Source organism: Indicator indicator, chromosome 19, assembly GCF_027791375.1.
Source record: "Indicator indicator isolate 239-I01 chromosome 19, UM_Iind_1.1, whole genome shotgun sequence".
NCBI classification, from domain to species: domain Eukaryota; kingdom Metazoa; phylum Chordata; class Aves; order Piciformes; family Indicatoridae; genus Indicator; species Indicator indicator.
In genome coordinates this window covers 21,083,149-21,143,354 of record NC_072028.1, presented here as the reverse complement: position 1 = coordinate 21,143,354, position 60,206 = coordinate 21,083,149, and the positions used below count along the sequence as shown (strand labels likewise).

Genomic DNA, 60,206 nt, shown 5'->3' with positions numbered 1-60,206 from the left:
CACCAACCCATGGCCCTCAGCACCACATCTCCATAGCTTTGGGACCCCACTAGGGATGGGGGCTCCACCACTGCCCTGGGCAACCTGGGCCAGGCCTGGACAACCCTTTTGGGCAAGGAATTATTCCTCAAGGTCAACCTAAACCTGCCCTGTGGCAATTTGAGGCCAGTTCCTCTTGTCCTGTCACTTGTTCCTTAGCAGAAGAGGCCAAGCCCCTCCTGGCTCAGACCTCTTTGCAGGGAATTGTGGAGAGCCAGAGGGTCTCCCCTCAGCCTCCTGCTCTCCAGACCCTTGGAATGGAGGCTGTTATGGTCATGGAGATAAGGTAGAAGATGCTTGAAGAGCTCTAAAACTTGACAGGTGGAGACAGGAACCCAAAGTGCACAACTGCTGCTGGATTTTGCAGCACTGTGATTAGCAGCAAGCTCTGGTGCTGCCTGGTCACTGAGTGCCACCAGCGCAGCCTGTCCCACATTGCCATGGGCAGGGGACCCATGGGGGACCTGTTCTGGTGCAGGCAGAGCTGGCCCAGCTTCTCTGTTACTCTCATGGAATCACAGAACTGTCAGGGCTGGAAGGGAGCTCAAGGCTCAGCCAGTCCCAACCCCCTGCCATGGGCAGGGACACCTCACACCAGCCCAGGGTGCTCACAGCCACCTCCAGCCTGGCTGCAAAAACCTCCAGGCAGGAGGCTTCCACCACCTCCCTGGGCAACCTCTGCCAGGCTCTCACCACCCTCCTGGCCAAGAATTTCTTCCTCACATCCAATCTCAATCTCTCCACTTCTACTTTTGCTCCATCCCCCCACTCCTATCACTCCCTCACACCCTCCAAAGTCCCTCCCCAGCTTTCTTGGAGCCCCCTTCAGATCCTGCAAGGCCACCAGAAGGTCTCCTGGGAGCCTTCTCCTCTCCAGCCTGCACAACCCCAACTCTCTCAGGCTGTCCTCAGAGCAGAGCAGCTCCAGCCCTCTGCTCCTCCTCCTGGCCCTTCTCTGGACACCTTCCAGCCCCTCCAGAGCCTTCCTGGAACAGAGGCTCCAGCACTGGACCCAGAGCTCCAGGTGTGGTCTGAGCAGAGTGGAGCAGAGGGGCAGAATCCCCTCCCTGGCCCTGCTGGCCACACTTCTGCTGCTGCAGCCCAGGCTCTGCTTGGCTCTCTGGGCTGCAAGTGCTGACTGCTGGCTCCTGCTGAGCTTCTCATCCCCCTTCTCAGCCAAGGGTTTAGGAGCCAGCCTATCCCATCCCTTTGTGCCAGCCCTCTCCTTTTCCTTGCTGATCACTCCAGAGAAAACTTTGCAGGTCCTGGGGTCCTGCTGCTTCCAGTCCCTCAGAGAAGAGGGAGGTGTCCTCCTTTTCTGCCCCATGATTCATGTGACAGTGCCCTGCCAGGAGGAGAAGTCTCAGGCACAGCCCTTGGCTGGACCATGTCGTGAGAGATCTTTGCTGGTATCTGAGAATCAGCCTCTGCTACATTCCCTCCAAAATCCAACTGGGGGATGCATCCCATTTCCTCTTCCCGGGCTCCATTCTCCAGGCTCCTCTGGGAGATTTGCTCCTTGCACTCTTTTTTTACCTAAGAAGTTAACCACAAAGCCTTTCAGACTCTCCTGCCTGGCTCAGCTCAGCAGCTTTGGGATGAGGTTCCCCCCAAAACTTTAGGTCTTCACAGAATCCCAGAATCCCATTTTCTCCTGTTCAGATGGAACCTCCTGGATGCCAGTTTGTGCCCCTTGGCCTGTTCCTGGGCACCACTGAGCAGAGCCTGGCCCCAGCCTCTTGCCCCCCACAGCTCCTTTAGCTCTTGCTGAGCATTGCTCAGCTCCCCTCTGGGGCTGCTCTTCTGCAGGCTCTCAGCCCCAGGGCTCTCAGCCTTTGCTCCTCACATTGCTGCTCCAGACCCCTCAGCATCCTCACAGCCTGCCCTGCACTTCCTGGGAAAGGAAGCTTTTGGGGGTCTCCTCTGCTTGCTGGACCCCAGGTGCTGTGAGGTGAATCCCTGGGACACCTTTTCAGCATCTCCACGAGTGCCCAAAAGCTGCGTGGAGCAGCAGGGGGGGCGGGGGAAGCCCATCCCGTGTCCCTGTCCCAGCCTGGCTCTCCCGGTGGGATGCTGGTGCTCTGACTCTGGGCGTCCTGCCCTGCCCCAGCTCCCCCTGACATTCAAGCCAGGCTCCCCCTCCCCCTCCCAAACCTGCTCCCAAGGGGGCTGTGAGCTCCTCAGGTCGGGGCGGGGGGTGGAGCACCTCGTAACCCCTTTTCTCCCGGCCAAAAGACCAAAGCAAGAGGTTCTAGCAGCCATGCAGGGCCGGCAGTCCCCAGCCCCTGCCGGTGAGGTCCCTGCCGCCTGCTCATCTTTAATTAAGCACTTCCACGCCGGCCTCTCCCTGCAGCAGGAGGAGGCTTTTCCTCTCCCTCCCCCCCGCCCCGTAGCCATGGCGATGCTTCCCCTGGGCAGGCTCTGCTGGAGCCGCTGGCAAACCCCACACGTGGCTGTTTGTTTGGGCCTGGAAATTTCCCTGCTGCTCGGGAAAAACGAACTTGGGAAAACGAAATCACGGGAAACAAGTTGCCCAGGGAGGTGGTGGAAGCCTCCTGCCTGGAGGTTTTTGCAGCCAGGCTGGAGGTGGCTGTGAGCAACCTGCTGTGGTGTGAGGTGTCCCTGCCCATGGCAGGGGGGTTGGGTCTGACTGAGCCTTCAGCTCCCTTCCAGCCCTGACAGTTCTATGGTTCTATGATTTTGTGTCCTGGTCCAGCCACAGGTGCTGGCCCTGCTGCAGCCATCAGGGAACCATGGAATTGGGTTGAGTGGGAAGGGAACCTCAAAGCTCATCCAGTGCCAACCCCCCTGCCATGGGCAAAGACACCTCCCACCAGCCCAGGGTGCTCAAGGCCTCATCCAGCCTGGCTTTGAACACCCTGGGTGGCACTGAGGCTGCTTCAGTCCTTCTCCTTCCCCCGGGGCCAACAAATTATGAGCCATGAAGGTGCTGCAGGAGGATAGTGGCACAGAGCAGGGACAGGGCTGGGTGACCGGGATGAGGGCTGGGTGGCAGGGGCAGAGCTGGGTGGAACAGGAAGGGATGCAGGGACTTGGGGAAGGGGTGGAGTGGCAGGCAGGAGGAGGTGGCAGGCCAGGGCACAGGGACAAGGCAGGGGTAGGTGACATTAGGCAGGGAGGGTGGCATGAGGCAGGGGTAGGTGATGGGGCAGGGAGAGGTGACATTGGACAGGGCAGATGGCACAGGGCAGGGGTAGTTGGCAAAGAGCAGGAGTAGGGGACACAGGGCAGAAGTGGGTGCCATGGAGCAGGGGTAGGGGACAAGGCAGGGACAAGGGGCAGGCTGCCTCTGTTGGTCCCAGTGTGTCCCGGTCCCTGCTCTCTGCCCTGCTTCCCCGCCTCGGTGCTGACGTTCTTGTGTCCCCGTTCCGGGCCCCCCACTCAGTGTCAGTGTCTGAGCGTCCCGGTTCCCCCCACCCCCTGCGGTGCCGATGTCCCTCTGTCCCTCTGCCCCTGTGTCTGCCCCTCTGTCCTTGTGTCTGTCCCTGTGTCCTGGTGTCTCGATCCTCCTTCCCCAGCACTGTTATCTCAGGGACCCGGCCCCGCCGGTCCTGCCTGGGGCTGGTCCCCAGCTTCTCTCTCTTCCCGATGCCGGTGTCCCGGTGTCCCAGCCCAGGTTCTCTCCGTTCCCGTTCCCAGTATCCCAGTGTCCCAGTCCCCGTCCCCTTCATTCCCTGTGCCAGTATCTCGGTGTCCCAATCCCTCTCTCCCCCATTCCCGGTGCCCAGTATCCTGGTGTCCTGGTCCCCATCCTCCCCCATTCCCGGTGCCAGTACCCCGGTGTCCCAATCCCTGTCCTCCCCATTCCCGGTGCCAGTATCCCTGTGTCCTAATCCCTGTCACCCCATTCCCGGTGCCAGTACCCCGGTGTCCTAATCCCTGTCCCCTCCATTCCCGGTGCCAATATCCCGGTGTCCCTGTGCCCCCCTGTTCCTGGTGCCAGTATCCCAGTGTCTCAATCCCCGTCCCACTCATTCCCAGTACCAGTATCCCGGTGTCCCTGTCCCTGTCCGCTCCATTCCCGGTGCCCATATCCCAGTGTCCCAGCCCATGTCCCCCCTATTCCCGGTCCCCGTATCCCAGTGTCCATGTCCTCCCCATTCCCGGTGCCAGTATCCCAGTGTCTCAATCCCTGTCTTCCCCATTCCCAGTGCCTGTATCCCAGTGTCCATGTCCCCCCCATTCCCGGTGCCAGTATCTCGGTGTCTCAATCCCTGTCCCCCCCCATTTTCGGTGCCAGTATCCCGGTGTCCCTGTCCCTGTCCCCTCCATTCCCGGTGCCCGTATCCCAGTGTCCCTGTCCCCCCGATTCCCGGTGCCAGTATCCCGGTGTCTCAATCCCCGTCCCCCCCCCCATTCCTGGTGCCCGTAATCCGTTGTCCGTGTCCCTGTCCCCTCTATTCCCGTTACCAGTGTCCCGGTGTCCCAATCCCTGTCCCCCCCCATTCCCGGTGCTCGTGTCCCAGTGTCCGTGTCCCTGTTCCCCCCATTCCCGGTGCCCGTATCCCACCATCCCAGTCCCTGTCCTCCTCCCCGGTGCCTTCGGTTCCCGGTGTCCCGGGACAGCGGCGCCCCCTGGCGGCGGCGGGGCTGTGCGGCGGCGCGGGTATAAAAGGCGGCGGCGGGCGGGCGGGCGGCGGCAGCGGCGGCGGCGGCGGCAGCGGCGGGGGATGAGATGGCCGGCCCGCAGCAGGCCCCGCACCTCCACCTGGCCGAGCTCACCGCCTCCCAGTTCCTCGACGTCTGGCGGCACTTCGACGCGGACGGTCAGTCCCGGGGGGCGCGACGCACACACACCCCTCCCCCATACAACCCCCCTGCAACCCACCCCAAAAAACACTGGAGGGGAGGGCGCCGGGATGAGCATCTCCCGGGAGCGCGGGAACTGGCGGGGGGGACGCTGGAGTGTCCCCGAATGTCCCGTCGGGGACAGTGCAGAGAGAGATGTAGAGACCCTGCCGCTGCAGCCCGGGATGTTTGGGAGTCCCCCAGGGTTGATAGGGAGCCCCTAGGGTGATGGACAATCCCCCCAAGCTGTTGAAGGACCCCTCGGGATAATGGGGAGCCCCCCGGGGTGATGAAGATCCCCCCAGGATGATAGGGTGCAGCCCCTTCGGGGAAAACCTGAGGATCAGGGAGACGGTGCCTTCCCCTTCCCGCAGGACCTTCCTGTCAGGAAAAGGTGGGGAGTCCCTCCCTGCACCCCACCAGGAGACCCTGGTCCATGGGACGTGGAGCCAGGTTGTGCCGCAAGTCTCCTTCGCACGTCCTCCCCCCGCCCCGAGCCGGGGTTAGCTCAGGGCTGGTGGTCACCTCCGGGGGTCCTGCCCTTCCCGGGGTGCCCCCCTCCCTCCTACCCTCTGTCCCCTCTCCATTCCCTCCACAATGCCCCAGCCTTGGCACCTGGGTGGCCCTGGCCTGGCCCCAGGGCCACTTCCTTGCCCTGGAGGTGAGAGGGGTGACAGAAGGGGCGTCCCTTGCCCAGAGCAGGGTCAGGAACGGAGTCCTCAGTCCCTCCCCACCTGCTCCTCAGCCCCTTGAAGCCTCTCCCTTGGGGACACTGTGGGGATGTCACCTCCCGTGGCCCCCGCTCTCCACGGCTGCCAGCCCCCCAAAAGGGGGCAAAGAGTTTTGGGTGGGAAGAGCTTCCCCCGGCGCCGGGGTGCACTGGAGGAGCCTCAGCCTTGTTTGGGCAGAGCAGCCCCTTGGAGGGCTCTTGCCCGTCCCCAGGTCCCCTGCCTGAGGTCTTGGGACCGAAACCCTCCTGGGAACTGCGTCACACAGCGTCCCCAGCCGCGCTGCTGGCACCGAGAGCTCAGCTCCAGGGTGCCCTCCTGCAGCCTCCTCGGGGACAGGGTGGCACGGGCACTGCCGGCCCTGTCACCGCCGGAGCTGGCCCTGGAGCAGCGGAGGGGCTGGGGGAGGTGGGACGGTGAGATGGCAGTGTTGGGGGGTGGGCGTCCTGCCGCCTCCCTGCAGCACGTCCCCCTGCGCCCTTGGAGCAGCTCCATCTGCTCCGAAGCGTGGGGCCAGGCACGGATCCAGCTTGGCCCACGGCTCCCAGGGCAAGCCTGCAGGTGCCCAGGAGAGGAGGGGCTCAGGTGGCAGGGGGCATGGTGGCCTTGGAGAGGACAATCCTTGGCTGCTCCAACGGCCCCAGCCGCTTCCTTCTGCTGATGGACCCCAAGCTCCCCCCCTGTGGGCGAGGGTCTCGCCCAAGCTCTTCTCTCCACCTAAACCCCTCTGTTGGGTCTTTCACCCCTTCCCCCTAAGGCTCCCTGTGCCCTGCAGATGTCACCTTGGGTGTCTTTGATGCCCTCCCTTTGCCAGTCACAGCTGTCCCGGGTCACAGGGAGGCTCCGAGGTGTGGCTGTGGCTGTCCAGAGGAGATTTTTCCATGCTGCTTCCCATCCCACTGCTCTGGATCGGACCTCACCAAGCTGCAGCCTGATGGGGGAGGGGGGACACCAAGCAAGTGGCCCTGGTTTTTCCTGGCCCTTTTGGGGTTTTTTTGTCACCCCAGCTCCAAACTCCCGCGGTTTTACTTTTTTTTTTTTTTTTATCCCAACTGAATCCAAAGAAGTTTGAGGCTTTCCTGCACTCACAAAAGCAGAGCTCCTGCGAAGGGCAGCGGAAAGCTCCTCAGCAACTCACAACCCCCTCCAACGCCAAGCCCCTCCTGGGAGGGAGCGAGGGAGGGAGGGAGGGATGGAAGGACGCTGCTCATCCACCGGGATGCGGCTGTCGGAGAGGAAGGCGCCCTAGGACATTCCCAGGCGCTTCCAACCGGGATGGGGAAGGCTTATTCCGAACTGCCGCGTTGCAGCAGGGAGAAGATGCTGCTGGGGACACCGTGGTGAGGTGGCACAGAGCAGGGTGCCCCGGAGCAAGCACCTCGGGGCTGGCATGGGGAGGGGTGGGGGTTGGGGGTTCTTTTGGTTGGGTTTATTTTAGGAAAGAGCCCTGGCAGTGCCGCCAGCTGTGGCCAGATGTTGGCGGGAGGGAGGATTTCTGGCGGGGCAGTGGCAGCACTGCGGAGTCAGTGTCCTTGATGCAGTCCTCTGGTGATGGTCACCCCCTCGAAGCCACCAAGGGCCAGCACCAAAGTCCTGGCTGAGCCATCCTGCCACCAAGCAGGGCAGGGAAGGGCTGTGGCTACCCGGGACAGATACTGGCACCAAGAGATGGGGGGAGGGGGAGACATGGGACAGGGGGACAGGAACCCTTGCGAGCCCCCAGGCACATCAGAGACCATCCCTGGGCTCCCTGACGGGAGGGCTGAGCCGATTCGGGGCCTGATCCTGCACCCCAGAGGGGGTGACTCTGTGCTTGGTGCCTTGTCCCTGCTCCCTATTTGCCCTCGCAGTGGGAGGCAGCACCCGGGGGGTGCTCAGGACGAGCCAGGGGTGCTCTGATGACAGCTTCAGAGGCAGCAAAGGCAGCAGACACTGGGAGGAGGACGTAGTCCCCTGGGGTGGGGGGTGCCCCAGTGCCCCACACGCAGGTGCAGGGGACAAGCCCGGCGCTGTGCCCCCTCCCCAGGCTGCAAACCGGGGGGGCTCCGACTCTCTGCACCTCCAGGCGTCGCCGGGACTGTGAAACTCGGTGCCGGCCGGTGGCTCTCTGCAGCTGTATCACCGGGAGGGAGGGGGACGAGCACCGCGTCCCCCAGGAGCATCCCTCCCGCCCTCTGACGCAGCTTTATCGCCTGTCCTTCCTCCCCTTAGGGAATGGCTACATCGAAGGCAAAGAGCTGGAAAACTTCTTCCAGGAGCTGGAAAGCGCCAGGAAGGGGGCGGGTGTGGTAAGAGCCTCTCCTGGCTTTGCTCCTCCCTTCCCTCCTGCCCGGGACGGGGGCACCTCCAGGAGGGAAGAGTGGCGCCGCGGGGCAGGGGTGTGGGGGTGATGAGCTGCTGCCATCCGCTCTCCTTGCCGGCAGGACTCCAAGCGCGACAGCCTGGGTGACAAGATGAAGGAGTTCATGCACAAGTACGACAAGAACGCCGACGGCAAGATCGAGATGGCAGAGGTGAGAGAGGGAGTGGTGCTGGCCCTGCGGACCCCTCCAGCGTGCTCCCGATCCCCCTTTGATGCTTGTGTGTCCTCCTGATGCTCGTGGTCCTCTGATGCCTGTGTCCCTCCACCGTGTTGCTCATGGTGCACCCCCCCCCCGATGCTCATGTCCTCCTCTGATGTTCATGGTCTCCTCTGATGTTCATGGTCCCTCCTGATGCTCATGGTCCCTCCTGATGCTCATGGTCTCCCCCTGATGTTCATGGTCCTCTTCTGATGGTCATGACCCACCCCGATTCTCATGTTCCCCCCCGATTCTCATGGTCCCCCCCTGATTCTCATGTTCCCCCCCGATTCTCATGGTCCCCCCCTGATTCTCATGTTCCCCCCCGATTCTCATGGTCCCCCCCCCGATTCTCATGGTCCCCCCCTGATTCTCATGTTCCCCCCCGATTCTCATGTTCCCCCCCGATTCCTGTCCCCCCCCGATTCTCATGGTCCCCCCCCCGATTCTCATGGTCCCCCCCTGATTCTCATGTTCCCCCCTGATTCTCATGTCCCCCCTGATGCTCATGTGTGTGTGTCCCCAACACTCATATTCCCCCCCCGATGCTTGTGGTCCTGCCCTGCCCCTTATGTCCCCTCCTTATTCATGTCCCTCCTTGACCCCCCTTGATGTGTCCTCTGTGCTCCCCCCTGCCCCTTGTGTCGCCTGCAGTTGGCCCAGATCCTGCCCACGGAGGAGAACTTCCTGCTGTGCTTCCGCCAGCACGTGGGCTCCAGCTCCGAGTTCATGGAGGTGAGTGGGGCAGGCTGGCCCGGGCTTCCCTCGGGCATTTGGGCTCCAGTGGCCAGCTCCACCACGGAGCAACAGCCAGGGGGTGGCATTGCCCAAACCCCACCAGTCTCCCCCAGACTCACAGCTGTGGCTCAGCGGTGTGGGAGCCAGCTGCTGTGGGTGGTGCTGGGTTTTTTTTTTTTTGGAGGGGGTGGGGGTGGTCCTGGTCTTCAGGTGAGGTGAGCTGCAGGGAGCTGGAGCTGTTCCTGTGGATCTCCCCCTCGGGGGTGCTTGGTGCCCCAGGGATGTGGCCAACCCCAAAACCTCATAGTGCCTTTGCCTTGGGGGAAGCCATCTGAGGGGCAGGAGGGAGGCTGCTGATGGGGACCAGGTGGGTTGGGAAGTGGCTCAAAGGCAGAGCTCAGAGGGCTGGGAGCAGCACCACAGGGTCTAGCTGGGAAGCAGATCCATGTAGGAGGACCTGGGAGTGCTGGTAGAGAACAAGGTCACCATGAGCCAGCAATGAGCATTTGTGGTCAAGAAGGTCAATGAGATCCTGAGGGCATTGAGAAGAGGGTGGGCAGCAGGGCCAGGGAGGGTCTCCTCACCCTCTCCTCAGCCCCAGTGAGGCCACATTGGGGTCCAGTTCTGGGCTCCCCAGCTCAGGAGGGACAGGGAACTGCTGGAGAGAATCCAGGGGAGGCTGCAAAGCTGCTGAGGGGCCTGGAGCAGCTCTGTGAGGAGCAAAGGCTGAGAGCCCTGGGGCTGAGAGCCTGCAGAAGAGCAGCCCCAGAGGGGAGCTGAGCAATGCTCAGCAAGAGCTGAAGGAGCTGTAGGGGGCAAGAGGCTGGGGCCAGGCTCTGCTCAGTGGTGCCCAGGGACAGGCCAAGGGGCAGAGGGCACAAACTGGCACCCAGGAGGTTCCATCTGAGCAGGAGGAGAAAGTTGTTTGGTGTGAGGGTGCTGGAGGCCTGGAGCAGGCTGCCCAGAGAGGTTGTGGAGTCTCCTTGTGTGGAGAGCTTCCAACCCCCCCTGGGCATTGTGCTGCTGGGCAAGCTGCTGTGGGTGCCCTGCTGGAGCAGAGGGTTGGACTGGGTGAGCTCCAGAGGTCCCTTCCAGCTCTCACCACGCTGGAACTCTGGAATTCTGTGACCAAAACAAGGCTGGGGGTTGTAGGGGGCACATGGAGCATCCTGGGGAGAGCTCCTGCTTGGGAAGTGGCACTGGGAATGGGGTGGAGGTGCCAGGTGCCAGAGGAGCTGCAGTGGTCTGCAGGGGATGTTTGCTTTAGCTGTGAGGAGCTGACCCCATCTCTGCTGGGGGATGCTCCAAGCGGGGGGGAGAGGGGGGGTTGGGGCGGGGCACACAGGTGTTGGGGCGGTGGGAAAGAGAGGGGCCCCGCCCCCACCCTAACCCAAGCTCCTCCGCAGGCTTGGCGCAGGTACGACACAGACCGCAGCGGCTACATCGAAGCCAACGAGCTGAAGGTGGGCTGGGGGCACGAAGGGGGTGGGCTTGCCTAGGTTCCCCAGCCATGGGGCACCCTCGGTGGGGCCAGCAGGGATGGGGAGAGGCTGCCACAGCCCTCTCCTTGCAGGGCTTCTTGTCGGACCTCCTGAAGAAGGCAAACCGGCCCTATGACGAGCCCAAGCTGCAGGAGTACACCCAGACCATCGTAAGCAGCACAAGCCTGGGCTGGCACTGGGGGGAAAGGAAGGGGGTTGTGCCAGCAGCCCCCCCAGCAGGTGAGAGGGAGGGCAGGAGGAGGCAGTGGGTGACCCAGAGCTTCCTGTGTCCCGGCAGCTGCGGATGTTTGACATGAATGGAGACGGGAAGCTGGGACTCTCCGAGATGTCCCGGTAAGGGCTGGGCTGGGAAGGGGCAAGGGGGTGGGTGGGGGGTGGGGCTGGAGTTAACCCCAGCTGGCAGCTGGGCAGCGGTGCTGCTCCCCCAGGGCTGAGTGCTGAGGCCAGCTCTGGTCAATATCTTCATCAATGAATCTGGGTGAGGGGATCGAGGCTCCCTCAGGCGGGTTGTAGATGACACCGTGGCAGTGGTGACCTGCTGGAGGGTTGGGAGGCTCTGCAGAGGGATCTGGACAGGTTGGATCCGTGGGATGAGGTTCAACAAGGACAAGTGCTGGGTCCTGCTCTTGGGTCACAACAACCCCATGAAATACTCCAGGCTCAGGGCAGAGTGGCTGGAAAGTGCCCAGCACAGAAAGACCTGGGGGGGGTGCTGGTTGGCAGCAGCTGAAGATGAGCCCAGGGGGTGCCCAGGTGGGCAAGAAGGGCACCAGCAGCCTGGCCTGGAGCAGCAATGGTGTGGGCAGCAGGAGCAGGGCAGGGATTGTGCCCCTGGAACGGGCACTGGGGAGGGCACAGCTTGAGTGCTGGGTCAGGTTTGGGCTCCTGACTGCCAGAAGGACACTGAGGAGCTGGAGCAGGTCCAGAGAAGGGCAAGAAAGGTGGGGAAGGGTCTGGAGAAGAGGGCTGGGGAGGAGCAGCTGAGGGAGCTGGGGGGGGTTGGTGTGGAGAAGAGGAGGCTGAGGGAGACCTCATTGCTCTCTCCAGCTCCTGAGAGGAGGCTGCAGCCAGGTGGGGGTTGGGCTCTGCTCCCCAGGAACAAGAGACAGGACAAAAGGAAATGGCCTCAAGTTGCCCCAGGGCAGGTTTAGGTTGGCCATGAGGAACAATTTCTTCCCCCAAAGGGTTGTGAAGGCCTGGCCCAGGCTGCCCAAGGCAGTGGTGGGGTCTCCACCCCTACAGGAGTTCCAAAGCCATGGAGCTGTGGTGCTGAGGGCCATGGGCTGGTGGTGCCCTGGCAGTGCTGGGTCGATGTCTGGACTGAAGGTTTTTTTTGTCTTCCCAAGCAGAATGGTTCTGTGATTCTAAGGCAGCAGGGGAGGAGGGAGGGAGGGGAAAACAGCTTTGAGACACAGGTGTCTAGGAAAGGTCTGTTCCATCCTCTGAGGACAGTTGTTGTTCTCTTCCATTTGGTCAGGCTCCAGGTGAGAAGCTGAGGTCTGAAGCCTCCTTTGCTTCCCCAAGGTGTCTCCTGCTGCTGCCTGGCTGCTCCGCGCTCATTGCTGCCTCTCTTCTCTTGCAGACTTTTGCCTGTGCAAGAAAACTTCCTGCTGAAGTTTCAGGTAACCCCAAAAGCCACGAGGTGAACCCCACCTCACTCCCCCCCTCTTCCCTGTCTGATTGTGTGTGTCCCCCAACCCCCACCCCCCCTCACACCCCAGTGTCCCTTGCCCAGGGGATGAAGCTGTCCTCGGAGGAGTTCAATGCCATCTTCACCTTCTACGACAAGGTAGGGAGCAAGCTCCAGGCAGAAAAATCACCTGCCCCAAGCCAACACAACTTCCAACTAAGTGGGGGTCACTTGGGACAGGTCCCTGCTTGGATTTGAGGTGCAAGTCTTTTGTGTCCTTCCCCTGGGTGATGTCCTTCCATTGCCCCCCAGGATGGAAGTGGCTTCATCGATGAGCACGAGCTGGACGCGCTGTTGAAAGACCTCTACGAGAAGAACAAGAAAGTGAGAGGGGGCTGGGAAGCGTAGGGTGGGGTGGGAGCTGCCCCCTCCACCCCCAGACAGAATCATAGAATGGTTTGGGTTGGAAAAAGCCTCCAGGATCACCCAGCCCAACCTCCAACCCAACCCCACCATGGCCATCAAACCATGGCCACAAGTGCCATGGCCACAGGGTTCTGGAACATCTCCCTGGGGCATGGGGACTCCACCACCTCCCTGGGCAGCCTCTGCCAATCCCTCACCACTCTCCAACCTCATCACTTTCCTCCTCTCCAACCTAAGCCTCCCCTGGCACAGTTTCAGGCCATTTCGTCTCCTTCTATCACCTGAGACAAGGGAGTAGAGACCAACCCCAACCTCACTGCAGCCTCCTCTCAGGAGCTGTAGGGAGCAATGAGGTCTCCCTCAGCCTCCTCTTCTCCACACTAAACACCCTCAGCTCCCTCAGCTGCTCCTCCCCAGCCCTCTTCTCCAGACCCTTCCCCAGCTTTGTTGCCCTTCTCTGCACCTCCTCCAGCTCCTCAATGTTCTTCTTGGAGTGAAGGGTCCAAAACTGAACTCAATTTCCCCCAAGAGCCTCCTATCTTCTTCCATCCCTCTCTGTCCATGCTCTCCATGAAGCTGGTCCGGGCTGTTGAGCCTGGAGAAGAGAAGGCTCCAGGGAGAGCTCAGAGCAGCCTTCCAGCACCTGAAGGGGCTCCAGGAGAGCGACTTTGGACAAGGGCTGGGAGTGCCAGGATGAGGGACAATGGCTTGGAGCTGGGAGAGGGGAGACTGAGACTAGAGATGAGGAAAAAATTGTTGGCAGTGAGGGTGAGAAGACACTGGCACAGGTTGCCCAGTGTGGCTGCCCCCTGCCTGGAGCTGTTCCAGGCCAGGCTGCATGAGGCCTTGAGCAAGCTGTGCTGGTGGGAGGTGTCCCTGCCCATGGCAGGGGATTGGAGCTGGATGAGCTTTGAGCTCCCTTCCAACCCAACCCATTCCAACCCTTTGTTCCCTTTGGGAGGCTGTGCTGGAGCTTGAGCCCCTTCCCCTTCCCCCTCAAGGTAGAAATGGGGTGCTGATCCCCCCCACCCCAGTCCTCACATTCCTTGCAGGAGATGAACATCCAGCAGCTCACCAACTACAGGAGGAGCATCATGAACCTGGCAGATGGAGGCAAACTCTACCGCAAGGAGCTGGAGATTGTGCTCTGCAATGAGCCCCCCATGTAGGACCCCTCCCCCTCCCCACCAGAGCACCCCTTGCTCCTCCTCCTCCTTCTTCCTCCTCCTCCCTACAGTCAAGCACAACGGGGAGCACCCAGCCCACCGTGGTGCTGGGGAGCAGGGGACAGGGAGGGGGGTGACAGCCACCCCCATCTCCCCCCCCCGCCCCACCCCAGCACTTCCCCAGCAGCTCTTAGTGGTTAAAATCTCACCTTGGGGAGGGAAGGGGGGAGGGAACGTTAAATCTGGGGTTACCCCATTAGTGAGTTTAAGTGTTGGGGTATTGGGTGGGTTTGGGGGGGAGGGGGAGGTGTCTGTTTCCTTCGGTTTGGTCTCAGTTCTTCAGTTTTTATTGGTTACCAAAGAGTTTACAAATAAAGTCGGAGTACTGCTAGAGCCCAGCCCCAGCTCCCAGCCCGGGGAGGGAGGGGGCAAGGAGGGTGGGACCCCCTCAAAGTTGGGGGTGGAGGGTGGCAGGGAGAGGTGGGACACCCTCAAAATGGGTTGGAGGGGGGCAGGGAGAGGTGGGACCCACACATAGTGGGGTGGAGGGTGGCAGGGAGAGATGGGATCCCCTCAAAGTTGGGGTGGAGGGTGGCAGGGATGGGTGGGATCCTCACAATGTGGGTTAGAAGCTGGCAGGGAGAGGTGGGAGCCTCACAAAGTGGATTTGGGGGTGGCAGGGAGAGGTGGGATCCACACAAAGTGTGTTAGAGGCTGTCAGGGAGAGGTGGGAGACCCCGCAAAGTGGGTTGGGGGATGGCAGGGAGAGGTGGGAGCCCCTCAAACTGGGTTGGAGGGTGGCAGGGAGAGGCAGAAGCCCAACAGAGTGAGCTGGGGTGAGGTGAGACCCCTCCCAAAGTGTGTTTGGGGGTTGTGGGGAGAGGTGAGACCCCCCCTTCATAGCCCAGTACAGCCCAGTATGGTGTAGTGCAGTCCTGTAGCACCCAGTCCAACCCAGTATGGTGTAGTGCAGTCCTGTAGCACCCAGTCCAACCCAGTATGGTGCAGTGCAGACCTGTAGCACCCAGTCCAACCCAGTATGGTGTAGTGCAGTCCTGTAGCACCCAGTCCAACCCAGTATGGTGTAGTGCAGACCTGTAGCACCCAGTCCAACCCAGTATGGTGCGGTGCAGACCTGTAGCACCCAGTCCAACCCAGTATGGTACAGTGCAGTCCTGTAGCACCCAGTACAACCCAGTATGGTGTAGTGCAGACCTGTAGCACCCAGTACAACCCAGTATGGTGCAGTGCAGTCCTGTAGCACCCAGTCCAACCCAGTATGGTGTAGTGCAGTCCTGTAGCACCCAGTCCAACCCAGTATGGTGCAGTGCAGTCCTGTAGCATCCAGTATGGCCCAGTGCAGCCCAGTATAACTGAGTGCAGCCCAGTACAACCTAGTATGGCCCAATGCAGCCCTGTATAGCCCAGTATAGCCCAGTGCAGCCCTTTATAACCCAGTATAGCCCAGTGCAGCCCTGTATAACATAGTGCAGTCCAGTATAACCCTGTATAGCCCAGTGCAGCTTTGTACAACCCTGTATAACCTAGTGCAGTCCAGTATAAACCAGTATAGCCCAGTGCAGCCCAGTACAACCCAGTACAGCCTGCTGTAACCCAGTACAACCCAGTGCAACCCCATATAGCCCAGCACAGCTCAGTGCAGCCCAGTAGAGCCTGGTGTAATCCAGTGCCACCCAGTATAAGCCAGTGCAGCCCTTTGCAGCCCAGTGTAATCCAGTATGGCCCAGTGTAACCCGATATAGCCTAGTACAGCTCAGTGCAAGCCAGTATAAACCCAGTACCTAGTGCAGCCCTTAGCCGCCCAGTATAACCCAGTGCAACTCAGTGTAAGCCAGTACAGTCCTTTGCCGCCCAGTATAACCCAGTACAGCCCGGCGTAACCCAGTGCAGCCCTTTGACGCCCAGTATAACCCAGTAAAGTCCGGTGTAACCCAGTGCAGTCCTTTGACGCCCAGTATAACCCAGTACAGCCCAGCGTAACCCAGTGCAGCCCTTTGCCGCCCAGTATAACCCAGTACAGCCCGGCGTAACCCAGTGCAGCCCTTTGCTGCCCAGTATAACCCAGTACAGCCCGGCGTAACCCAGTGCAGCCCTTTGCTGCCCAGTATAACCCAGTACAGCCCGGTGTAACCCAGTGCAGCCCTTTGCCGCCCAGTATAACCCAGAACAGCCCGGTGTAACCCAGTGCAGTGAATGACAGGGCGGGCGGTGCGTCTTGCAAAGAGCCTTCCCGGCCGCCAGGCGGCGTGCGTCGGCGCGGCCGGGGGCGGTGCATGCGCGGTTCGGGGGCGGGGCGCGCAGCGGAGCCGGTGGCCGTGCCGTGCGGTGTCCGCTCGCCAGCCCGCCCGCTCGCTTGCTGCCGCCATGGCTCTCCTCCACACTCGCCGGCTCCTCGCCGCCCCCCGTTTCTTCACCGCCGCCGCTAACCATGCCAGGTGAGGGCTGAGGAGTTGGCTAAGCCCCGTAGCAGCCCGCCGGTGCCAGTGGAGGGGCTTTCTCGCCGCTGAGCCCGGTGTCCCTTTCAGGTGGGGGAAGGGGATCGGGGGTACTTCGCGGGGAGTAATCGTGTCCCTCCTTGGAGCCCGTAGGCGTCGTTAGTGATGTCACGGCGGGGCAGGGGGGCAACGGCGCGCGGATTGGCCGCGGGACGCGGCGGGTCGGGGGGCGCGCGGCGCTTCCTGGCGCGCTGATTGGCTGAGGCCGAGCCGGGCGCCCCCCAGCCTGCCCTTGAGGAGCCGCTTGGAGGGCGCGGGGGGGATGTGCGCGCGGGCTTCGGGTCGGGCCGGGGCCGCAGGGACCCTAGGCACCGAGAGACGGCGCTGGGGGCACCCCGGGGGCACCGAGAGACGGGGCCAGGGGCACCGCGGGGGCACCAAGAGACGGCGCTGGGGGCACCCAGGGGGCACCGAGAGACGGGGCCGGGGGCACCACGGGGCACTGAGAGACGGGGCCGGGGGTACCCCGGGGGCACCGGGAGACGGGGTCGGAGGGACCCCGGCGGCCGAGAGACGGGGCCGGGGGCACCGAGGGACGGGGCCGGAGGGACCCCGGGGGCACCGAGGGACGGGGCCGGAGGGACCCCGGGGGCACCGAGGGACGGGGCCAGGGTGCTGTCGGTGGTGGGCAGCGGGACCAGGGGCGTTCTGGGCCCCGAGAAACGGGGCCAGAGGCACCAGTGAGCTCCGTGCAGCACGGCCTGGGCACCGTGCACCGGGGCCAAGGCGCTATCCGTTGTGCGCAGCGTTCAGTGGGGCCGGGGCAGCACTGTGCGCCGAGAAAGGGCGCTGGGTGCGTCCTGTGCCGCGGGGCTGGGGTGCGGCTGGCCCTGTGCACGGCGCCGCAGGCTTGGGGGAGCCCTTGTGGGGCGCAGCTAGTGGCACGCAGCGAGGCTAGGGGGACCCTGGGCACCGGGAAATGGATCCGGGGGAGCTTCGTGTGTCTCTGGGTGGGTGAGGGCTGAGGTGCGGCTGGCAGTGTGCACTGGGCAGTGGAGACCCCATGTACCGAAAACGGGGCTGGGAATAAGGGGTCTACAGCCTCTCCCTCCTCCCCCTACCTCAGCCAGCGTGTAACGGGGCTGGGGTGGTGCTGCCAGGGCTGAAGCCATGCCTTCGGGTGTGCAAAACCTGGTCTGAGAGGGGTGCAAGCCAGGCAGGACCAACGAGGACCTAGTTCCATGCTGGCAGCTCTGCACTCTGCTGTGCCTGAAGGCAGCACAGGGATGTGGAGAAGGATGCTGGGCACAGCTGGAGCCCTGTGGAGCAGCTCCACAGAGCACGGCAGAGCCGAGAGCCACAGGGAGGTGGGGACAGCACCATGACCAGATGACCCAAAAGCATGCAGAGGGATTTGTCCAAGGCCTTGCTGCTCCACAGAGCCCTTTGACTCCTGGCCCGTGCCAGCTTGGGAAGCTTTCTGGAACAGTTGCCAGCTCAGCTGAAGCAGGCAAGCAGGGGTTTATCTCCCCATTCCAGCAGATAAAGAGGCCTAGTGGATATTGATTAACCCTCTTCTGTCCAGCATGGCCCCTAGCTGGCTCCTGAGACTCTTTCTTCTGAGGCATCCTTGGTCTCTGCTCAGCAGTTACGGAGGAGGAACCCTAGAACTGTCAGGCTTGGAAGGGAGCTCAAGGCTCAGCCAGTTCCAAACCCCTGCCAAGGACAGGGACACTAGATCAGGTTGCTCACAGCCACCTCCAGCCTGGCTGCAAAAACCTTCAGGTTTGAGGCTTCCACCACCTCCCTGGGCAAACCTCTTCCAATGTCTCACCACCCTCATGGGGAAGAATTTCTTCCTGCCATCCCATTTGAATCTCCCCATTTCCATTTTTGCTCCATTCCCCTCCAGTCCTATCACTCCCTGACACCCTCAAAAGTCCTTCCCCAGCCTTCTTGTAGGCTCCTTTCACCACCTGTGGTTCCTGCCCTTGGGCTGGAGCAGAAAGGCAATAACTTTGCTTTCCTCAAGCTTGTTATGCAGCAGAGTGGAATTCCCAAATGGAGCTGAGGTCACCTCCAGGGGACTCTGACCACCCTCTTGTGAGTCAAACACCTTTGTGCACAGCCCCCAAAGAGCAGCTCTGAGCCTGCAGATGCCAAGCAGTGATTAGCTCTTTGTGTTCCCTTAACAGCTTCACCTTGGGGGAGGGGGGGAGGGGATGTGCTGTTCCCATCCCCCTGTGCTGGGAATGGGCTTTCTGGAGGCAGGACAGAGGTTGAAGAGATAAGCAAGTGGCTTAAAACATCTCCCTTTGGCATGCAGACTGAGGTGCTGCCTTCCTTTGCTGCTCTCCTGGATCCCAGGACAACTATTTTCAGTGCTTTGCTGGCTGGGAAGCTTAACCACAGCTGAATGTTTAGGCTTGCAAGGCCCCGGTGGTGGGCAGCCAACGCCCCTTTGGCATTGTTCTTGGGTAAATATTGGCTTTAGCAGTGGTGTCCAGCCAGCCACAGGCCCCTTCAGCCCCTCTGCTCTGCTGCAGGGCTTTGGCAGAGGCTTTGCAATCCAGCCTCTTCCCTGCCTGTCACTGGGGGAGCAGATAGAAACCTTCACTGGAGTCAGGACTGCTTATTCCCAACCTAGGGGGAAAAAAAACTTGCTTTGTGAGCTGGGCATGAATCATAGAATTGGAAGGGACCCCCAGCATGCTGGGATTCTGGGATTCCCAGCTGTCCAGCTCCTGCTCTAAGTCTTCTCCACCACCTGATCCACCAAACTTCTGCTCCTAGTTCATAGAATCACAGAACTGTCAGGGTTGGAAGGGAGCTCAGGGCTCAGCCAGCTCCAACCCCCTGCCATGGGCAGGGACACCTCACACCACAGCAGGTTGCTCACAGCCACCTCCAGCCTGGCTGCAAAAACCTCCAGGCAGGAGGCTTCCACCACCTCCCTGGGCAACCTCTGCCAGTCTCTCACCACCCTCCTGGCCAAGAATTTCTTCTAACATCCAATCTCAATCTCCCCACTTCTACTTTTGCTCCATCCCCCCACTCCTGTCACTCCCTGACACCCTCCAAAGGCCCCAGGCTCTTGGTCTCTGCAGCTTGGGCTAGGAGCTCCACAGGCATTTTTGAAAGGTTTGTGGCAGCTCCTGGAGCATTTTCCTCCCCTCCCTGTCCCATCTGTGCTTGCCTTGAAAGGGATCAGAAGACTACCCTGACTGAAGAGCATGGATCACAGCTCACAGGATGTGAGGGGTGGGAAGGGACCTCTGGAGAGCTTCCAGTCCAAGCCCCCTGCCAGAGCAGGACCATGGAATGCAGCACAGGTCACACAGGAACACATCCAGCCAGGGCTGGAAAGGCTCCAGAGCAGGAGACTCCACAACCTCTCTGGGCAGCCTGCTCCAGGGCTCTGTCCCCCTCCCAGTGCAGAAGTTCCTCCTCCTGCTGAGGTGGAACCTCCTGTGCTGCAGTTTCCATCCATTGCCTCTTGTGCTATGCCAGGGCACAGTGAGCAGAGGCTGTCCCTGTCCCTTCCTTCCTGCCCCCCAGCCCTCAGCTCTGGATAGACATTGAGCAGATCCCTCTCAGCCTTCTCCTCTGCAGACTCAGCACCCCCAGGGCTCTCAGCCTCTCCTCCCCAGGCAGTGCTGCAGTCCCTTCAGCAGCCTTGGAGGCCTCCCTTGGACTCTCTCCAGCAGATCCCTGTCCCTCTGCAGCTGGGGAGCCCAGAGCTGGATGCAATATTCCAGCTGTGGCCTCCCCAGGGCAGAGCAGAGCAGAGGGAGAGGAGAACCTGAACACCACTTTCTCAGCACCTAAACTCTGAACTGGAGGTGCTGTGTTTCTCTAGCTGCAGAAGGTGCTTTATTTGGTGTCCTTCAGGGAATTCACTTTCCCTTTTCTTAGCTTTCTGCCCTGCAGTGCTTCCATGCTGGCAGGGAGGAGGTGCTGTTTATAACTGACCTTTATTCAGGACCTGTGCTCTTCATTGCTCAGTATAAAATGCAGCACACTGCTGAGACAACCACCTTGCAGTGCTGTGGTAGGATTTGTGGCCTCAGCTCCCCAGGTAGATCTGGGATCCAGGGGGTTCCTCCAAGATGATCAGAGGGCTGCAGATCCTCTGCTGGGGGGACAGGATGAGAGAGTTGGGGTGGTTTAGCCTGGAAGGCTCCAGGGAGACCTCAGAGCAGCCTTCCAGCAGCTGAAGTGAGCTACAGGAGAGCAAGAGAGAGGCTTTCCAAAGGCATGGAGTGACAGGTGGTGGCTTCACACTGGAAGAAGCTGGATGGAGATGAGACATCAGGAGGAAATTCTTCCCAGGAGGGAGGTGAGGCACTGGCACAGGTTGCCCAGAGAAGTTGTGGAGGCTCCAAGCCTGGCAGTGTTCAAAGCCAGGCTGGATGAGGCCTTGGGCAGTGTGGTCTAGTAGGAGATGCCCCAGGCTGTGGCAGGAGGCTGGAACTGGATGATCTTTAAGGGTCCCTGCCAACCCCAACCCATCCTGTGGTGTGCTCTCCCAAACCCCTGCCCAGACAGGTTCCCTTGGGCAGCAGGATGTGTTTGCACAGCTCTGCCTGCACTTCATTCTCCTGTCCCCCTGTCAATTCAGAGAATCACAGAACTGTCAGGGCTGGAAAGCAGCTCAAGGCTCAGCCAGCTCCAGCCCTCCTGCCATGGGCAGGGACACCTCACACTCAGGTTGCCCAGAGCCACATCCAGCCTGGCCTTAAGGAGCTTCACCTCTCAGGAACCAGCAGAGGAGTCTTTCTTTGTCCTTCAGGCTGAGAGCAGGGCAAATCCAGTCCTTAAGTTTCCTTGGCTGCCTTAAGCTGATGGAAAGACAGGCTCAGAAGCAAAGTACTTAACTGCTGGGCTGTTGTGGCTTAGGTTAGATGCCTGCAGGATCAGCAGCAGTGTCTTAGAGCTCAGTGACCTGCCTCAAGTGTTGGCAGGATTGGGACCTAAGTCACCATAAGCTGCTTTGGTGAAAAACCCCAGAGGAAAAAAGGTGCTGTGGGTGTTCTGGGCCAAAATAACTCTGGAGGAGGTGAAAACACAAAACCACAGAGACACAAACACTCCTCTGCAGAGCCTTCCTCTTCCTCCACCCCTCCCCTGCCAGGAGGGTGTTGGAAGAGTTTTTCCAAAGCCCCATTGAGTGCTGCCTAGTCCTGCAGCAGGTTTTTTGTCCTGGCAGGCATCCCTGACTCATCCTCCTCTCTCAGCTGATCCCATTCTGAGGTAATGGAGACTGTTAGTGGTCTAGAAAATGCTAAGCACAGCTTCCATTTATAAGCTACCCAAGGTGGCTCTGCCTTGGATGTGTTTTGCTGCCTCTGTTCCCCCCCTCCCTGCCCCCAAGAGCCTCTCAAGACGATAAGTGGAGGATTTTTGTTGGGAAATGCTGTTCTGATGGGGAGGGGAGCTCAGTCTGGAGAGGGCAAATGAGTCACAGATGGCATCAGGCTGTTAGGGACCCTCCCAGGGCATCCTGTCCACCCCCTGCAGGCAGCAGGGACACCTCCAGCTGGAGCAGGCTGCCCAGGGACACAGCCAGGCTGAGCTTGAATGGCTCCAGGGATGGAGCCTCCAGCACCTCCCTGGGCAACCTGTGCCAGTGTCTGCCCAGCCTCCCTGGGCACAACTTCCTCCTGAGCTCCAACCTAACTCTGCCCTGCTCCACTTCCAAACCATTGCCCCTGGGCCTATCCCCACAGCCCCTTCTGAACAGTCCCTCCCCAGCCTGCCTGCAGCTCCCCTGCAGAGCTTCAGCTGCAGCTCTCAGCTCTCCCTGCAGCCTTCTCTTCTGCAGGCTGCACAGCCCCAACTCTCCCAGCCTGGCCCCACAGCAGAGGTTCTGCAGCCCTCTGAGCATCTCTGTGGCCTCCTCTGCACCCTCTCCAGCAGCTCCAGGTCCTTCTCATGCTGGGGTCTCATATCTGGCCCCAGCCCTGCAGGTGAGGTCTCCCCAGAGCAGAGCAGAGGGGCAGGATCCTCTCTCTCCAGCTCTGGCCACACTGCTTTGGATGCAGCCCAGGCTGCCCTTGGCCTTCTGTGCTGCCAGTGCCCATTGCTGGCTCCTGGCCAGCTTCTCCCCCACCCCCAGCACCCTCAGCTCCTTCTCTGCAGGGCTGCTCTCAGTCTCCTCACCCCCAAGCCAGGACTGACATCCAGGGTTGCTCAGCTGCAGGACCTTGCACTTGGCCTTGCTGAACCTCCTGAGGTTCTCCTCAGCCACCTCTGCAGCCTGCCCAGGTCCCTCTGGATGGGTCTGGGGCTCCATGAGGTGCAGTCTGTGTTCATGTAGTGACTAAACTGGGCCTAAGTGGACCCAAAAGAGGGACAGAGTGGAATGGGAAGATGGTTTCATAAGTTCTGCTGATCACCTCCATGCTGCCTTCACCTGCCTGGCCCTTCATGAGTTTCTTCTCCATCTTTTATAATCAGGTGGAGGCCATTACAGTCTCTGCAGGAAAATGAACCACCACCATTCCCTCCCCCCCACCCCCACTGCATCTCCTGCACCATCTGCAAGCCTGGGCAGAGGCTTGGGGCCAAAGGGAGAGGAACAGGTTTCTTTTAATAGCATGGTGTGGCCTACCCTTGGCATTCAGAGAGACTGGCTGTCTTCAGGAGGTCCTAGCAGCAGGGCAGAGGCAGGTAGCCTGCAGAGCAAAGCACCTCCTGATGGGAAGCTCCCTTCCCTTGCTGTCCAAAGGAGGGGATTCTGCCCCTCTGCTCCACTCTGCTGAGGCCACACCTGGAGCTCTGGGTCCAGTGCTGGAGCCTCTATTCCAGGAAGGCTCTGGAGGGGCTGGAAGGTGTCCAGAGAAGGGCCAGGAGGAGGAGCAGAGGGCTGGAGCTGCTCTGCTCTGAGGACAGCCTGAGAGAGTTGGGGTTGTGCAGGCTGGAGAGGAGAAGGCTCCCAGGAGACCTTCTGGTGGCCTTGCAGGATCTGAAGGGGGCTCCAAGAAAGCTGGGGAGGGACTTTGGAGGGTGTGAGGGAGTGATAGGACTGGGGGGGATGGAGCAAAAGTAGAAGTGGGGAGTTTGAGATTGGATGTGAGGAAGAAATTCTTGGCCAGGAGGGTGGTGAGAGCCTGGCAGAGGTTGCCCAGGGAGGTGGTGGAAGCCTCCTGCCTGGAGGTTTTTGCAACCTGGCTGCTCCAGGTGTGAGGTGTCCCTGTCCTCAGGTCGGGCAGCCTGGTGGGAAGAGCAGGTTCACTGTCACACAGCAGTGCCTCATGCAGTTGCCCAGGGCTGGCTGAGCCTACCTGGAGGGCACTAAGCTACATGGTTCTGCCTGTAGGCTGTGAGGAGCTGATGCTTGGCCAAGAGCATGAGAGTTCATAGATTCACAGAAGGGGCTGGGTTGGAAGGGAGCTCAAAGCTCAGCCAGCTCCAACCCCCTGCCCTGGGCAGGGACATCTCCCACCAGCACAGCTTGCTCATGGGCCTCATTCAGCCTGGCCTTGAGCACCCCCAGGGAGGGGGCAGTCATGGCTTCCCTGGGCAACTTCTGGGTGGTTTAAGGCTTCTCTTTTCCTGAGGCCTTGCTGGTGTCACCTCATGAGGCATGAAGAGCTCTTTTCTACATCTTAAAGACCTGGGGGAGGGGAAGAGTTACTACCTGCAGCCACGGAGAACTGAAGCTCTCTGCCCATTGTTCCCTGTGAAATGCAGCACCAGGAGCATACAGGAGCTGAGGTCTTCTGATTCTCTTAGCTCTGCTGCTACCTCTCCCAGTGGTCTGCAGACCCAAAGATTGCCCTGGAGGTTTTCTCTCTCACCCTGCTGCCTCCAGCCTTGCCCAGTTCCCAAACCTAATCCTTAGTCTCGTTTTTTTTTTCCCTTCTTCCCCTTCAGCTCCTGGTGGTCCCATGTGGAGATGGGTCCCCCTGACCCCATCCTGGGGGTGACAGAAGCCTACAAGCGTGACAGCAACTCCAAGAAGATGAACCTGGGTGTGGGAGCCTACAGGGATGACAATGGGAAGCCCTACGTCCTCAGCTGCGTCCGCAAGGTCAGCCCAGGCCTGCCTCACAGCCTGCCAGGGGCTCAGCTCTGCTGATGGGCACCTGGGGGGGAGGGGCAGCCAGGGGGAAGCCTCTGAACAGGCACATGAGGGTGGGAGCTGACACCCAGCTGAGTGGGGAGGATGATAAGGCTGAAGGATAGGATCCATGAGGAGCGACCTGGGCAGGCTGCAGAGGTGGCTGAGGAGAACCTCAGGAGGTTCAGCAAGGCCAAGTGCAAGGTCCTGCAGCTGAGCAACCCTGGATCTCAGTCCTGGTTTGGGAGTGAGAAGACTGAGGGCAGGAGAAGCTCTCAGAGCTAATGCTGCCACCCCAGCTTTGCAGCCAAGGGAAGGCCACCTCAGGCCAGCCAAGATCTGGTGGTGACAGCTGAAGGCAGCAGGGCCAGGCAGGTGAAGGCAGCATGGAGGTGATCAGCAGAACTTATGAAACCATCTTCCCATTCCACTCTGTCCCTCTTTTGGGTCCACTTAGGCCCAGTTTAGTCACTACATGAACACAGACTGCACCTCATGGAGCCCCAGACCCATCCAGAGGGACCTGGGCAGGCTGCAGAGGTGGCTGAGGAGAACCTCAGGAGGTTCAGCAAGGCCAAGTGCAAGGTCCTGCAGCTGAGCAACCCTGGATGTCAGTCCTGGCTTGGGGGTGAGGAGACTGAGAGCAGCCCTGCAGAGAAGGAGCTGAGGGTGCTGGGGGTGGGGGAGAAGCTGGCCAGGAGCCAGCAATGGGCACTGGCAGCACAGAAGGCCAAGGGCAGCCTGGGCTGCATCCAAAGCAGTGTGGCCAGAGCTGGAGAGAGAGGATCCTGCCCCTCTGCTCTGCTCTGGGGAGACCTCACCTGCAGGGCTGGGGCCAGATATGGAGCCCCCAGCATGAGAAGGACCTGGAGCTGCTGGAGAGGGTGCAGAGGAGGCCACAGAGATGATCAGAGGCTGCAGAACCTCTGGTGTGGGGCCAGGCTGGGAGAGTTGGGGCTGTGCAGCCTGCAGAAGAGAGGGCTGCAGGGAGAGCTGAGAGCTGCAGCTGAAGCTCTGCAGGGGAGCTGCAGGCAGGCTGGGGAGGGACTGTTCAGAAGGGGCTGTGGGGATAGGCCCAGGGGCAATGGTTTGGAAGTGGAGCAGGGCAGAGTTAGGTTGGAGCTCAGGAGGAAGTTGTGCCCAGGGAGGCTGGGCAGACACTGGCACAGGTTGCCTAGGGAGGTGCTGGAGGCTCCATCTCTGGAGCCATTCAAGCTCAGCCTGGCTGTGTCCCTGGGCAGCCTGCTGCAGCTGGAGGTGTCCCTGCTGCCTGCAGGGGGTTGGGCAGGATGCCCTTGGAGGGTCCCTTCCAGCCCAGTGCCAGCTGTGAGGCTGTAAGCAAAGTCCTTAGTAGACTCCTATGTTTGTTCCAGAGCAGGACAATGCTCCTGGATGTCTCCCTTAGGGCTGCTACAGCTTTTGAGGCACAACAGAGCTGTTCAATAGGAGGGGATAAACCACACCATGTTTGCCCTCTTGCCAGCTAGGTCAAGCTCATTCCTTGATGAACTTCACTGTGCCCTCCAACCCAGGTGTCCTCTAGACTTCAAGGTGTTTCTTGACCAGGCTGCTGTTCCCTGAGCTCCACAGAGCAGGAAAGAGCTGAGGTTGTCCCCTTGGTGTGGATTAGCCTTAGGAAGGAATTCTGCTGAGCCCTTGTAACCAGTTTCCCCATAAGCCAGGCTAAAACTGCAGTGCAGGGAGCTGGATGTGGCCTCTGCCCTCCAGGGGATTATGGAGCTTTCTGGGGCCATGGGGCTGGAAACAGGCTGGCAGCTGGCACACCCTGGCTGGGCTGCTTGGCACAGGGAGGATGAGATGAGAGCAGCATGGTCCATGCTTGGCACCCCTGAAGCCAGGCCCTGCCCTGTGTCAGCACACACTGTCACCCACACCTGGGCTGGGTAGGTCACAGCTGGGTCCTGCTGTGGCAGGAGCAGTCTTCTGGTGGTACATGAGCACAGCCAGGGTCTGTCCCACCACTCTGGCAGCACAGACAGGGGTCCCACAACCCTCTAGATATCTCCATTCCTGTATTTTCCCTGAGCCAGGGCTCCTTGTCTGCTGTTCCTGCTGCTGCTCTCTAATCCTGCGTTAGGTGAGGATGTGGACTGGTATCTGCTGCAGGATCTGCTGGAAAGGACTGGAGATGAGCCAAGCTGTGGGGACAGCCACATTTCAGGGTGGGGTGAGGCAGCTCTCAGGCAGAGGCCCCTTTCAGAATCCCCTGGGGGTTCTGTGTCTTTGCTTTTTGTAACCTGCTCCATCCAACATCACTCCCAGCATGACAAGGCCCTGCAGAGGCCTTGCTGCCCACCTGGCTTTGGGATGTCTCCCTCTGGAGAGACAGCCTCTGCCTCTCAGTGACAGCCAAGCCTTGCCTTCCTGCAGGAGGGTTCCTGCTTGGGCAAAGGACCACTTGTCCTGGTGCAGCAGGGCTGGCTGGGGCTGGATGTTGTGCTCTCCTCCAGCCGCTGGCATTCCTGCCTCTGCCCTACCAATGCTGGCACCCACTGAGGGCTCTGGTGGCTCTGAGGGCTGTTGCCCCATGCTGACAGCAAGCTTTCATCTGGAAGGTTTCCTGCTGCCCTGGCTTGGGATGAGCCCTGCCCTCTGAAGGGAAATTTGTGTCAACCAACCTTTGCCCTTTTGGAGCAAAGGCAATGCCAAGCAACCTCAAACTGCCCACCCACGGTGCCGCCCTCCCTGCTGAGTGTGTGTCCTCCTTCCCCAGGCTGAGGCCATGATAGCATCCAAGAAGATGGACAAGGAGTACCTGCCCATTGGGGGGCTGGCAGATTTCACCAGGGCTTCTGCAGAGCTCGCTCTGGGGGAAAACAGTGAAGCTTTCAAGAGCGGCCGGGTAAGGAGCGAGCTGGGGAGCCAGGGTGGGCAAGGCTGCACAGCTGGCATGGGGGTGCTCAGTGAGAGTGGAAGGTCTTTCAGGGGGGCTCCTGCCTCTGAGCTGCAGGCTGGCCCAAGGGTAACAGCCTCTGCTGAAGGCTGGGGTGAAACAGCCCTTCCTGAGGAGGAGATCTGACCTTGCCCAGGGTCCCAGCTCCCTGCGCTGCGGCTGGAGCTGCTGAGCTGCGGCAGTACCCTCCAGCTCCATGGAGACAGCCTGAGAGAGTTGGGGTTGTGCAGGCTGGAGAGGAGAAGGCTCCCAGGAGACCTTCTGGTGGCCTTGCAGGATCTGAAGGGGGCTCCAAGAAAGATGGGGAGGGACTTTGGAGAGTGTCAGGGAGTGATAGGAGTGGGGGGGACGGAGCAAAAGTAGAAGTGGGGAGATTGAGATTGGATGTGAGGAAGAAATTCTTGGCCAGGAGGGTGGTGAGAGCCTGGCAGAGGTTGCCCAGGGAGGTGGTGGAAGCCTCCTGCCTGGAGGTTTTTGCAGCCAGGCTGGAGGTGGCTGTGAGCAACCTGCTGTGGTGTGAGGTGTCCCTGCCCATGGCAGGGGGTTGGAGCTGGCTGAGCCTTGAGCTCCCTTCCAGCCCTGACAGCTCTGTGATTCCATGTCCCTGTCTGGGGGTACATCTGGCAGTGCCAATGTGTGTGCTGGGGGGAGGGGAGGCAGGGGCAGGGGTCTGTGCTTTCCTTGGCTCACCCTGGGGCTGCTGTGACTCAGGCCACCTTTGTTGCCTTGCAGTATGTCACTGTGCAGGGCATTTCTGGGACCGGATCGCTGCGAATCGGAGCCAACTTTTTGGTGAGTCCCTGGCCTGGATGGGGAACAGAAAGGTTGAGCTGAACCTCTGGGATGCCTTCTGCCTGCTTGCCACCTGCTCCAACCTCTCTGAACTCTCTTCTTGTGCTTGCTCAGCAACGGTTCTTCAAGGCTGGCCGTGATGTGTACCTCCCCAAGCCGTCCTGGGGCAACCACACCCCCATCTTCCGGGATGCTGGCCTGCAGCTGCAGTCCTACCGCTACTACGACCCCAGGACCTGCAGCCTGGACTTCGCCGGCGCCATGGACGACATCGCCGTGAGTGGCTGGGCAGGGCTGCAAGCAGGGGAGGGGATGGGGGAGGGCAGGTGGGTTGTCAGGCTTTGGGCTTGTTAGGCTTTAGACTAGTTAGGCTTTAGACTAGTTAGGCTTTAGACTTGTTAGGCTTTAGTCTTCTTAGGCTTTAGTCTAGTTAGGCTTTAGTCTAGTTAGGCTTTAGTCTAGTTAGGCTTTAGTCTTGTTAGGCTTTAGTCTAGTTAGGCTTTAGACTAGTAAGGCTTTAGAGTAGTTAGGCTTCAGACGTGTTAGGCTTCAGACATGTTAGGTTTAGACTTGTTAGGCTTTAAATGTGTTAGGCTTTAGACGTGTTAGGCTTTAGTCTTGTCAGGCTTTAGACTAGTTAGGCTTTAGTCTTGTTAGGCTTTAGACGTGTTAGGCTTTAGACGTGTTAGGCTTTAGACGTGTTAGGCTTTAGTCTTGTTAGGCTTTAGACGTGTTAGGCTTTAGTCTTGTTAGGCTTTAGACTAGTTAGGCTTTAGTCGTGTTAGGCTTTAGACGTGTTAGGCTTTAGACGTGTTAGGCTTTAGTCTTCTTAGACTTTAGACTAGTTAGGCTTTAGTCTTGTTAGGCTTTAGACTTGTTAGGCTTTAGACTAGTTAGGCTTTAGACTAGTTAGGCTTTAGACTTGTTAGGCTTTAGTCTAGTTAGGCTTTAGTCTAGTTAGGCTTTAGTCTTGTTAGGCTTTAGTCTAGTTAGGCTTTAGACTAGTAAGGCTTTAGAGTAGTTAGGCTTCAGACGTGTTAGGCTTCAGACATGTTAGGTTTAGACTTGTTAGGCTTTAGACGTGTTAGGCTTTAGACGTGTTAGGCTTTAGACGTGTTAGGCTTTAGACTAGTTAGGCTTTAGTCGTGTTAGGCTTTAGTCGTGTTAGGCTTTAGTCTTGTTAGGCTTTAGACTAGTTAGGCTTTAGACTAGTTAGGCTTTAGTCTTGTTAGGCTTTAGAGTAGTTAGGCTTTAGGCTTGTTAGGCTTTAGGCTTGTTAGGCTTTAGGCTAAATACAAGGTATCTGAAGGGCACCCTAGAAGCTTGGCAGAGCTCATCTAAGCTGCCCAGGGCAAGAGTTTGAGCTCAGCTGTTGAGGAGCACAGGATCATAGGATGTTAGGGGTTGGAAGGGACCCTCCAAGATCAGCAAGTCCAACCCCCCCATCCCCTGCCAGATCAGGACCAGAGAATCCAGCACAGGTCACACAGGAATACATCCAGATGGGGCTGGAAAGGCTCCAGAGGAGACTCCACAACCTCCCTGGGCAGCCTGCTCCAGGGCTCTGTGACTCTCACAGTGAAGAAGTTCCTCCTCATGTTGATGTGGAACCTCCTGTGCTGCAGTTTATATCCATTGCCCCATGTCCTATCCCAGGGTGCAGCTGAGCAGAGCCTGTCCTCTCCCTCTTGCCACTCAGCCCTCAGATATTTATAAACATTTACTAAATCCCCTCTCAGTCTTCTCCAGACTGAACAGCCCCAGGGCTCTCAGCCTCCACTCACAGGGCAATGCTCCAGTCCCTTAATCATCCTTGGAGCCCTCCCTTGGACTCTCTCCATTAGATCCCTGTCCCTCCTGAACTGGGGAGCCCAGAACTGGATGCAATATTCCAGGTGTGGTCTCACCAGGGCAGAGCAGAGGGGGAGGAGAACCTCTCTGGATCTGCTGGACACGCTCCCTCTTAATGCACCCCAGGATCCCATTGGGCCTCTTGGCCACCAGGGCACATTGCTGCCCCATGGAGAACTTGTTGTGAGCATGTGCTGCTGAGGTGTTGTGAACTCATTGCCCCTCTGTCACCTCTTCCTCAGAGGATTCCAGAGAAGAGCATCATCTTGCTGCATGCTTGTGCCCACAACCCCACTGGGGTGGATCCCCGGCAGGAGCAGTGGAAGGAGCTGGCAGCTACAGTGAAGGTGAGCAGCAGAATGCCCTGGGGAGGGGTAAACCACAGCTCTGGGCTCTCATGGCTGGCAGCTGGTCTTTACTCTGTAAAGGTTACTCCCTCCTCAGAAGCCAACAGGGGTGTCATGTTCCTGTCCTGAAGACAGGAGCCAGACAAATGCACCCCTCAGGCTTGGGGCTGGCCATCAGCCTTTCTGCTGGCAGCTTCCCAGGAAGCTGAGGGGGGAGAGGGAGCCATGAAAGGAGAGCAGGAGAGGTGAAGGAGAGAGCTGTGATAGCCGGAGGGGGCTCCTACTGCTGGTGTGGAAGATCTTCCACGTGCCTGGTGTCTTCTCACAAGTGTTGGCTGGAAAAAAGAGGGGGCAGGTTCTTCCTTCATCCTTCTCCTCCTCCTCCCTGCTGCAGGAGGCAGGATGGAGTAAAACTAGAAGTGGGGAGATTCAGATTGGATGTCAGGGAGAAGTTCTTCTCCATGAGGGTGGTGAGAGACTGGCATAGGTTGCCCAGGGAGGTGGTGGAAGCCTCATCCCTGGAGGCAGTGAAATTTGGTTTGGGAATGCCTAAGAACAGGTAGATACCAAAGTGGCCTCCAGATGTCAGTCTCCTGACCAAGGGGCAGTGTTAGTGGCCTGTCTGCCTAAAAGCAGAAGGAAAATTCCCAGGAGGTTTTCCTGGGAACTGGTAATGCAGGAAACACTGAACTGGAGTTTGTTTATTTATTACTGTTCGGTTCACTGCTGCATTTTGGGCCAGGCTGCACATCCCATAAATGCACTGAGATGGTCTTAGAATCAGAGAAGGGCTCGGGTTGGAAGGCACCTCAGAGATCATCTGCTCCAAGCTCCCCACCATGGGCAGGGACAGCTCTCAGCCAGGCTCAGCTGCTCCAGGCCTCATCCAGCCTGGCCTGGAACATCCCCAGGGAGGAGGCAGCCACAGCCTCCCTGGGCAGCCTGTGCCAGAGTCTCACCTCCCTCACACTGAACAACTTCTTCCTCAGCTCCACTCTAACCCTGCTCTGCCTCATCTCCAAACCATTCCCCCTTGGCCTGGCTCTAGACACCCTCAGCAAAAGTTCCTCTGCAGCCTTCCTGCAGGATCCCTTCAGGTCCTGGCAGGCAGCTCTGAGGTCCCCCTGGAGCCTTCTCCTCTGCAGGCTGCACACCCCCAGCTCCCTCAGCCTGGCCTCACAGCAGAGCTGCTCCAGCCCTTGGCTCATCTCTGTGGCCTCCTCTGGCCTCTCTCCACAGCTCTGTGTCCTCCTTCTGCTGGGGACACCAGAGCTGGAGGCAGGATAGGGGTGGGGGGCAGAGCAGAGCTGTCCTGCTCTTGGAGGTGTGCTGGGGAGCTGTGGGATTGGCTCCACTTCAGGAGGGAGCAGCGTTGCGGCCGAGCAGGCTGCTGCCTGCGTGGCTGTCTTCATCCCCCTGCCCTGCCCTGCCCCTCCTGAGGGTTGCTGAGCTTCCTGTGACACTGTGCCCTCTTTGGTGGCAGAAACGAAACCTGCTGGTGTACTTTGACATGGCCTACCAGGGCTTTGCCAGTGGGGACATCAACCGGGACGCCTGGGCCGTGCGGCACTTCATCGAGCAGGGCATCAACGTCCTCCTGTCCCAGTCCTATGCCAAGAACATGGGGCTGTACGGTGAGTAAGGGCACCTGGGCTGGCAGTGGCCTCACCCACACTGCAGCTGGCACCCTGCTGCCTCCAGAGTTCATCAGCCCCTGTCTGTCTGCTGCTCGCTTTCGTCGCAGTCCCAGTGCAGGGAGGGTGGGAAGGGACCTCTGGGGATCACCCAGTCCAAGCCCTCTGCTCAAGCAGGGCAGCCACAGCAGCTTGCCCAGGGTCACAATGGCTGAGGGGGGTGGAAGCTCTGCAGAGAAGGAGACTCCACAACCTCTCTGGGCAGCCTGCTCCAGGCCTCCAGCACCCTCATGGGAGAACAGAAAGTATCAGGGTCCGTGCAGGCTTTCCAAGACCCTCACACCAAACAACTTTCTCCTCCTGCTCAGATGGAACCTCCTGGGTGCCAGTTTGTGCCCTCTGCCCCTTGGCCTGTCCCTGGGCACCACTGAGCAAAGCCTGGCCCCAGCCTCTTGCCCCCCACAGCTCCTTCAGCTCTTGCTGAGCATTGCTCAGCTCCCCTCTGGGGCTGCTCTTCTGCAGGCTCTCAGCCCCAGGGCTCTCAGCCTTTGCTCCTCACAGAGCTGCTCCAGGCCCCTCAGCAGCTTTGCAGTCTCCCCTGGACTCTCCAGCATTTCCCTGTCCCTCCTGAACTGGAGAGCCCAGAACTGGACCCCGATGTGGCCTCACTAGGGCAGAGGAGAGGGGGAGGAGACCCTCCCTGGTCATGGTAGCCACACACACTTCTCAGTGCCCTCAGGATCTCATTGACCTTGGCCCCAAAAGCACAGTGCTGGCTCATGATGAACTTGTTCTCCACCAGCACTCTCCTCCATAGAGCTGCTTCCCAGCTAGACCCTGTGGTGCTGCTCCCAGCCCTCTGAGCTCTGCCCTTCAGCCACTTCCCAACCCACCTGGTCCCCATCAGCAGCCTCCCTCCCACCCTGCAGATGCCTTCACCTCAGGCAAAGGCACAATGAGGTTTTGGGGTAGCCACATCCCTGGGGCACCAAGGAACCCAGCACCCCAGAGGTTCCCTGTCTCTCTCGACCTGGGGAGCTCCAGACTTCTGGAGCTCAGGTTGTGTGGCCCTTGGCTATGTCCTGCCTGAGCCCTGGCCGTGGATGGGGCAGAGGCTGGGAGCTGACTGCCCCTCCCCTAGGGGAGCGGGCGGGAGCCTTCACGGTGATCTGCAGCGACGCAGAGGAAGCCAAGAGGGTGGAGTCGCAGCTGAAGATCCTGATCCGCCCCATGTACTCCAACCCCCCCCTCAACGGCGCCCGCATCGCCGCCACCATCCTCAACACGCCGGAGCTGCGCAAGGAGTGGTAAGGGAGAGCCCCTCCTGCCCGGCACGGCCACAGCTCAGCGCTCTCTGCTCCCCTGCCGCTCTCCTGGGCGGCTCTTGGCTTCGGGGCCACGGCCAGAACCACCTCCCACCCCTTCCAACCCTGCTCCTGTCCTGGCTTCAGCTGCTGTCAGCCCAGGCTGACCCAAACAGGTGGTCCCTGGTGGTGCTTCCAGGGCAGAGAGTGTTGGGTGGGAGGGGAAAAGCTGCTGCTGGAGCTGCTGCAGGAGCTGCCTGCCCAAGGAGTGGAAGGAATATTGAGGCTTTCAAGCCATGTGGCCTTGCAGGATCTGAAGGGGGCTCCAAGAAAGCTGGGGAGGGACTTTGGAGGGTGTGAGGGAGTGATAGGACTGGGGGGGATGGAGCAAAAGTAGAAGTGGGGAGATTGAGATTGGATGTGAGGAAGAAATTCTTGCCCAGGAGGGTGGTGAGAGGCTGGCAGAGGTTGCCCAGGGAGGTGGTGGAAGCCTCCTGCCTGGAGGTTTTTGCATCCAGGCTGGATGTGGCTGTGAGCAACCTGCTGTGGTGTGAGGTCACAGGGGGGTTGGGAAGGGACCTCAGAAGATTATTGAGTCGATTATTGAGTCCATAGAATCCAGCACAGGTCACACAGGAACGCATCCAGATGGGTCTTGAAAGTCTCCAGAGAAGGAGACTTCACAACCTCTCTGGGCAGCCTGCTTCAGTACTCTGTGACCCTCAAAGGGAAGAAGATCCTCCTCATGGTGAGGTAGAACCTCCTGTGCTGTAGTTCATATCCATTGCCCCTGCCCGTGGCAGGGGGGTTGGAACTGGATGAACCTAGTGGTCCCTTCCCTGACAATTCTCTGATTCTATGTATTTGTCTCAGCTGAGAGAAGCAGAAGCATAATCCTCTTGGGAACCAGAGCCAGGAATGTGACCCTTGTGCCCTCAGCTGTCTGGTATCAGCCCCTGCTGCAGAACAAAGGCCACCTGTGTGTGGTGGCTTTGCCAGCAGCTGTGCTCCTCTGGCAGGCTGGCACTGATGCTGATCCTGTGCGCAGCAGGGATGTCTGCTGCCCTGGCAGGAACCCCCACACCTCTCCCTTTGTCTGCAGATAGCATTTTAGCAGGGTTTGGGCAGGCCATGAGACCTTCTGCTCACCCATGGCTTTAAGTGAGAGCGATGCCTCTGGTAGTGGTGCCCAAGATCTGTGGAATAAATCATAGCATGGGCTGGGTTGGAAGGGACCTCCAAAGCTCATCCAGTCCCAGCCCCTCTGCACTCAGCAGGGACATCCTCCACTAGATCAGGTTGCCCAGAGCCCTGTTGAGCCTCACCTTGAATATCTCCAGGGATGGGACCCCAACCACCTCCCTGGGCAACCTTCAGGTACCCTCAGAAAGAAGCAGTTCCTCATCTGGAGGTTAGCACTTGATGCTCCCTGGTCTTCTTTCACCTGCATCCCCTGGGTTTTGGGTGTATGAGGACCTTCAGCTATGTGGAGAGGGTTGGTTGATTCCTGGAAGCTGGTAGGTGAGGGGAAGACCTTCTTCCATGTGGAGAGGGATGGTTGATTCCTGGAAGCTGGTGGGTGAGGGGAAGACCACCTTCCATGTGGAGAGGGATGGTTGATTCCTGGAAGCTGGTGGGTGAGGGGAAGACCACCTTCCATGTGGAGAGGGTTGGTTGATTCCTGGCAGCTGGTGGGTGAGGGGAGCAGTGTTTGGTGCATCCCAGCCCTGCTCTGAGCAGTTCCTGCCTTGGTTTCTCAGGCTCGTGGAGGTGAAGGGCATGGCTGACCGGATTATCGGCATGAGGACTCAGCTGGTGTCCAACCTGAAGAAAGAAGGTTCTTCCCACAACTGGCAGCACATCACTGACCAGATTGGCATGTTCTGCTTCACAGGGCTGAAGCCTGACCAGGTAAACACAACGGTGCCCCTGGGGTGCCTTCTGCCTTCCCTGTCAGAAGAGCCCTGGCTGCGGCTGCTCAAACAGAGCCTTCGGAAGCAGTTCTTCCTCCAGGAGGAACAGCCTCCAAGCCCTCAGCAGTGGAGCTTAGGGGACTTAGATCTTGCTCTGCCCCCTTGCTGTGCTGGTGGAGGTTGAAATTAGGTGTAGCCAGAGTCTCTTGGTGGCATTTGGAGGTGATCTTCAAGGTCACCTCAAGTGAGGTGGCTCCTAGCTGAATGTTCGCTTGGCGCTGGAGAGCTCAGCAGCATCTCTTAGGGTTTGCAAGGTGCAAGTCTGTGCCTGCTGGCACCCAGTGCAGGCAAGCTGGGTACAGTGGCACTCTGCTAAGCTGGCCAGGGGTTAAACATCTGCTCTTCCACCCCAGGTGGATCGACTGACCAAGGAGTTCTCCATCTACATGACAAAGGACGGGCGGATCTCGGTGGCGGGAGTGACCTCGGGCAATGTAGCCTACCTGGCTCATGCCATCCATCAAGTCACAAAGTAAAGACACAGCTGTGCCCTGGAGCTGGTGGCTGACCCTGCTCTGCCCCACTGGTTGAAGCTGGGGAAGGAAAGGAAACAAGCAGAACCCTTTGAACCACAGCACCTGGTGCTGCTGCTGAATGTATCTTGTAGATGAGTTGTGTAGAAGCCTTGTCCAAGCCATCCAACGTTGTGAAGCAGGGACATCATTGCTGGTTCCTGCTCCTCACAGCCTTCTCCCCTGTTGTCCAGCCCTTGTCTGTCAGCCCCAGCACCCATCTTGCACTGGAGGAAGCAGACACATCCCTGCCACCCTTCCAGCACAGGCGCCAAAGGCTTCCCCATGCTGCTTCCTTCCAGGAGAAAGCTTTGTGAGGCTGCTGGCTGCCAGCCCAAACAGTGGGGAGCTGGCTTGGAGGGCTGCTCAGAATGTGTCCCTGCCACCTCCTCAGTCAGTCCCTGCTGCCAGCAGGCTCCATCCTCATCCACCTTCCTCGCCCAGCAGTGGGCAGTGCCAAAGCTGCCCTCCAACAGCCAGCTCAGAGGACTTCTCACTGCTAAAGTTTACTCCATCGTTGGCTTTGCTCTTTCCATCTGGGCATCTCCTTTCAGGTGCAATTCACAGTGGGGTGTGTGGGGTGGACATGGCTTCTACCCCTAGCCCTGGTCCTCTCCCTGGTCCTCTGAGTCGCCACCAGCCCTCCCTGCCATGCAGAATGTCTGTGTGTGTCCCAAAGCCGTGAGCCAAGAGCTGGGTGCTACCCTGTCCACCCTCACATGGAGAGGAGGTGTCCCTCCCCTCTGTTCAGCCCAATTTCTGGTGACAGCAAGGAAAAGGGGAAGGGAAGATCGCGAGGGAAGTCTGAGAGCTGCTGACACCTCCAAAACCCTTCTGTCCAAACCAGGTTGTCCCTGAGGCTTTGTGACTCACTGGACTCTGATTTCTCTTTTTTTTTTTTTTCAATCCAAATAAAATGGTGCGTGGCTGTCTCAAGCTGGGGACTTCTTCCTGTCACCCCACAGCTGTATCCTCTCCCTTCCACACACCAAAGGAGGGCAAGTGCCACCACTGGGCATGTCATGTGGCTGGTGAAACCCCCAGCTCCTAGGAATCCCACCCAGAGAGGGGGCATTTCCCCCCTGTGTGCCCCAGGAGCATGGTGTGTGAGGTGGGCTCATGTTGCTCTGGGTAGGAGTTGGTGTCAGAGCCCATGGGGTTGAATGGGGCAAGCATGAGGTGCCAAAGGCCATCTGCCCTGTGCTGGATCTGAATCAGAACTGTTTGGGATGGAAAAGGCCTCCCAAGATCAGCCAGTCCAATCAGCAACCCAACTCCACCATGGCCCCAAGAGCCATGGCCACACATTTCTGGAACACCTCCAGGGGTGGGGACTCTACCACCTCCCTGGGCAGCCCATGCAAATCCTGACCACTCTTGCAGCAAAGAAATTGTTCCTCATCTCCAACCTAAGCCTCCCCTGGCACTATTTCAGGCCATTTCCTCTCTTATCACCTGAGACTAGGGAGAGAACAACCCCAACCTCACTGCAGCTTCCCCTCAGGGAAGTGTAGAGAGCAATGAGGTCTCCCCTCAGCCTCCTCTTCTCCACACTAAACACTCCCAGCTCGCTCAGCTGCTCCTCTCCAGACCCTTCCACAGCTTTGTTGCCCTTCTCTGGACCTGCTCCAGCCCCTCAATGTCCTTGTAGTGAGGGCCCCAAAACTGAACCCAGGATTTGAAGGTGCAGCCTCACCAGTGCCCTGTACAGGGGGACAGTCCCAGTCCTGCTCCTGCTGGCAGGCTGCTGGGGCATGCCCGAGTTGCTTGCAGCAGGCAAAGCTTCCCCCCCCTCCATGTAGGTGGACCTGGCAGGGAGCGCTCTGGCTACGCGATCCCTGGGCAGCCTTTGCGGCCCCACCAGGGCATTTCCAGAGCGCCCAGCGCTGCCCGGAGCAGTCAGGACCGGGGGAGCTGGGCCAGGCCTGTGTGCCACACGCTGTCCCCAGGGGCTCGGAGGCTGCAGGCTGCCGCTGCTTCCACGGAGGGTTGTTTACGTGGCCCGATGCCCGCGGCCGCCGTTTGTGCAATCAACCACCGTGAACGCCGCCGCCGCAGCAGCAGCTCCCCGTGGCGCTGCGGCTTCTGCCGGCTCCGGAGCTGGCTGCAGGGCTCCTCGTGCCCTCCATGGGCCTCCCCGCTGCCCTTCCCCGGTACAACCAAGGAGCTGCAGCACTGCCTCTCGCCGCGAAGGTGTCCCCCCCATGCCCCTGCCTCCAGCAGCAGAGCGCTGGGGATGGGCTGGGATAGGGTTGCCGAAGGGGGGGTAGGCAGCGATTCCCGGCCGGGATCGGGCCGGGGGCGGACTACAACCCCCGGCGTGCAGCGGGCAGGGCGGTGCCGGCCGTCGCGCCGCCGCCGAGCTGGGGCCGGGGCTGGAGCAGGCTCCCACCGCCCGGTGAGTAGGGCCGGGGCTGGAGCAGGCTCCCACCGCCCGGGGCCGGGGCTGGAGCTGGAGCAGGCTCCCACCGCCCGGTAAATGGGGCTGGGGCAGGTTCCCACTGCCCGGTCAGTGGAGCTGGGGCCGGGGCTGGGGCTGGGGCAGGCTCCCACCGCCCGGTGAGTGGGACCGGAGCTAGGGCTGCAGCAGGCTTCCACTGCCCGGTGAATGGGGCTGGGGCTGCAGCAGGCTCCCACTGCCCGGTGAGTGGGGCTGGGGCTGGGGCAGGCTCCCACCGGCCGCTGAGTGGGACCGGGGCACGGCGCTACCGGGCTGGGGGAGCCCCAGGGACCCGCCGGGGCCGTGTGGCATCCCCGAAACCATCCCGGTGTTACTGTCCCCGATTCCCTGCCTATCCTCTCCTGGACTGGGGGCGGCCGTGGGGCGCCGGCAGGGCCCCGGGGGCTGGGGAGTCATCCGCTCAGGGTCTGTGGTTGTCACCAGCATGGGTAAAAGCGCACCGAGCAGCATCCTGCTCTGGCCGGGGGAGAGGCATCGGCTCCCCGGGGTTGGGGCTTGACCCAAAGCAGGTTCCCCCACGGCCCCCGGCCTAGGCACCTGGGACCCTGCTACGCTCCCACCCTGGAGGGAGAGGCTGCTGCTATTCCCTGCGGGCTGTCCTCATCCCCCAGACACCCACGAAGAGGCTTCACAGCACAAGTAGGGCATCCAAACAGCCTGGAAGCAAAGAGGGGAGAGGGCTGGTCATGGCTCTGAGATGTCATCTAGGGAAAAATAGGGAGATTTTTCCCTTGGGAAGGGATTGCTCGTGCGTCCTTGGAGCCCTGCCAGGCTGCGAGAGCTGGTCTGCAGCTCAGAGGGATGAGATCTGGGCTGGCCAGCCCCCAAGGGCTGAGGTGCTGGAAACACCTGGGCTGCAGGTCCAACAGCTTTTGAGTCACTTGATGCTGGTGGCCACCCTGGGGAGCCCTGGAAAGGGAACAGTCACCTGCTGGTGACACTGCATTTGTGCTGTGCACGTGGGAAACTAGACCTTTGCCCAGACCTCCTGAAGAGCTGGCAGGAACCAGGGCTGGAAATGGGGAACCAAGCTGTGGCAGGAACCAGGTGCTGGCAAAGGTGTGAGACTGGGTCCAGTGCTGGCAGAGCTGTGCCCTGGGTCTGGTGCTGGCAGAGCTGTGACCTGGGTCTGGTGCTGGCATAGCTGTGCCCTGGGTCTGGTGCTGGCAGAGCTGTGCTGCTGGGTCCAGTGATGGCAGAGCTGTGCTGCTGGGTCCGGTGCTGGCAGAGCTGTGCTGCTGGGTCCAGTGATGGCAGAGCTGTGCTGCTGGGTCTGGGGCTGGCGGAGCTGTGAGACTGGTCCAGTGGTGGCAGAGCTGTGCCACTGGGGCTGGTGCTGGCAGAGCTGTGCCACTGGGCCTGGTGTCGGCAGAGCTGTGTGACCGGGGCTGGTGCTGGCAGAGTCCCACTCTGAAGCTGCAGCTTCCCAGCTCCCTGGCTGGAGCTCAGTGTCCCCCATCCAACAGCTGCAGTGTCCTCATCCTGGATGTGAGGGACAAGAGGTGAGTTCTGCCATACCTCTGCTGCTATGAGGACATCTGTGTGCAGTCTCCAGCTGAGACCCAGGAAACTCAACCTGAGCCAGCAGTGGTCCCTGGCAGCCCAGCAGGCAGCTGTGTGCTGAGCTGCATCCAGAGCAGGGAGAGCAGCAGCACAGGGAGGGGATTCTGCCCTCTGCTCTGCTCTGCTCAGAGCCCACCTGCAGCACTGCCTCCAGCTCTGGGGCCCCCAGCACAAGAAGGACCTGGAGCTGCTGGAGAGACTCCAGAGGAGGCCACCAAGATGATCAGAGGGCTGGAGAACCTCCCCTATGGGGCCAGGCTGGGAGAGTTGGGGCTGTGCAGCCTGGAGAAAAGAAGGCTCCAGGGAGACTTTAGAGCAGCCTTTCAGCACCTGAAGGGGCTTCAGGAGAGCTGGGAAGGGTCTTTGGCCAAGGACTGGGAGTGCCAGGATGAGGGACAATGGCTTGGAGCTGGGAGAGGGGAGAGTGAGAGTGGAGAGGAGGAAGAAATTGTTGGCAGTGAGGGTGGGGAGACACTGGCACAGGTTGCTCAGGGAGGCTGTGGCTGCCCCCTGCCTGGAGGTGTTCCAGGCCAGGCTGGATGAGGCCCTGAGCACCCTGGGCTGGTGGGAGGTGTCCCTGCCCATGGCAGGGGGAGCTGGATCTTGGTGATACTTGAGGTCCCTTCCAACCCAACCCATTCCATGAGTCTCTGTGCCCCTGTGTGATGCCAGAGCTGCCCCTTGTTAATGTGCTTCCTGCGTCCTTCATCCCCTCCCAGGAGCAGTGAAGTGCCTGACCGCTGTGTCGCCTTCCTTGCTGCTCTCCCCACCTGATGGAGCCAGCCCTGGCAGCAGACCCTCCTCGAGGCAGCTGCCTGAGCCTGCTGGAGGAGCCTTAGTGGGAGGTGGCTGCTGGAGTGTGCCACTTGCGGAGGGAAGAATGGCTCAGGGCCCCGGGAGCATCAACAGCGACTGCAAGGACTGGGAGTGGAGCGCTGACGCCGGGGAAAGGGCCAGGCTCCTGCAGAGCCCCAGCGTGGAGACCCTGCCCAAGGGTGGAGAGAGCCCAGGAAACGACCTGGGGGCCACATCTGCTTTGGGAGCTGTCTTCATTGTGGTCAATGCTGCCCTGGGGGCTGGGCTGCTCAACTTCCCTGCTGCCTTCACCATGGCTGGAGGGGTGGCTGCGGGCATCGGGCTGCAGATGGTGAGAGCTTGGGGAGGGGACAGTGCTGCCCTCTCCCACCCTGGGGGGGATCTGGGATGCTTGTGTGGCACTCCAGAGGGGATTGAGAGCTTGGGGAGGGGACAGAGCTGCCCTCTCCCACCCTGGGGGGAATCTGAGATGCATGTGTGGCACTCCAGAGAGGGCATGGAGATGTCCTGGGAAGAAGCCCTGTTGGGTGAAATGCAGCAGAGATGATGCTCCCTGTGTTCAGGGGTGGCTGCCTAGGGTGCACACCTTAGCATTCTGTTGCCTCAGTGTATGCCTCCTTGTCTCTTCCCCTCCCCAGGGCCATCCTGGGGTGGATTAGAAGGGCTGTGGGCAGTAGGTTGAGAGAGGTTCTCCTCTCCCTCTCTACTCTGCCCTGCTGAGGCCACATCTGGAATATTGTGTCCAGTTCTGGGCCCCTCAGGTCAGGAAGGACCTCAGGGAGCTGCTTAAGAGAGTCCAGCACAGAGAGAGTCCAGCACAGTTCAGCTACAAAAATGCTGAAGGGAGAGGAAGATCTTCTTTGTGAGGAGGGACTGATGGAGCTGAGAGCTCTGTAGCTTGGAGAGGAGGAGCCTGGGGGTGACCTCATTGCTGGTGATAAAGATGTGCAGGGGGAGTGCCCAGAGGCTGGAGCCAGGCTCTGCTGGGTGATGCCCAATGCCAGCACAAGGGGCAGTGGTGGAAGCTGAGGCAGAGGAAGTTCCATGGGAACAAGAGGAAGAATTATTTCCCTGTGAGGGTGACAGAGGCCTGGCACAGGCTGCCCAGGGAGGGTTCTGGAATCTCCCTCTGTGGAGATACTCAAACCCTGCCTGGCTGTGCTCCTGTGTGCCCTGCTCTGGGTGCTCCTGCTCTGGCAGGGGTGGTTGGACTGGATGAGCTTTGGAGGTCCCTTCCAGCCCCTAACACTCTGTGATCCTGTGATTCAGTGCATGCTGATCTTCATCATTGGAGGCTTGGTCATCCTGGCATACTGCTCCCAGGCCAGCAACGAGAGGACCTACCAGGAGGTGGTGTGGGCTGTGTGTGGGAAGGTGCCTGGCGTGCTCTGCGAGGTGGCCATCGCCGTCTACACCTTCGGCACCTGCATTGCCTTCCTCATCATCATTGGGGACCAGCAGGACAAGAGTGAGTGTGCCCCACAGAGGGGGGAACAAAACCAGCCAGATGCTGTTCCTGCAGCTGGAAGGGGACTGCCTGATCACCCTATTTTGTCCCCACAGTCATTGCTGCTCTGGTGAGGGAGCCTGAGGGAGCTGGGGTCAGGCACTGGTACATGGACCGCAAGTTCACCATCAGCATCACTGCCTTCCTCCTCATCCTGCCCCTCTCCATCCCCAGGGAGATTGGCTTCCAGAAATATGCCAGGTGGGTGAGGAGGTGGCTCTGGGGCTGGCAGCTGGGCTGGGCCAGCTAGCACCCACTTCAGCATGGGCCCAGGGGAAACACCATGGTTCTGGTGTCATAGAGTTGCAGAGCTGCAGGGTTGGAAGGGAGCTCAAGGCTCAGCCAGTTCCAATCCCCCTGCCATGGGCAGGGACACCTCACACCAGAGCCACATCCAGCCTGGCCTTCAAAACCTCCAAGGATGAGGCTTCTACCACATCTGCCTGCTTGACCCTGAGGGCTTAGACATCTCAGGGATCTACTGGAGAGAGTCCACGGGAGGGCTGCCAGGATGATGAAGGGAGAGGCTGAGAGCCCTGGGGCTGTTCAGTCTGGAGAAGACTGAGAGGGGATTTAATATATGTTTATAAGTATCTGAAGGCTGGGGGTCAAGAGGGAAGGGTCAGCCTCTGCTCAGTTGTGCCCTGGCATAGCACAAGAGGCAATGGATGGAAACTGCAGCACAGGAGGTTCCACCTCAGCAGGAGGAGGAACTTCTGCACTGGGAGGGGGACAGAGCCCTGGAGCAGGCTGCCCAGAGAGGTTGTGGAGTCTCCTTCTCTGGAGACTTTCCAGCCCTGGCTGGATGTGTTCCTGTGCCACCTGTGCTAGATTCTGTGGTCCTGCTCTGGCAGGGGGCTTGGACTGGAAGATCTCCAGAGGTCTCTTCCAACCCCTGACATCCTGTGGTCTGTGATCCTCTGATCTCTTCCTCTGCCTTCCCACACCTCAGTTTCCCTATCTGGGAAGCAGAGGAGCTGCTGAGCAATGTGTGGCCAGAGTGCTCAGTGTCCCTCCCTTCTGCTCACTGGAGAGGAAACAAAAGAGCTGCTTCCAACCTTTGCCTTCAGAGTTGGCCACCCAGCAGAAAGGAGAGCCAGTAATGGTACTCACCTTGGGCAGCCCACAGGCCAGCCCCTGCTCCACCAAGCTTCTTGTTGTAACTTGGCTGCTGGAGCTGGTGCAGGGTGACCAACAAGTGTCACTTCTTTAACACTTGGCTTTCTCCTGCCCAAACCCCAGCCCATCCCCATGCTGACAGGTCTGCACAGTGGGATTGTGTTGGCATCTGTGGTGCCTGGCATATTCCCTTGGGAAGGGAGGGCAGGAGTGATCCCAGTTTGCTGAAGGGCAAGAGAGCTGCTGAGGGATCTAGAGAACAAGTTCTGTGAGGAGCTGCTGAGGGGACTCAGGGTTGCTCAGTCTGGAGGAAGGGAGGCTGAGAGGAGACCTTCTGGCTCTCTACAACTCAGTTTTGGGCTCCTCACTCCCAGAAGGACACTGAGGGGCTGGAGCAGGTCCAGAGAAGGGCAACCAAGCTGGGGAAGGGTCTGGAGAAGAGGGCTGGGGAGGAGCAGCTGAGGGAGCTGGGGGGGTTTGGTGTGGAGAAGAGGAGGCTGAGGGAGACCTCATTGCTCTCTACAGCTCCCTGAAATGAGGCTGCAGCCAGGTGGGGGTTGGCCTCTTCTCCTAAGGAACAAGCAATAGGACAAGAGGAAACAGACTCAAATTTCAGCAGAGCAGGTTTAGGTTGGCCATGAGGAACAATTTCTTCCCCCAAAGGGTTGTGAAGGCCTGGCCCAGGCTGCCCAAGGCAGTGGTGGGGTCTCCATCCCTGGAGGGGTTTAGGAGCTGCAGAGGTGTGGTGCTGAGGGCTGTGGTTTGGTGGTGCCCTGGCAGTGCTGGCTTAAGGGTTGGGTTTGATGATCCTAAAGGTGTCTTCCAACCAACACAATTCTATCATGTGGAGGAGTGGGGTGGCCTGGGCTGTGCAGGCAGGAAGATGGGGCTGAAGAGGCTGAGAGGAGATCCTCCATGGAGCAAGGAGGCAGCATGCTGATGGTCTCCTGTCCCCTCTTGCAGCTCCCTCAGTGTGATTGGCACTTGGTATGTCACAGCAGTCATCATCATCAAGTACATCTGGCCTGACAAGGAGCTGGTGCCTGTGGAGATCCCCACCAGGTGAGTGCAAGCTCTGTGATGCTGGTGGTGGCCATCACAGCACTACAGAGCCAGGCAGGGCTGCAGGAATGAGGCTTGCAAAGGCTGGGGACAATTTCTTCCCACCTTCCATCCCTGAGCCCAGGAACACTGCACATTGGTGCTAGATGCTCCCAAGTGGCCACACCTCTGTGTGTTTCAGTGGGGCAGGTGGTGAAGGAGGGGAAAAAGACCTCCTGGAGGTGCCCTCAGCACCATCAGAGGTTTTCAGGACACTGCACATTGGTGCTAGATGTTCCCAAGTGGCCACATCTCTGTGTGTTTCAGTGGAGCAGGTGGTGAAGGAGAGGAAAAAGACCTCCTGGAGGTCTCCTCAGCACCATCACAAGTTTTCAGGAGAGCTGACTGACCTTTAACTCTGCTAGAAGCAGGCCCAAAGTTGTCTGTGCAGTGGTTCTGCTCACCCAACAGCCAGGGCTGTGCCTGAGGATGCTGTTGGTTGTTTCCTTGGCCAGCAGAGCCCCTGGGACTTGTCTCCTCCCTGATGGTGGGAGGACATTTATGGACTGGGTGCAGGAAGAAGGAATTTGAGGGCAGAGCCACGTTTTTGGGCAGTGTCCAAGTAGAAGCAGGAAGCCCTGCTCTGACTGATGGCTGTTTCTCTCCTACCAGCCCCTCCAGCTGGACAGCCATCTTCAATGCCATGCCCACCATCTGCTTTGGCTTCCAGGTAAGGACATGAGCCAGGGAACTGCCATGGCCTAGGGCTGCACCCCTGGATGTTCAACCAAAACCCTCTCCATGTGCTCACCTCATGGCTTTGAGAGTTTGCTGAAGCCAGTCTAACCTGGATGGGGATGAGTTGATCTTACACCAGCTGGGAAACAGAATCACAGAATGGCTTAGGATGGAAGGAACCTCAGAGATCTTCTGCCACAGACAGGGACACCTCTCAACTAGACTTGGTTGTTCAGGGCCTCATCCATCCTAGCCTTGACCATCTTCAGAGAGGAGGCATCCACAGCCTCCCTGAGCAACCTGTGCCAGAGTCTCACCACCCTTGTACTGAAGAACTTCTTCCTCAGCTCCACTCTAACCCTGCTCTGCCTCAGCTTCAAACCATTCCCCCTTGGCCTGTCTCTGGACACCCTCAGCAAAAGTTCCTCTGCAGCCTTCCTGCAGGATCCCTTCAGGTCCTGGCAGGCAGCTCTGAGGTCCCCTTAGAGTCTTCTCTTCTCCAGGCTGAAGAACCCCAGCTCCCTCAGCCTGGCCTCACAGCAGAGGGCTCAAGATGTATCAAGCAGGCTGTCTGGGTTTCATTTTTTCAGTCTGATCTCACTGTTGTTCTAAGTACAGCCCAAAGTGTTGGAGGCTTGTTGAAGCTAAAACTGTGACTTCTCACTAACCTTACTGCATAAACTCTAAGGTCCCCCTGGAGTCTTCTCCTCTCCAGGCTGCACACCCCCAGCTCCCTCAGCCTGAACTCACAGCAGCTCCAACAGTCCAAAGCAGGCTGTCCTCCCCTGCCCTTCTCCAGCAACACCCCTGGGGGGGAGTGGATCACGAAATCACAACACACCCTGGGAGGGCTGGGGATCACAAGTGGGATGCTGCATGACTCCACCTCAGCCCATCATGTGTCCCTGCTGTGTCTCTGTGCCCCTGGCAGTGCCACGTGAGCAGCGTGCCCGTCTTCAACAGCATGAAGCAGCCAGAGGTGAAGACCTGGGGGGCAGTGGTGACAGCAGCCATGGTGATCGCTCTCTTCGTCTACACAGGCACTGGTGAGCAAGAGGACACCCCTGTGATGGTCCTCAGTGCACAGCTTAAGGAGCAGGGGTGCTGGGGGAGGAGAAGCTCAGCAGGAGCCAGCAGTCAGCACTTGCAGCCCAGAGAGCCAAGCAGAGCCTGGGCTGCAGCAGCAGAAGTGTGGCCAGCAGGGCCAGGGAGGGGATTCTGCCCCTCTGCTCCACTCTGCTCAGACCACACCTGGAGCTCTGGGTCCAGTGCTGGAGCCTCTGTTCCAGGAAGGCTCTGGAGGGGCTGGAAGGTGTCCAGAGAAGGGCCAGGAGGAGGAGCAGAGGGCTGGAGCTGCTCTGCTCTGAGGACAGCCTGAGAGAGTTGGGGTTGTGCAGGCTGGAGAGGAGAAGGCTCCCAGGAGACCTTCTGGTGGCCTTGCAGGATCTGAAGAGGGCTCCAAGAAAGCTGGGGAGGGACTTTGGAGGGTGTCAGGGAGTGATAGGACTGGGGGGGGGAGGTGGAAAAAACCTAGAAGTGGAGAGATTGAGATTGGATGTGAGGAAGAAATTCTTCCCATGAGGGTGGTGAGAGCCTGGCAGAGGTTGCCCAGGGAGGTGGTGGAAGCCTCCTGCCTGGAGGTTTTTGCAGCCAGGCTGGAGGTGGCTGTGAGCAACCTGCTGTGGTGTGAGGTGTCCCTGCCCATGGCAGGGGGTTGGGAGCTGGCTGAGCCTTGAGCTCCCTTCCAGCCCTGACAGTTCTATGATTCTGTGAGTGCAGTGATGCTCTGGGCAGCAGAGCTCAAGATCCACCTAACCCTCCCTGTGTGGCATCCATCCATGTCTGGTCCCTCAGACCAAACATGTGCTGGAGTGTTTTGATTGGGATGAGATTAATGAGGTGGGAGTTATAAAAGTAGAGTTACATTTATAAATATATAGAGTTATCTTTATAAATACATAGAGTTATCTTTATAAATATATAATGATAGAATTATCTTTATATTAAGATAGTTATCTTCAGAAAGTTATATTTATAAATATATAGTTATCTTTATAGAAATAATCTTTATCAATATACAAAGATAAATAGTTATCTTCATTAAAATAGTTATATTTATAAATATATAGAGGTATCTTTATAAATACATACTTATCTAAAAATACACAGTTATCTTTATAAAAGTAGAGTTATCTTTATAATTCTATCTTTATATAGATAGAATTATCTTTATATAAAAATAGTTATCTTCATAAAAATAGTTATAGTTCTAAATATATAGTTATCTTTATAAAATAATCTTCATCAATATATAAAGATAAATAGAGTTATCTTCATGAAAATAGTTATATTTATAAATATAGAGAGCTAACTTTATAAAAATAGTTATCTTTACATAAAGATAGTTATCTTCATAAAATAGTTATATTTATAAATATATAAATATAAAAATATAAAAGTATATAAATATAGGGAGTTATCTTTATAAAAACAGAGATTTCTTTATAAATACATAAATATAGAGATTTACCCTTATGAAAATAGTTATCTTTATAAATATATCAATATAAAGATAACTATTTTTATAAAGATAACCCTCTGCCTTTATATAAATATATAAAGGTAGTTATCTTTATAAAAACAGAGTTGTCTTTATTAATATATAAAGATAGATAGAAGGCTGAGAGGGGATCTGATCAATGTCTATCAATAGCTGAGGGGTGTCAGGAGGAGGGGGCCAGGCTCTTTTGGGTGGTTCCCAGTGATAAGCCAAGGAACAATGAGTTCAAACTAGAACATAAAAGGTTTCAGCTCAACATGAGGAGAAACTTCTTTACAGTGAGGGTGACAGAGCCCTGGAGCAGGCTGCCCAGGGGGGTTGTGGAGTCTCCTTCTCTGGAGACTTTCCAAACCCAGCTGGCTGCATTCCTGTGCAGACTACCCTGGGTGATGCTGCTCTGGCAGGGGGGTTGGACCTGATGATCTCTTGAGGTCCCTTCCCACCTCTGAAGTACTGTGAGACTGTGATATATAAAGATAAATAGAGTTATCTTTATAGAAATATAAATACATAGAGTTATATTTATAAACACATAAAGTTATCTTTACAAAAATAGAGTTATCATTGTAATATATAAAGATAGAGTTATCTTTATATAAAGATAGTTATCTTCATAGAATAGTTACATTTATAACTACATAAATATAGTTATCTTTATGAATACATAGTTCTCTTTATAAAAATAGTTATCTTTATAAATATATAAATATAGAGAGCTATCCTTATAACAATAGTTATCAATATAAATATAACTATTTTTATAAAGATAACTCCCTATCTTTATAGAAATATATAAAGACAGTTATCTTTATAAAAATAGTTGTCTGTAAAAATACATAAATATAGAGTTATTTTTATAAAAATAGTTATATTTATAAATATATAAAGATAAATAGAGTAATCTTTATAAAAAGAGAGTTGTCTTTATAAAGATATAAACATATAGAGTTATCTTTATAAATATACAGTTATCTTTATAACAAGAGAGTTATCTTTATAAAGAGATTTATCTTTACAAATACATAAATATATGTCAGCAGAGTTACCTTTATAAAAAGAGAGTTATCTTTATAAAAATATATAGAGTTAACTTTATAAGAATAGTTATCTTTATAAATATAGAGTTATCTTTATAAATATACAAATATATAAACAGAGTTATCTTTGTAAAAAGAGAGCTATCTTTACAAATATATAAATATTTATAGAGTTACCTTCATAAAGAGACTTACCTTTATAAATATATAACTATATATAAACAAAGTTGTCTTTATAAATATATAAATATATATAAACAGTTATCTTCATAAGAAGAGAGTTATCTTTAAAAATATATATAAACAGAGTTACCTTTATAAATATATAAATGTATATAAACAGAGTTATCTTTATAAATATATAGAGAGTTATCTTTATAAATATATATAAACAGTTATCTTTATAAATGCATATAAACAGAGTTATCTTCATAAAAAGAGAATTATATTTATAAATATATATATAACATATATAATATATATAATATATATTATATATATTATATATTTTATTATTATATATTATTATATATTATATATATGATATATAATATATATTATATATATAAATCTTTCTAAATATATAAATGTATATAAACAGTTATCTTCATAAAAAGAGAGTTATCTTTATAAATACATATAAACAGAGTTATCTTTCTAAATATATAAATGTATATAAACAGTTATCTTCATAAAAAGAGAGTTATCTTTATAAATACATATAAACAGAGTTATCTTTCTAAATATATAAATGTATATAAACAGTTATCTTCATAAAAAGAGAGTTATCTTTATAAATACATATAAACAGAGTTATCTTTCTAAATATATAAATGTATATAAACAGTTATCTTCATAAAAAGAGAGTTATCTTTATAAATACATATAAACAGAGTTATCTTTCTAAATATATAAATGTATATAAACAGTTATCTTCATAAAAAGAGAATTATCTTTATAAATACATATAAACAGAGTTATCTTTCTAAATATATAAATGTATATAAACAGTTATCTTCATAAAAAGAGAGTTATGTTTATAAATACATATAAACAGAGTTATCTTTCTAAATATATAAATGTATATAAACAGTTATCTTCATAAAAAGAGAGTTATGTTTATAAATACATATAAACAGAGTTATCTTTCTAAATATATAAATGTATATAAACAGTTATCTTCATAAAAAGAGTTATCTTTATAAATATATATAAAGAGAGTTATCTTTATAGATACATATAAACAGAGTTACTTTATAAATATATAAATGTATATAAACAGAGTTATCTTTATAAATATATAAATGTATATAAACAAGAGTTATCTCTATAAAAATACAGTTACCTTTATTTCCCCCCCAAAACCTGCCCCAAAGTTATCCACAACACTGGGGTTAAAATTTTATTTACAGGTTCTGTTGGGTCATGAATTCTGCAAGGATGCTCACGGGCAACTTTACTACAATTTAGGGCAACTTTAGTACAATTCAGGGAAATCACAAATTGGAAAAGGCTAAGCCACAAAAATAGCTTTGCCCCCACTTACAAAAATCAGAGGCAAGCCAGGACCCTAGGGAAAAGCTGTGGAGTCAGATTTTACTCACGAGAACAGAGCAGGAATTTGGATAGTCCTTAGGTCTCCTGGGTGGCAGGCTCCAGTACTGTAAGTTTAAAATCCAAATGTGTGCATCACAGGGTACAAATCCAAAGGAAAAGGGACCCACCAAAATTCAAGTGTCCTTAGACAAGGCAGCCACGAGGCAAAACTCATGGAGCAGCACTGTCTGAGCAGTGCAAGGGAAGCTGCGCTGCCAGCCGGTGCCAGCCAACAGCTGCAGGTTTACACCAGGCAGGGTTGCTCCAGCACCAGGGTAGGCAGGTCCTTTCTCTTGTCCCTTTGTGTACAGGGGGGCAAGGGGAAGGCAGGGGGGAGAAGCTGGGGAGGGACTTTTTAGGGTGTTAGGGAGTGATAGGACTGGGGGAATGGAAAAAAATAGAAATGGGTAGATTCTTATTGGATGTTAGGAAGAAGTATCTAAAGGGGGCTACAAGAAAGCTGGAGAGGGACTTTGAAGGGTGTTAGGGACTGGGGGGAATGGAAAAAAAAAATAGAAATGGGTAAATTCAGATTGGACGTTAGAAATTCTTCCCCAGGAGGGTGGTGAGAGACTGGCACAGGTTGCCCAGGGAGGTGGTGGAAGCCTCCTGCCTGGAGGTTTTTGCAGCCAGGCTGGAGGTGGCTGTGAGCAACCTGCTGTGGTGTGAGGTGTCCCTGCCCATGGCAGGGGGGTTGGGACTGGCTGAGCCTTGAGCTCCCTTCCAACCCTGACAATTCTATGCTTCTAAATCCCTGTCAGTGTTGCAAATCCTGTGTATTTTGTTCATGGTCATTGCATTCCACTGTAGATTGTAGTTTTGCTTGTAAATGTAGCTTCCATTTGCTTCAGCTGAGCTGCTTTTGCAAATTTAATGTTGGGGGGCAGTGGGGGGAATTTTCAACCCACCACATTTATCTTTCCTCCTCCTCCCCCCAAGTCCCCAGTGGGGAGGCAATTTTGGGCCTTTGTCTCCCCCCATTCAAACTTCAGCTGATGGAGGTGGGGGAGGATGGGGTTTGGAGCACCCCTCAAGAGGAAGCCTGTCCCCATCCCCCTCTAACTGCTCCCTTCCCAGCAGGTGTCTGTGGCTTCCTGACCTTTGGGGCCAGCGTGGAGCAGGATGTCTTGATGTCCTACCCCTCCAACGACATCCCCATTGCCCTGGCCCGGGCCTTCATCATCCTCTGCGTGCTGACCTCCTACCCCATCCTGCACTTCTGCGGCCGGTGAGCACTGGGAGGAGGTGGGAGCCGGGGTGGGCAGGGAGGGGATGGCACCAGGAAGCCCTCCTGGCCTGGCTCTGTGCCTGCAGGGCTGTGTTGGAGGGGCTGTGGCTCCGTTACACCGGGGTGACAGTGGAGGAGGACGTGGTTCGGGAGCGCAGGAGGCGCCTGCTGCAGACCATCACCTGGTTCCTCCTCACCCTCCTCCTGGCGCTCTTCATCCCAGACATCGGCAAAGTCATCTCTGTCATCGGGGGCTTGGCTGCCTGCTTCATCTTTGTCTTCCCAGGTAGGGCATTCTGGGGTGCCTGGGTGCTGGCAGAGGTCTTTTGGCTCTGTGTCTTGAAGAAGAAATGCCATCCAGAGAGACCTGGACAGGCTGCAGAGCTGGGCACAAGCCAGCCTCATGAGGTTCAACAAGACCAAGGGCTAGGTCCTGCAGATGGGTCGAGGCAATCCCCAAGCATCAATCCAGGGTGGGCAGGGACTGGCTGGAGAGCAGCCCTGAGGAGAGGGACTTGGGGGTGCTGGGGGAGGAGAAGCTCAACAGGAGCCAGCAGTCAGCACTTGCAGCCCAGAGAGCCAAGCAGAGCCTGGGCTGCAGCAAGAGAAGTGTGGCCAGCAGGGCAGGGAGGGGATTCTGCCCCTCTGCTCCACTCTGCTCAGACCCTAACCCTAACCTGGAGCTCTGGGTCCAGTTCTGGAGCCTCTGTTCCAGGAAGGCTCTGGAGGGGCTGGAAGGTGTCCAGAGAAGGGCCAGGAGGAGGAGCAGAGGGCTGGAGCTGCTCTGCTCTGAGAGAGTTGGGGTTGTGCAGTCTGGAGAGGAGAAGACTCCCAGGAGACCTTCTTGTTGGCCTTGCAGGATCTGAAGGGGGCTCCAAGAAAGCTGGGGAGGGACTTTTTAGGGTCTCAGGTAGTGACAGGACTAGGGGGAATGGAACAAAGCTGGAAGTGGGGAGATTCAGACTGGATGTAAGGAAGAAGCTCTTCCCCATGAGAGTGGTGAGAGCCTGGAATGGGTTGCCCAGGGAGGTGGTTGGGGCCCCATCCCTGGAGGTGTTTAAGGCCAGGCTGGATGAGGCTCTGGCCAGCCTGATCCAGTGTGAGGTGTCCCTGCCCATGGCAGGGGGGTTGGAACTGGCTGAGCCTTGAGCTCCCTTCCAACCCTGACTGATTCTCTGATTCTGTTCTAAGAAGGGAGGGAGCAGGCTGGCAGTGGCAGAGGTCTCTGCAGAAGGACAAACGTCTTCGTCTTGGTCCTAATTTGCTTCTCCTGCCTTTCAGGGCTCTGCCTGATTCAAGCCAAGCTCTCTGAGATCCAAGAAACCAGGGCAATCAGGTAAGCAAAACCTGCTTCCTCCCTCCCTGCTTGCCCTAGGGGTGTCCTGGGGTGCAGGTCCCCTCTAACCACAGCCTGTCCTCCTGCCTCTGCAGCTGGTGGGCCTACGTCAGCTACGGGGTGTTCATGGTCACCCTCGGAGCCTTCATCTTTGGACAGACCACTGCCAATGCCATCTTTGTGGACCTCACAGCTTGACTCCTTTTCCAGGCTGGACTGATGGTGATGCCAGAGGGGGATGCAGGTTTGCCCCAGGACCAAAAGGAAGCGTGGAGAAGCCCACATGGGTGTGTTGGGAAGAGCCAAGAGGAGTCAGCTGGGTTGGAAGAGCTCTATGGTGTCTTGATGCACCAGGCAGGCTTCTTCCCTCAGCCCTGACTCCCTGCTGCAGCCAGAGCATCACTACAAGGAGACCTCTAAGGCAGGTCAAGGTCTTTCTGTCCCCCAGGGTAGACATCACTACCTGAAAAATCGTTAAGGGGTCATGGTTGAGGTTTGTGAAGGCTGCTGTCACCCGTGTGCTGGTGGAACTCCTCTGCACAGCTTCAACTCCTTCTCCTAGCACCATCCATGTGCTGGGGGAACTCCTCTGCATGGCTTCAAGCTTCTCCCAGCACCACCCATGTGCTGGTGGAACTCCTCTCCACAGCTTCAACTTCTCCCAGCACCACCCATGTACTGGTGGAGCTCCTGTCCACACCTTCAACTCCTTCTCCCAGCACCATCTATGTGCTGGTGGAGCTCCTCTGTGTGGCTTCAGCTTCTCCCAGCACCATCTATGTGCTGGTGGAACTCCTGTCCACACCTTCAACTCCTTCTCCCAGCACCATCTATGTGCTGGTGGAGCTCCTCTGCGTGGCTTCAGCTTCTCCCAGCACCACCCATGTACTGGTGGAGCTCCTCTCCAGAGCTTCAGCTTCTTCTCCCCACCCTGGAGGACTGGAGGGGAAGGAGCCTGTCTTGCATAAAGGGAACTCCTAACCATGTTCATCATTAAGGGTGACATCCCTGTGGTCCTCTTCTCTGCCAGTGCTTGGTTTGAGCTCTCCCATGGCTCATCTCACCACTCTCCTGCCCTTGCTGCTCCATCTGCCTCTGCCTGGGCTGCATTTGCTGTACCAAAGTGGGACCATGGTCATTTTTGGCAGGGACCCCCCAGTGCAATGTTTCCCCTGCCAGGGTTTGCTCACTCTCTCAACCAGGGAAGGTGCTGTGGCCACATCCACCTGCTGGAGACACTACACTAGAGCAAAGCTGCTCTCCTAGTTTCCAGTCCTGTTTTTCCAGGAGGTGTGCTAGGAATGGGACTGGGCCAGGTTTGAAAGGGATGCTTTGGGGCTAAAGCAGTCAGTCTTGCTCTGGTTTATATTATCCCCCTGGGTTGGTGTGGCTCTGGGCTCTCCCTCTCTTGCCTCTGAGGATGATAATTTCACTTCAGCTTTCTGAGCAGTTCCCACAGCTGCAGGTTGGGCTGGGGGTGGTTAAATGTCCACAGCAAACTGCTCCTGTTCAGTCTTTGGGTTCCCTTCTTCCTTGTTTGACTTCTAAAACCCTGGGAGAGGAGGGAATTTGTCTGTCTGTCTCTGTACCTGTGCTGAGCTTTCTGAAGCTCCTGGCTTTACCTTTACTGCTCCTCCTCAATGGAGCAGGTCCAGAGGAGGGCAACAGAGCTGGGGAAGGGTCTGGAGAAGAGGGCTGGGGAGGAGCAGCTGAGGGAGCTGGGGGTGTTTGGTGTGGAGAAGAGGAGGCTGAGGGGAGACCTTTTGGATCTCTACAACTCCCTGAAAGGAGGTTGGAGCCAGGTGGGGTTGGTCTCTACTCCTAAGGATAAGTGATAGGATAAGAGGAAACAGCATCAGGCTGCACCAGGGGAGTTGGAAACGAGGAACAATTTCTTCCCCAAAGGGTTGTCAAGGCCTGGCCCAGGCTGCCCAGGGCAGTGTTGGAGTCTCCATCCCTGGAGGGGTTTTAAAGCTGTGGAGATGTGGTGCTGAGGGCCAGGGTTTGGTGGTGCTCTGGCAGTGCTGGGCTAAGGGTTGGAATTGAAGATCTTAAAAGGTCTCTTCCAACCAAAATGATTCTATGATTCTGTGATCTACTGGAAGCAGCCCAGGCACTCATGGTGGGAAGGTGAACCATGGAATGCTTCTGTAGTTCTCCCTCTGGCTCTCTCCCTCTGTGACCAGCAGTGGTGGGTGGGAGGGCAGCATGTGGGGGGAAATGTTTGGTCTTGCCCTACCAGCCCTTGCTGTGTGTAAATGGAGACCTTCCTGCTGCTGCTTGGGCTGAGTCAGGGAGACCCAGACAGAGAAAGGAGGCAGAAAAGCCTCAAGTGTACAGCATGGATGTTTGAGGGTCCCTGTGGAGGCACCAGTCCTTCCTGCCTCTCTCAAGGTACCTCCAGCCTCCATGCCCAGAGGTTTTGACAGCAGGCTCCAGTGACCCCTCCCATTCATCTGACTGGAGAGAAAGGAGAAATGTTTGACACTGAGGGTGCTGAGACCCTGGCCCAGGTTACCCAGAGAGGTGGGAGATGCTCCATGGCTGGCACCATTCCAGGTGAGGTTGTCTGGGGCTGTGAGCAACCTGCTCTAGTTACAGATGTCCCTGCTGAGTGCTGTCAGGTTGGACTGGGTGACATTTAAAGGTCCCTTTCAACTCAAACCATTCCATGATTCTGTAGCACTGGCTGCCTCCCAAGCCCCTTTCACCCAGCTCCCACCTGAGAGCAGGTGCTGGGGCTTGGGGCAGCCCTTGGCAGAAATAAGGAGGTGCCCATGCCCACCATCACCTGACCCTGCAGACCACTCCTCCTGGTTGTGGTGACTACAGGGCCACCTTCCCTGGAGCCCAGCAGAGATGCTGGAGGCTCAGGAGATGCCAATGCCAAGGTGCCTTTCAGTGCCCATCCTCTGTCAAGCTGGAAAGGGGGCTTGGGATTGGGGGATGGTTGTGGCTCTGGCTTTTCCTGAAGGTGCACAGAGCATGAGGAGGTGCCATGGCCAAACCAAGGCAGGCATGGATGGTGTCCTGCAACTTTGATTATCACCTGGGAAGCTACAACCTTGCTTCTCCCAGGGGGTCCTTGTGACTGAGGGCAGGAGGGTGTGAAGGTGCTGTGGACATCTCCCTGCTTACCTTCCTGCTGCCCTGGCTGTTTACAGACACTGGCCTTCAGAACTGTATTTTCTACCTGCAGAAAAAGTGGAGGGAAAGTGAACTTAATAAAAAATGATGTTGTGGTGCCGTGTATGGAGTGGCCAGGAGGTGGTTTCTGTGGGGCTGGAGAACAGAGATGCTTTGCAGTGGGATGCAGGGATGAAGGTGTGTCCTGAATCACCATCCCAGCTCTCTGAGCTATGGGGGGGGGGAATGGTGTGGCACCAGAGGTAGCCTTAAGAGGCTGAGCCCCTGGCAGCTGGTGGAGGTTGACCTGCCAGATGTGAGGCCTCATCCCCTTCCTTGAGCAGTAAGCCTATGTGCACCTCATGGGCTTCAACAAGGCCAAGTGCAGGGTCCTGCACCTGGGTGGAGGCAACTCCTGGTATCAGTGCAGGGTGGGGATGAAGGGCTGGAGAGCAGCCCTGAGGAGAAGGACTTGGGGGGTGCTGGGGGTGCAAAGCTGGAGATCAGCCAGCACTGAGTGCTGCCAGCCCAGCCCCAGCCTGTCCTGGGCTGATCCCCAGCAGTGTGGGCAGCAGGGGCAGGGAGGGGATTCTGCCCCTCTGCTGTGCTCTGCTCAGACCTCCCCTGCAGTGCTGGGGCAGCTCTGGAGCCCTCAGCACAGACAGGGACCTGTTGGAGCAGGGCCAGAGGAGGCCACAGCAATGCTGGCAGGGCTGGAAGGGCTCTGCTGTGAGGCCAGGCTGAGAGAGTTGGGCTTGGGCAGCCTGGAGAGGGCTCCAGGGAGACTTTCTGGTGGCCTTTCAGTGCTGGAAGGGCCTCTAAGAAATCTGGGGACAGAGTTTGGAGCAGGGCCACTTGTGCCAGGCTAAGGGGTGATGGTTGGAACTGAAAGAGGGAGATGGAGAGTGGAGAGAAGGGAGAAATGTTTGACCCTGAGTGTGGGGAGAGCCTGGCTCAGGCTGCCCAGAGAGGTGGGAGCTGCCCCATGGCTGGAACCATTGCAGGTGAGGTTTGTGGCTGTGAGCAGGTTGCAGGGGTGGGGGTTGGGGATGTCCCTGCTGCCTGCAGGGGGGCTGGACTGGATGAGCTTTAAAGATCCTTTCCCACCCAAACCATTCCATGATTCTGTGATTCCTCAGGCTCTCATATCCCAGTGTACCCAGGGCCAGGGAATGGCAGAGATACTCCTAGGTGTCCGGGTCCCCGTGCTGTCACCCAGCCGGAAAGCGGGCGGGAAGAAGATGTTTTGGGGTGTAGGGTGGCAGCCCCGGCGCTGGGGAGCTAACGGGAGCCGTTTCCCGGCCAGGAGCGAGCATAGAAATGGAGGAGGGGGAATGACTATAGTGCGAAACGGCCTGAGGGAGGCTGTGGCCCCTGAGTTCGGCAAGGGAGCAGAGCGGGGCGCGGGGCCCGGGCCCGGCGCTCCTGCCGCCATGTTGTGAGGGTGCAGCTCCCAGGGCCCTCCCTCACCGGCGGCGGGGGGGCGGTGACGGCAGCGGGGACGTTGCCCAGGCCGCAGCCGGCGCTCCGGACCGCACCAAGGCAGCGCTAGGAAAGGGGGGAGTAGCAGCGCGGTGCCTAGGCCTGTACCACCGCCGGGGTGGCGACGAGCGCCAGGCCAGAGCGCACCACCGCGGGGGGCGTCCCCATGACTCCGCGCTCCTTTTGGCGCTCCCCGCCAGTTCCTCTTCCCACCCCGCCCCTGCGCAGCGCCCCGCGCTGATTGGTCGGTCCCGGATACGCATGCGTGCCTCCAGAGGCCCTCCAGCGCTGATTGGCTAAAACCATACCAAGGAGTCCGGCCGCTGTCAGCCAATAGACGCGGCGGAGGAGCGGCCGAGGGTGGAGGACGGAGACCGGGCAGAACTTCCCCTCTTCGAGGTCGCGCCGCGCTGATTGGGCAGGTAGCTCGGTGCTCGCCGCTCTGGTTGGTTCGGAGCCCCACTAGCGGGGCGGGAAGGCTGGCGCGTGCCCCGCCCCGCCGCTCCCTCCCGCCGCTGCTCCCGCCCCCTCCCCGCTGGCGTGCCGCGAGGGGACGGGGGAGGGGAAAGGCCGCGACGTGAGCGCGCGACCCCGTCCGCCATTTTGTAGCGAAACGGCGGATGCGAGAGGATAAAAGCGCCAGTGGCCCCGGCACCTTGTCCTGCTCTGGCTTTCTTTACAGTCTCCTCCCGAGGTGAGCGTCGGTTTGCCGCGCTGAGTTCGGTCCCGGTCCGCCGGTGGGCTCTGTTTTAGGGGAAGGGTGGGGGGCAGCGGAGCCCCCGTGGCGGCGGCGGTGGCTGTGGTAGTTGTGGTGGTGTAGGCCGCGGCGGAGCCAAGAGCCGGCGTGGCGGTGCCGGTAGAGGGAGCCCGCCCGGACCGCGCTTTCCGGGTTGGCTGTAGGAAAAGTGTGAGGCCTCCCTGGCCTGACCTGGCCTGCACCACTCCCCGGCCTGGCCCTCGCCGCTCCGATCTTCAGCCGGTGTCCGATCGACGGGAGGAGCAGCTGAGCCAACTTGGAAGGGCTTTGCCTGGGCCCGCGGTTTGCAGGTCGGTGGGTTGTTGCTACCTGCGGTTCCCGGCGCAAGAGGGGAAGGCTTCGGCCGTGGCAGGCTGCGGGGTGAGCGTTTCTAGGCTGCGGGGTAGTCCTCAGCTTTGCGGCTGCTTTCATTCTCCTCCCCTGTTCCCCTCTGCAGCTTTGATCGTGACAGGCAGAGCTTTGAGAGACGGTGAAAGCAGCCGGAGTTGGGCCTATCTCTGAGCTAGGAGATCAACACTGTTGTGAGTGGCCCACAGAGGGGAAAAAACGTAAGCTGTGAAAGGGGGAGCTGTAGTAAGTAACCTGCTAACGAAACCTTCCTGCAGACCACATGGCAGAAACGCTGCTGGCCTCCGGTTAAGAATGTGCTGCCCACTGAAGTGGATTGGCTTAATTTGAAGGTGGAGATAGCAACAGTTGGCTGTTTGGAGAGATTGTGTGCTCTGAGGAGCAACTCCTGTGCATGGCTCAGAGTTCTGCTTATGCAGTAAGGTTAGTGAGAAGACACAGTTTTAATTTCAACAAGCCTCCAACGGTTTGGACTGTATGTATAACAGCAGAGAGATAAGACTGAAAAAATGAAACCCAGACACGGCCTGTGTGATACATCTTGAGCCCTCTGCTGTGAGGACAGGCTGAGGGAGGTGAGGTTCTTCATCCTGGAGAAGGGGAGACTCCAGGGAGACCTTAGAGCTGCCTTGCAGTACCTGAAGGGATCCTGCAGGAAGGCTACAGAGGAACTTTCCCTGAGGGTGTCTAGAGAGAGGCCAAGGGGGAATGGTTTGAGGCTGAGAGCAGAGCAGGGTTAGAGTGGAGCTGAGGAAGACGAAGTTCTTCAGTAGTAAGGTGCTGAGACTCTGGAGCAGGCTGCCCAGGGAGGTTGTGGATGCCTCTTCTTTGGAGGTGGGATGAGGCCTTGAGTGACCCAAGTCTAGTTGAGAGGTGTCCCCTCTCAACTTGGAGTGGATGATCCCCGAGGTCCCTTCCAACCTGAGCCGTTCTGTGATTCCACTGTTTCTGAGTCCTACTTGTTAGAAGGAAGCATGACATCTGCTTTCAGTGGAGCTTTTTTAAGCAGGTAACCAAACAGGTGTGACAAAACAGGACCTGACAAGTCAGGCTTAGTTCACACAACCGAAGTGTTTCCTGTTTCTAAGGTAACTGCGTTGGTGTTGGCTGCTATTACAGGCAGGATGAGTCCATGTGAGGTGAGTGCCTTGTGAACAGGAAGCAAACTTAATTGATAATGGACTTGTTTGTCTTTTCTAGATGTGTTATTGTCCTTCCTGTCCCTTATGCTTTTAAGTTTGCTGTTAGCTGTTGAGTGATTCACGTGACCTGCTGTCTTCAAACCAAACTCACAGCAAGGTGGCTATCTGCCTGCTTCCTCTTAAGAGAAATTCTTGATCTTGTTTATCCTTCTGGTGTAGTGCTCCTAGATTGTTAGCTCATTTTTAATTGAGGCTGAAGTGGTTGCAGTTGGTGGTGGTTAGTTGAGTAAGTGGAAGAGATACTGTGCAAACACAACTTAGGCAGAGTGGTGGTTTATGACCCTGTGATGGATCATCACTAAGTCACTGAGAGCCATATGTGATTTCTCTTTGATTCTGTAACCATCCCCTGCTCTATGAATACTGCAGTTCTCTTTTGCTTTTTCCTAAAGCAGTTTTTTGGGTGGGAAAACACCACAAAACCTTTGAGAACAGGTCCCTGTATTGATAGACTCACAGTATGGCCTAGGTTGGAAGGGACCTCCAGAGGTCAGCCAGTCCAATGCCTCTGCAGTCAGCAGGGACATCCTCCACTAGATCAGGTTGCCCAGAGCCCTGTCAAGCCCCCACCTGGAATGTCTCCAGGGATGAGGCCTCAACCACCTCCTTGGGCAACCTGTTCCAGTGTTCCACTACCCTCATGGTGCAGAACTTGTTCCTAACATTCAATCTAAATCTGCTCCTTGGGCAACCTGTTCCAGTGTTCCACTACCCTCATGGTGCAGAACTTGTTCCTAACATTCAATCTAAATCTGCTCTGCTCTAGTTTGAACTTCCCTGAACTTCCTCCAACAGAAACTTTATCCTATGGTGTCTGATTGAAGGAAGAGTGGGAAGTTCCC

General features: G+C 57.1%; 3 protein-coding genes across 3 annotated transcripts; all 3 read left to right on the top strand.

Moving 5' to 3' along the window:
* The first annotated feature begins 4,735 nt into the window (after positions 1-4,735).
* CALB2 (calbindin 2) lies at positions 4,736-13,602 on the top strand. Its single transcript, XM_054389719.1, has 11 exons — positions 4,736-4,826; positions 7,788-7,864; positions 8,000-8,089; positions 8,792-8,872; positions 10,282-10,338; positions 10,449-10,526; positions 10,655-10,710; positions 11,960-11,999; positions 12,113-12,166; positions 12,320-12,391; positions 13,486-13,602. The coding sequence occupies exons 1-11, from the start codon at positions 4,736-4,738 to the stop codon at positions 13,600-13,602; spliced, it is 813 nt and encodes a 270-aa protein (XP_054245694.1).
* Positions 13,603-15,984: 2,382 nt separating this feature from the next.
* On the top strand, positions 15,985-36,371 carry GOT2 (glutamic-oxaloacetic transaminase 2). The gene is made up of 10 exons (XM_054389577.1): positions 15,985-16,055; positions 23,934-24,090; positions 26,855-26,983; positions 27,767-27,826; positions 27,941-28,102; positions 29,920-30,024; positions 31,508-31,658; positions 32,800-32,965; positions 34,723-34,873; positions 35,289-36,371. The coding sequence occupies exons 1-10, from the start codon at positions 15,985-15,987 to the stop codon at positions 35,409-35,411; spliced, it is 1,275 nt and encodes a 424-aa protein (XP_054245552.1). The 3' UTR covers positions 35,412-36,371.
* Positions 36,372-40,351: 3,980 nt separating this feature from the next.
* On the top strand, positions 40,352-52,647 carry SLC38A7 (solute carrier family 38 member 7). Its single transcript, XM_054389736.1, has 10 exons — positions 40,352-40,618; positions 41,557-41,755; positions 41,851-41,995; positions 43,877-43,975; positions 44,627-44,684; positions 45,624-45,738; positions 50,966-51,113; positions 51,200-51,399; positions 52,395-52,449; positions 52,545-52,647. The coding sequence occupies exons 1-10, from the start codon at positions 40,352-40,354 to the stop codon at positions 52,645-52,647; spliced, it is 1,389 nt and encodes a 462-aa protein (XP_054245711.1).
* The last annotated feature ends 7,559 nt before the right edge of the window (positions 52,648-60,206 follow it).

Bases quoted from the DNA above. Each gene is read 5' to 3' on its own strand.
- CALB2 (XM_054389719.1), top strand. From the start codon at position 4,736: ATGGCCGGCCCGCAGCAGGCCCCGCACCTCCACCTGGCCGAGCTCACC. The intron at 8,873-10,281 runs GTGAGTGGGGCA...GCTCCTCCGCAG, and splicing joins CCAGCTCCGAGTTCATGGAG to GCTTGGCGCAGGTACGACAC. The intron at 10,527-10,654 runs GTAAGCAGCACA...GTGTCCCGGCAG, and splicing joins AGGAGTACACCCAGACCATC to CTGCGGATGTTTGACATGAA.
- GOT2 (XM_054389577.1), top strand. From the start codon at position 15,985: ATGGCTCTCCTCCACACTCGCCGGCTCCTCGCCGCCCCCCGTTTCTTC. The intron at 16,056-23,933 runs GTGAGGGCTGAG...CTTCCCCTTCAG, and splicing joins GCCGCCGCTAACCATGCCAG to CTCCTGGTGGTCCCATGTGG. The intron at 30,025-31,507 runs GTGAGCAGCAGA...CTTTGGTGGCAG, and splicing joins AGCTGGCAGCTACAGTGAAG to AAACGAAACCTGCTGGTGTA.
- SLC38A7 (XM_054389736.1), top strand. From the start codon at position 40,352: ATGGCTCAGGGCCCCGGGAGCATCAACAGCGACTGCAAGGACTGGGAG. The intron at 41,756-41,850 runs GTGAGTGTGCCC...TTGTCCCCACAG, and splicing joins TGGGGACCAGCAGGACAAGA to TCATTGCTGCTCTGGTGAGG. The intron at 43,976-44,626 runs GTGAGTGCAAGC...CTCTCCTACCAG, and splicing joins CCTGTGGAGATCCCCACCAG to CCCCTCCAGCTGGACAGCCA.